General features: G+C 47.6%; 1 protein-coding gene and 1 pseudogene across 1 annotated transcript; one reads left to right on the top strand and one right to left on the bottom strand.

Moving 5' to 3' along the window:
* Positions 1-17,765: 17,765 nt before the first annotated feature.
* LOC133886335 (probable beta-D-xylosidase 7) lies at positions 17,766-47,674 on the bottom strand (annotated as a pseudogene).
* An 18,250-nt stretch (positions 47,675-65,924) lies between these two features.
* LOC133887561 (uncharacterized) lies at positions 65,925-66,447 on the top strand. Its single transcript, XM_062327548.1, has 2 exons — positions 65,925-66,241; positions 66,337-66,447. Exons 1-2 carry the CDS (start codon positions 65,932-65,934, stop codon positions 66,351-66,353), a joined length of 327 nt encoding a protein of 108 aa, XP_062183532.1. The 5' UTR covers positions 65,925-65,931; the 3' UTR covers positions 66,354-66,447.
* The last annotated feature ends 5,642 nt before the right edge of the window (positions 66,448-72,089 follow it).

The following is a 72,089-nucleotide window of genomic DNA, read 5'->3' as shown; positions in this document are numbered from 1 at the left end:
TCAATGACATCCTTGTCCTTGACTACCCTAGCCACCTCGCCTCTACTTCATCCTCTTTGTCGAAGATGGCCTTCTTGCCACCGCGGTTCATCCTCTTCATCCACAATGTCCTCGGCAGCAAGGACAATGGTGATGGTGTCCTCACCTCTTTGTCCTTTACGGCAACGGAGTGTCACAGAAACAATGAAAACAAAGGTAGTGTCACAGATGATTTCTTAGGACCCATCATTAACAAAATACCCACAAATGGTTGCTAATACATATGTCTGCAACATGACCGCCGTATGGGTGTGCCAATAAATATAGACGGGTTTTAGGAATACCCATTTGTAGTATTTCATGGACGGTTTCTTCTAAAATCTATATGTGTCTCTCTGATAGAGATAGATAGATGACAATAATAAACCATCTATACTTAAAGATTGTCTTTATGAAGGCAAACATATAGATGGTATGTTCTAATAATCGTCTGTGATACTCAATTATTCCTCTTAAGATAGGGCCCTTTGGTGCAAGTTTTATAGATAGAGGAAAGTGCGAGTCTTCAGCGAGCTCAAGCTTCCTCTGCGGGGCAATTTCTTTGGAGCTTCCTATGTTCAAACCCCTAGATTCACAAAACCATTGTGTCAAAGTATTTGAGCTTCTGTTCAACTCTGCAGCGTGAGTTTCCTCTATGGTGTGATTTGTTTGGAGCTTCCTCTACGGCTCAAGCTTCCTCTGTTGGAATCCCTATTGGTTAGTATTTAGCTTCTTTAGCTTAAAACTGGTAGATTCACAGAACCATTGCTTCAAAATATTTGAGCTTATGTTCAAGATTTTGTATATATGTGTCGGCATGGAATTTGGCAATCCCGTGCAACACAAATCTGTCCTGGATAACTATCGCCTTTTGTATTGACATACGACTTGTTTATGAGCAAATAAGCAAAGAATTTTGACCGGCAACCTTGAGGATCGCCGCCCGGAAGGTTTACAAGAAAATTGACAAAGAACTACCACCCAAATCACAGAGACTCAAAGTAGCAGCGAAAAACTACTCTAAAACTACCTTAATGTGTAGGAAAGTGAAGAAAAATAAAAAGTGGATGCAATAGTTACGATTGACTGAGTTGTTGTTGCAATCGGCCCCCACCCTCAACTATTTATAAGGGGGATGTGGCCTTGGTCCTAGGGAATCGATGTAGGACTCTATTCCAACCCTAAACATGCTTTGTTTGGTCAAAATGCAAAAAGAATCCAAATAGGTCTACGAATCCAACTCAAGTTAGACTCGGACTGAACACCGGATGGTCTGATGAGAACAATCTTTTGATCACTAGACTATCCGGTTAGTTCAAATCGGCTGGACCCTAAACTCTTTCCTAATATACACCGGGTAGTCCGGCATTTGAAATACACTCACCAGAGGCTATCGCCAGACTAATATTTGCAAAGAGCAAATCCTGCTACAAAAATATGAAATACATGCACCGGATGAACCAACGTTGATGCTAGAAGCCTCACCTGAGTAATTCTCACAGAGAGAATTTTCTCTACAAGTTTTGCCATTGAACTCACCGGATGATCTGACGCTACCTCGGATAACACACCGGACTATTTTTTTGCAGAGAGAAATTCTCTCTACACGATTCAAGCTATAAGACCCGGATAGCCTGGCGTTTCTATTGCAACTCTTGAGGGACTTTTTTTTTTGCAGAGAACATGTTCTTCAACAAATATCAACTTACAAGCACCGGATAGTCTGACATGTGCACCGGAGCACTCATCGGACCAATTTGTATAGAGAGCATGTTTTCTGCACAAAATTCCCTTCTACTCACTGGATAGTTCGGTGATGACATAGCCTTACGCATCAGACTATCCGATGTGCACAAAAAGTCTGGTCATGTCATTTTTTGCTATCAACACATGCCTCCCTCTTTTTGGTAAAGCTTGTGCACCGAAAAAGCTTGTGCACCGAAAAGCACTTTTACACAACGCAATCATCAAGTAATTCATTATTCATCTTTGGCTACTACTTAGGAGGATATGAACAATATATGAGCCACATGTATGTTCTAACGGCGATAGTAAATACATCGGCCATGTATGCTTACCTCTCTTCTCAAGCATCTTGCCACACACTTGGATAGTATTTTTTTCAACTATTTCCCATTGATAGCTCGAGCTATCTTGTCTCCTTATAAATATTACAATATATACGAATTTCCGGGTATGATTCCTTCAAATTTAAAAGGAACTTCCCAACTTGGAGACCACTTTCCAAACTTATTATTTTTAGACCTGACAGGTAAAATTGTCTTCCAAACCAAATCTCCTACTTGAAACAATTTTTTCTTTACTTCCTTATTGTAGGCTCTAGCTACCCTCAATTTATCCTTTTCAATTCCTGATGAGGACATCCCAACCATGTAGACCTCGGCGACCTCCTCGCAGACCTCGGCGACCTCCTCGCAGACCTCACCGACCTCTACTCCGACATCGCCGACCTCCACACCGACCATGCCGAGCACAACTACACCAGCCCAAGTCTTTAAAGGACCAATTACACGTAGTCAGGCAAAGGAACTACAACAAGAGGTGAACGCGCTACTTTGTGAAGCTTATTTAAATATTAATGAGAATTATATACTGCCTAAGTCGAGTACATTACTATTACTCAGGTTTACCAAGGAGGATGACAAGAACACACAAGGCGATGAATACAAAGAAGAACCACGTTCGAATTCGTCCAGTCCTGCAGAACAGTCTGAAAGAAATAATCATAACTTTTGATTCCCAAAAGCTATGAAGGTCAATGGGTACTTGTTGGAAAGCTCTTGAAGTCTAGTTTCCAATGACACCAACCCCGACCAGTTTGGAGAAACCGTTATGGCGCCCGACCAGTTTTAGTGCATACTGGTCAGAAGCTCAACAGTCTGCATGAAGCTAAAGTTGCCGTGTAAAACTGTATCATTCTACAAAGTTCCGAGATGCATACTATACATGGTGTGAAAGCTTATCAAGTTAGCTTTCCAACGCATCCAGCCGCACGTCATTTGAAGCTTCCAAGGTGGAGTTATTGCCTAAACACTGAAGACTGCGCCGAAGACCAACAGCTACGCGGAAACTCTCCAGAAGCTGATTTCGTAGAGACCCTTTCACATAGTCTATCTTTTCATTTCCATTTCGTGTTTTCACTTATCAAGGAGGGTTGTTCCTTGTATAAATACTCCATTGCTTCATAGCAATGATAGACTTTTGATAACCGAAATACAAACCCCTTTGTTCAGCTGTGTGCTAACAAATCCAGAGAGAGATCTCTACCCCTTAGCTCTTGTGTTTTCCTTCGCGGAGATTACAGAAGCGGCCGCGTCATCGGCACCCAATCCGTGCTCCTGGTCCATCGATTCCAGATTGCGTAGGTTGGTTTCTTTGAGAGTGTGGTTGGGCGAATCCTTGGTTCAGGCTGCCGTATAGAGACGGTGGTTGGCTCCTTGTGCACGTCATCAGGTTGCATTAGTCATCGCTGCTTGCAGCAAGTTATCGGCCGTTCTTCGGCTAGTTATCAAGACCGGGATCCTACGTCGTGAAGATCAGGACCAAGACTCCATCAATTCCCCTCAAAGCTCCAAACCTTGCATCATTGAGGAAATCTATTATATCTACCATAGCATTATAATAATCCATGACTAACAATTTATTTTTTCATGCCACTCTCAATGTGCCAAGATTTACCTCAACGGGCAAAACGTTTTGTCCATACAGCAACTCATAAGGAGTAAGTTTAGTAGAGCTATATTTAGATATGTGGTGAGCCCACAATGCTTCACTAAAAACTCATGCCATCTTTTTGGATGTTCTTCTATTTTCTTCTTTATGAGTTTAATTAAAGTTTTATTGCTTGACTCGGCCTGTCCATTGGCTGAGCATAATATGGTGAGGAATTGAGAAACTAAATTCTAAATGATCCAGCAAACTCATGCACTTGATAAGAAATAAAAGAAAACCCTTGATGGGTAGTTAGAGTTTGCAAAATAATCTATAAATAATATGTTCTAAAATAAATTTGATTACCTCTTTATGTGTCATATTCTTCAAAGGAACGGCCTCAAACCCACTTTGTAAAATAATATTTAGAAACTAAAATAAATCGGTGACCTTTAGAATATAAAGGATGAATTTGGCCGATGAAATTCAAAGCCTAGACTCGGAACGGCCATGGTTTGATGATAGGAATCAACATAGAAGCATGAGCTAATTGTATATTACCAAACTTTTGGCATGCTTCACATCCTTTGTAATATTTAGAGCAATCATCAAACATTTTCGGCCAATAAAACCCAGCTCTCCTTAACAACCATATCATTTTGTGAGCCGACTGATGCGTACCACAAATACCTTCATGTACTTCACCTACAGCAATTTTACTTTGCACCAAACCTAAATATTTTAGGAGCAACACATCTATGGTTCGCCGATATAATTCACCATCCAACATCACATATTTTAAATCTTGTCACCTAATCTTTCTATCTACCGATGAACTAGGATTATCTAAATACTCAATCATTGGCTTTGTCCAATCACTAGGTGTAGGCAAATCTGAATTTTCGGGCAAATCCAAACTCTCCTCCTGCTGTTCGGCCAAATGGACACTAGCATAAGCCAACAACGGATTTTATAATACAAAGAGCATCCTTCTATTAACTCTATAGCCGGATGCTTGCTGCGCTAAATCATTTGCCCTCATATTCTCTTCTCTAGATATGTGAGTGATGGTGAAATAATCCAAATTTGTCATGATATCTAAACATTTATCTAAATAGCTATTTAGTGACCCTTCAAACCATTGAAAAACTTTAGAAACCTGCTGCACCACTAATGAATCACCAAATGCCTCTATATGTTTCACATCCATGGACTCTAAAATTTGCAAACCTAACAAAAGAGCTTCATACTCGGCTTGATTGTTGGTACAAAAATATTCTAAATAAACCAATGTTTCAAAAAATCACCTTTCGGTGAAACTAAAATAATACCAACACCTTAACCTTCTCTACAAGCTGAGCCATCAAAATATTATTTCCATGTACACACACTAATAACACTAACCGATGTATCATTATCAATGCAATGATGAACAATAAAATTAGCAACAATTTGGTCTTTCCTAGATCTTAATGGTTCATAAGCCAAATCAAATTCGATTAAAGCATACACCCACTTTTCGATTCTACCACTCAAAATCGGCTTTTGCAACATGTATTTAATAGCATCGGTTTGGCATGCAACCACACAAGTACTACAAAGCAAAATAATGTCTCAACTTGGTGCATGCATAATACAATGACAAACATAATTTTTCAAGAAACACATACCTTGTTTCAGCATCCAAGAGACGCTGGCTTAAATAAGTGATCATACATTCTTTCCCTTCACTTTCTTGTGTAAGAACAACACCTATCACCATCTCTTATGCAGCAATATATGGCCAAAAGGGAATCCTGGCTTTGGGCGCCTTCAACACGGGGGGAGATGACAAATATTTTTTGATCTCATCAAATGCTTTTTGTTGTTCTGCCCCCAAGTAAAATTGGCTTCTATCTTTAACCTAAGTGTAGGAGTAAAAGCACTAACTTTGTCGAATAAGTTAGATATGAACCGCCTCAAGTAATTGACTTTTCCTAGTAATTTTTGAACATCTGTCTTTGATTGTGGCACCCCTAATTTGTCTATACATGCTATCTTATTGGGATCTATCTCTATGCCTCTTTCATGTATTATGAAACCTAAAAATTTACCCATCGATATGCCAAAAAGAACATTTAAGTGGGTTCATCTTTAAACCATGCCGATGCATTTTCTCAAAAGCTAAATGCAAATCGGCTAAATGACTATCCATAGCATCCGATCTGACAATAATATCATCAATATAAATTTCTAAAATGACACCAAAAAAATCATGAAACATCAAATTCATAGCTCTTTGATAAGTAGCAACAGCATTCTTTAAACCAAATGTCATGACAACCCACTGAAATAAACCAACAAAACCTAGACAATGAAAAACCGACTTAGACATGTCTTCTTCTGCCATAAATATTTGATTATAACCCATGTTTCCATCCAAAAAACTAATGACTCTATGACCCGAAGCATAATTAATCAACATTTCGGCGATAGGCATTGGATATTCATCTTTAGGAGTAGCTTTATTTAAATATCTAGGGGCATACTCTCAACTTACCGGTGTTTTTCTGCTGAACCAGGAAAATGTTTGATATCCATCCATCATACATACAAGGATGAACAAACGCCACAGTGAGCAACTGGCATATTTCTTCTTTGATTCGCCCATATGTGTTAGGATTAAACTTTCTAACCGGTTGTTTGTGAGGTCTAAAACCAGATTTTATGGGAAGTCAATTCTCTACAAGCTCATGGCTAAGTCTCGGCATCTCATGATATTCCCAAGCAAAACAATCGATATATTCCTTAAGCAATGCAACCATTTTGCCTGTTTGGACATCATGCATGTTTTTATCCACAAATGTCAGCCTAGGAACAGTACCATCTCCCATATCTACCTCTTCTAATGGTTCGTTCAATGAAAAACCTTGCCCTAGCTTTTCTACCTCATCAAAATCATCAATAGTTTCACAAGTATTGTTCTTTTTTGACCAATATTGTTCCACACGATGTTACAACCACTCTAAATTACTTTGTTTATCCATTTATAACATTACATTGCTAAGCCGAGATGAAGAAATTGGTTGTATAGATACGGAACAAAACCATCCCTAGTAACACCAAGAAAATCATAACTCGAAAGGTCTATACCGGATAAACATTGAACATTCCTATGCTACCAATCTACCTAAGCATAGGCTAAAGCAACAAAAGCCGATGTATCCGCATGTACAACCTCTACTTTATCATCTACCCATTGAATCAAGAATTGGTGCACACTAAAAGGTACACAACAATTTGCAGGAACCCAATCATGGCCTAGTAATACAATGTAGTTACCTTGCACATCAGTGACAAAGAAAGTCGTAGGCACTGTCTTGCTCTCTGTTGGGGGAAATACCCCAGCCCGCAGACATTGCTAAAAGGTCACCACCAAAAGCACCTCTGGAGCCCTTGGGCTCTAGATCCAAAAGAGAAAGCCTGGCTTCCAGGGGCCATAGGCCCCTTCGGCTATCCCCCAAGACAAGAGAAGAAAGCCATCCTCCGGAGGAGGTTGGAGGTCGTCTCTGAGGACCCCTGATGCCCTGGTCCCGCTGGCCTCCCAGAGCCATAGTCTCCCAAAGCCATAGCTTCCTGGAACCCCAGTCTCCCAGAGCCATAGCCTCTAGGAGCCCTAGTTTCCTAGAGCTATAGTCTCTCGAAGACTCAGCCTCCCAAAACCATAGCCTCCTGAAGACTTGGCCTCCAGAAGCCCCAGTCTCCTGGAGCCCCGACCTCCTAGAGACCTAGTTTCCTGGAGCCATTGCCTCCTAGAGCCACAACCTCCAGGAGCCCCAGTCTCCCGAATCCATATCCTTCCGGAGCCCTAGTCTCCCAGAGAAACAACCTCTCGAAGCCCCAGTCACCTGGAGCCACAGTCTCCCAAATCCACAACCTACCGAAGCCTTAGTCTCCTGAAGTCACAGCCTCCCACAACCCTAGTCTCCCGGATCCCTGGCCTCCCAAAGGCCCCCGTCTCCTGAAGCCTAGGTGGGTTCCCCAAATCCCACAGGAAGGGGCCATCAAACCTTGGAAAAAGATCAACCAGAGTGGGCCCACCAGCCATCCTCCACCTGCAAGGAGGTGACATACATTTAATGCGACACAAGTGGAGGCCATCGTAACATCCTGGCACTGCAACACTGCAATAAGCGACTGATAGAATACCATGCCTTTAGGGCCACTAGCATCACTATATCACCATAGTAGATAATATCTTCCAAGTTAGGGGCAAAGGTATCCAACCTAGACCCATGTTCTATGATTCAACCGGCTCTAGACCCATAGCATACTATGATATTTGTATTGTTGTAAGGGCATACCTATATATTTATACCCTGGATAGCCCTATAAATACAGATCCTTTTTACCATCAACATATTTGGTGTTCCTCCCTCTCCACTTCTGCTCCAAGCTTGAGCCACTCCTGTGAGTGAGCCCACACCGCACTTGTCCGTGGGGATCTAAACATAGAAGTACAAGGAGAGGTTGGACCCCACCAAGGACCACCAAGGCGCTAGCGCAAGCAGCCGCTTCTATCGCTACTCCCATGCATGACTACACATGGCAGCTACGACCAGGCACCCTATGTGCCGCCACCCGCTTCACAGCTGGGCAAAGTGGTAGCCCTCCGGCCAACATCGACTTGATAGCCTGGGTTGGCACAAAAGCTCGAACCGACGTAGAAGCTTTCTAGTAGTGGAGTGGTAAGGACATCACCGCACTCCAGGAGGCTGCCTCCAAGGCCGTTGCAAGATAGGCAGCCCTTTAATGGTTCTGGGCACTTGAGCTCAAGGGCACGCATTCCTTGGCTCAGCCCCAAGATGCTTCCGACAGTGACATCCCAAGCACCTCTATCGAGCCAGTGTCCTCTGAGAACTTGGTCACCTGGCAACCTCCTCGCCTCCCATGGGTGGAAGGAAGTTCCAGGGGGACCACAAGCTCTGATATGTGCAGATGTCGCTAGCACCAGGGGCACCGACCATAGGCTCTGACACTACCAGAAGAATACCATTGCATCTTGCACGGGGCCGGACATGGCCATAGTACCGATCACTATTGGACCCTCATAACCTTCCAGGAGGAATACCTCGGGAGAACAACAGGACACCTGGTAGGAGGAAAAGCTGGCAATAGGTGACCAAGTGGTCGTGAGGCTATAGCAGGCCGCTGGGTAAGAGGTCGGATCTTACTAAGCCCAACATGGCCCACAGGGTCACCTCTGGCTCCACCACCAATGGTTCAATTCCCCAGTGATGGGGACTAAGATGCACAAGCAGCCCCACCTGGGCCCCCATAGGGGTGGGACCCCCCACTGACCTCCCGAGATGGGTTCGACATTTGAGAGGTTTGCCATACCAAAGGAGTACCGGGCTCAGTCAATGGGGCTCCGGATACTTCAGACTCCCATGTAGCCCAACCTTTCATCAGACCACCCCTGTCAGGGGAGCCAACCCTTCCAGCACCTTTAGATTGTGAAGGCTCCCTGGCCCCCAACCTTATGGCAAAGGCTCCATTTTTGCAAAGGTACGTCCGTCTACAGCCACCTAGCAATAGCTTATCTAGCTAGTTTATATTTATATTGCAAAATCAGCATACCTTGGAAATAGCTAGCCTACCTATTAAGAAGTCTCTGCGAGAGATAACTAATAGGCAGCAACAGAGTACAATAAAACCTAGGATGCGCTTTTGCCTAGCAGTAGGTAGATTTACTTAATCTTTATCATTGTTCAATAGTAAAGTATGAAAATTAGCTTAAAAGTTGTACTCTTACCCAAAAATACCATCCAACGTGCGCCAGGCAAGACCCCACCAGCGAGTCGATGGTGTAAGCCTCGATGCTAGAGATGCAAAACCTTAAGTCTAAGGTTATATCTTGGCAAGCTAGTAGGTAGTAGAACCCAAGCCATGCCTCATTCCAACATATGCAAAAGAATAGCCATTCAACCAAGTTGCGACTTATACTGCCAATTACCTAGTTGCCGACAAACGGTAAGGTACCAGACCTAGCTTGGGTTGGGTTTTGAGAGGGTGTCATACAGTGGGGAGAGTAAGACTATGTTCACCACACCTACTAACTAGAAGCTGAGAAGTCCAAAATCAATGCCACACCACAACCCATCAAGAAACACATTCCTCAACCCACAAAAGAAGAAATCCGCACCACAACCTAAGAGAGCTCCACAACCTAAGATGCGAGAGTGCTGTGAGAGATCCCCGAGTGACCGACAGACGAGTTCCTGAGAGATGCTACTGCTGCACTTACTGCGAGAGAGAGAGGGTCACTTGGTTGGGTTTTTCTTTCACTATAGGAGAGATGAGCGATGTGAGTGAGAGTGGAGCACCCGAGACATGTACCGCCCCTCTATTGGTGTACATAAGCCTTTTCCTCGCTTCCACTCACAAGTTCCTAGCGCTTTTCAGTCTCTTCCTAGAGGTGTTGCCTGGTGTGGATTTTACCATGACTCATATGGTTTTGGTTCATGTGTAAAAGGCTTTGGGTTCCAACACTTTGATGGAATCGTTTTTCTCATCGTGGTACTCGCCCCCAGCGTGTTGGTGTTAAGTTGTATGCACTTATTATTTCTGCTTTAGGTCGGATGACCTAGTACTGGATTCCCAGGAGGTTTATGACTAACCCTAGTATAGAGCCATCTAACTTCTATTCCTCGCATATTTAGGTGGCAGGCAGAGAACAAGTGGCTCATTGACTCCGGTTGTTCATGCCACAAGATTGGAGATTCATCATGGTTTTTCAGCCTCACCCCCGTGAAGCGACACGAGTACGTCACATTTGGAGATGATCGGAAAGGAAGGGTGAAATTCAAAGGTATGAAAAGGGTGAATGAGAGTTTCACTCTAAGAATGTAGTTTTGGTGGAGCATTTGGGATACAACCTTCTCTGTGTATCTCAAATGTTGGATGAGGACTTGGAAGTGCATTTCAAACATTATACTTCTCGAGTTCAATTCTTCTAGCACTTTGATTTGCAAGATTTCTCGAGTTGGGAGAGTTTTTGGAGCTAATTTTTCTATGTCTTTTGGTTCTTCTCAATGTTTGATTTTTCAACCTTCTTATGAGCTTTGGATGTGGCATAAGAGACTAGGGGACGTGAGCTTTTATTTCCTTACTCGTTTGAGTGCCATAGGCTTCATCTGAGGATTGCCTCAACTCAAGTTTGAGAAGAATCTTGTTTGTGCTCCTTGTCTGTATGGTAAGATTATTGCTGCCTCCCACCCACTAGTCAATTTGGTGATGATTGAATGGCCGGGAGAAATTCTCCATATGGATACTATTGGTTCTTCTCGGGTTCGTTCGGTGGGCGGGAAGTGGTATGTTCTTTTCATTGTTGATGACTTCTCTTGCTACTCTTGGATCTTCTTTCTTATGAGCAAGGATGAAGTGTTTTTACACTTTTGGAGCTTGGCTTTGAGATTTTTCAAAGAACCCCCTAATGCATTGAAAGCAATTCGTAGTGATAATGGCACCAAGTTCAAGAACTATCTCTTTGATGCTTTCTGTCTTAAGCATGGCACTGAGTATCAATTTTCTGCCCCACACATTCCTCAGCAGAATGGTGTGGTTGAGAGAAAGAATTGCACTTTGGTGGAGATGGATAGGATGATGCTTGATGAGCAGAGGAGTCCTAGGAAGTTTTGGGCTGAGGTCATTAACATGGTGTGCTACATCTTCAATCGAATTTTCTTGCGCTCGATCTTGAATTTAAATTCTTATGAGTTGTGTTTTGGGAGGAAGCCGAAGGTTTCACATTTAAGAGTTTTCGGGTGTCGATGCTTCACCCTAATGCGTAGCAATCTTGACAAGTTCGAGTCGTGTTCTTTCGATGGCTTTTTCTTAGGGTATTCTATTTATAGTCATGCTTACAGGGTTTACAATCTTGATACTAACACAATCATGGAATTCTATGATGTGACTTTTGATGAGTCAACCCATTGTGCTAGTTCTGTCTTTAAGTGGGTAGGTGATCAAGAGATAAGAGAGAGCATCTTTGTAGATGGCGATCTTCCAACTCTTGATGATAACGAGGATGATCCACTACTTCTCTCGACTGCACCTACTCCAGATCTGGCTCCTACTTCTTCGACTCCAGCAGATGGTCCTGCAGCCTCTACTTCCAACAGTGTTTGAGGGTGAGATACACTCACAACGTGAGGCCCCTCAACACATTCAGTGGTAACACTCTCCACAAACAATGATCGGTGACATCAATGAGAGGGTAACAAGGTTCAAATCTGCTTCTCATGCTCATTTTACTAATTTTGCATCCGTTGCTTCTTTTGAGCACTATGATGTTGGACATGATTTATCTGATTCAAGTTGGGCCAATGCCATGCACAAAGAGCTTGAAAATTTTGACAGAAGCCAAGTTTGGGTCCTTGTAGAGCCACCCCCTAATATTCACACCATTGGCACAAAATGAGTTTTCAAAAACAAATAGGGGGAGGATGGGTCTGTAGTGAGAAACAAGGCTAGATTAGTGGCTCAAGGATTCACTCAGGTAGAGGGGATAGACTTTGGAGAGACCTTCGCACCGTTATCTAAATTAGAAGCCATAAGGATGCTCCTTGCATTTGCGGCATCTAGAGGTTTTAAGTTGTACCAAATGGATGTGAAGAGTGCATTTCTTAATGGTTTCATTCAGGAAGAGGTCTATATTGGGCAACCCCTGGGCTTTGAGCACCCTAAATACCCACATAGAGTTTTCAAGCTTAGAAAGGCTTTGTATAGGCTTAAGCAGGTACCTAGAGTTTGTTACGATAAGTTTAGGTCTTTCTTGCTATAGCATAGGTATGTGATGGGATCAGTTGATAAAACTTTATTCCCTCTCAGGCATGGCAATGATTTCTTATTCAGATATATGTGGATGATATCATCTTTGGTAGTTCTTATCATGCTCTTGTGCCCAAGTTTGCAGAAACTATGAACACGGAGTTCAAGATGTCAATGATGGGCGAGCTCAACTTCTTACTTGGGCTGAAACCAAACAATGCAAGCAAGATACACTCATCCACTAGATGAAGTATACCAAGGATTTACTGAAGAAGTTCGACATGAGTGATGTGAAGCGCTTGACAACACCGATGGCTACCTCGACGTGCTTGATCCAGATGAAGGTGGCGATGAGGTGGAGCAGCAGGAGTGCAGGAGCATGATCGGCTCTCTCCTGTACTTGACGATGATAAGACCTGACATCCACTTCGCCATTTGCTTCTGCGCTTGCTTCCAGGCTTCACCGAGGATGTCTCACAACCAAGCGGTAAAACGCATTCTGAGGTACCTCAAGCACACTCTCGAGTATGGGCTTTGGTTTTATGCTTCCTCTTCACTGTTTCTTCAAGGTTTTTTGGATTTGGATTTTGCTGGTTGTAGAATTAACAAGAAAAGTACCTCTGGTACTTGCCACTTCTTGGGTACTTCTCTTGTGTATTGGTCTTCTCACAAACAGCCTAGCGTTGCGTAATCTACTACTGAAGCTAAATATGTAGCTACTGCTAGCTGTTGCTCTTAGATTTTATGGATGGTTGCTACTTTGAGAGATTTTGGGTTGAATTTCAGGAGTGTGCCACTTTTGTATAACAACACCAATTCCATAAGATTAGCCAATAACCCAGTTCAACACTCCAGAACCAAACACATAGATGTGAGATTCCACTTTCTAAGAGACCACAATAAGAAGGGAGATATTGAGCTGAGTTACATAGATACCCAACACCAGATAACCGACATTTTCACCAAGTCTCTTGATGCAACCAGATTTGCCTATTTGAGTGGAGAGCTTAGGGGTGTGTCATCCTTATGGTATTGTATAAGGGGGAGTTGCCTATGTACATACTCTATATTACTTTTAGTGCATTTCATTGCATAGCATTTTATAAGATAATCATGTTAGCAAGCTTCGCTTATATGTTCTTTGCATTTTTTTGTACTAGTTATGAATTTATGCTAAGTGTAATGGATGCATAACAATTTGTGCAAGCTTAGTCTCTCATTGAAACATGGCACAGAATCTATTGAGCAAGATTGGTTTTTCTAAGAATGAACTTGAAATGTGAACATAATCACTTATCATCCTTGAGTATTTACTTTAGATTGATCAATGCTTAATTAAGACTAGTTCTGTAAAAAGCTTGTGCTAGGTCGCTTTGTTCAGTTCAGCGGATTGGGGGTCCTTGACCTTTGTCTATATAAGTGTTTAGCCCATGATTAACCCTTGGAAGAGCATGTGCTCTTTTATGTTGTAAAGACACAACTTGTTTTGGCGTTGTGAAAAATTGCATATCTTGAATCATATATTGAGTTAATAAAATGAATGATCAAGTTTTGAGCTAAAGTTGAATCCAATACAGTGGCTTAAGGCTTCATGTGGTTTGCCAAAGAAGTGCACCCAAGGTTACTTAAAGCTCACCTGAGGATAATTAAATGACCAAATGAGAAAGTTAACTTGTGCTTTTTAATGTGCTAAGAATGTTCTTTTTCATGTTATCAAACTAAGGCTTGGATTGATATGTGGGTGTTTGCATAGCTCGTTGAGTTAAACTTGGCTGCCTAATTTGAACTTGACATAACACTAGTTTCTCTAATTTTGCACTGATCATGAAACTGTTGAATTTTTTGTGGTGACATATTTTGGATAATTGAACAACATGATCAAAACTTGCTTCACTCCTGGTGCTTGTGACATGAACTCACTTCGAGACTTTGTGCACCTTTGAGTTATATTATTTACTCCTCATAGTGCTTTAACATCTCTAGTCCTTAAAGGTGTTTTGTGATCTATATGTGAAGCTTTGTAGGCTTGTATTTCATTTACACATCTTTGGCATTGTCTTGTATTCTTTATGTTTGCATTGCGAGAGCGGGGGGGGGGGGGGGGGAATATGCACAAATATCCAACAAAAGGCGAGAAAATTGCATTTATCTAGAAATGACAAAAAAAGAAAATGGAAAATGTGCAATCATCAAAGAGGAGAATGTGTTTTTGGGTAGTTGAGTTTTTCTTGCTCTTTTGAGGTTTGTGGCTTGTTTTTGCCTGTCTTTGGCCTTTTGCAATCTTTCTAATGCCAAGTGACATGGTTCTTTCTCTTTCTTGAGTTTTGGTCACTTGGACGTGCTTCAATTCTTCAAATCAAAATCTTCATGTTTTCAGGGTTGTCAATGCACTCATCAAGGAGGAGATTGAGAAACCAAGTTGAAATGTGCCTTAGTTTACAAATGATGAGTCATTGATAACATTGGATTTGAAATGATTTTGGTTAGCATGAGCTTGTCTGTGTGTGATCTTGTTTATGGCTAACCAAAGTTTGAATTGGAGCAGACTGTTTCAAAGTGCAAAAAATTATGCCTCACCAGAACATCCAGTGTGTGAGTTTTTGACCACACCGGATACTCCGGTGTTACGGTGAAGTGAGCACTAGAGTATTTTTAGTGCTAAATGGAAGCAAACAACGGATGGTCCGGCGATGGACTTAGAGAGCGCCGAATTATTTTCTACACAGAGGAGATTTTTGGTGCCAAGTTTGAATATATACGCCGGATGGTACGGTGCTGAGTTTGTGAATACTGGATGTTGGGGGAAAATAGACCTGCTTGAGGACAATGGTTGAGGATTGCTATCAAAGGTCTCTCCAGAGCCTTCGACCTCCAAATCGTCAGCAGGAGGCCCGACTTTCAGAGGCTACGGGCCCCTTTGGGCCATCTCTCCCTTACGTATGTGGCCTTCCCAAAGCTTGGAGCTACAGCAAGCCCCTCCGGAGACTTCGACCTCTGGACTCTCAGCAAGAGGCCTGCCCCCGGAGGCTGCAGACCCCTTCGGGTCACCCCTCCGGTGCCTGTGCGGCCTTCCGAAGCCTAAAGATGCAGCAGGTCATCGGAGATAATATCAGGGAAGAAAGGACAACCCCCTACAACCGACCTGACCCGAGGTGATGAACGATTAATACCGGTGCAGGTGATGCTTATCCTAACACTCCAGTGCAATAAAAGTTGTCCTGACACCCCCGGCAGAGCAGCGCCGGGCCGCATTTGGCGACCGGCTCACCCCTCAGGGGGCAGGCACCACAATAGCTACGATGGTAGATATTTATCTTCTATATACGTTAAAAAGTAGTTATCCAGGATAAAGCCCAGTAATTCGATTAGGTCCTAGATATTTGTACATCATGATAACTTGTGTACTAAGCTATGTATAACCCAATAAATAGGCTGTCATGGTCATCTGGGCAGGGACAGGTCACAAGGAGAACGCTCAACATAACACAAGGGGCAACCCATAGGACATAGAGGTGTACAAAAACAAAATCACATTGTGATACTCCCCCTAGACTGATCTATTTTTCTACTATCAATACATTTGTGGTGTTCCTCCCTCTTAAACTTCATCTCCAAGCTAGAGTCTTCTCCTTAGAAGAAACCCTTACCATACTTACTGGGGCAAGACAATCTCTTGCTTCAACACCGGAGAACGCGTATGACCTTTTATTGCAGAGAGGTTGCAGATGGGTGGTTCAGTGGACTGGCACACGTCGGATTATCCGGTGATGGACATGAGATCACCAGAAGTTTCACCAGACCTTTTCTTACAGAGAGCAAAGTTTTTCTAGAACAGAAAGTGCTACACTCACCGGGTCATCCGATGTTCAGGAGTAGAACACACCGGAACATTCGATGTTCATGTTTTCTGTAAGATATGCTATGAATTGAAGTTTTTGATTTGTGTTAATCTGGAGTTGTTTTGGTGTGTAGAGAAATGTGTATACTTGTTTTATGGTATGAAGGTGACGGATGCAATTTAGCGGTCGATGGCGGGTGATCTGGGCTAAGCGAGTGCTTTGTGGCGGACAATCAAGGAGTGTCGAGCGAAGTCAAGGGTGATCCTAGTTGTACACATAGAGGTCAAGCAAAGCATGGAACAAAAGATGAAGACGGTATGGTGACAAAGTCAAGCGAAGGGTATGCTGGTGTAAGTAACAAGGTGGCCTGAGGGATCGGGAGCGGGAGAAACTTGTCAGTGATCAAGATTGTAAGACGAAGGACACACGTCATCATCGAAGCACTTGCTTCAGGTGGAACCTGGTGACGACTAGTCACGTTTTTAGAAGTGTGCTAGGGTTTTGCAGTTTGGCCTCAAGAGTATGTGAAAGCTAGAGAAGTACGTGGCACCATCATAAAGCTTGCATCAAGGCGAAGCTAAGTCGTAAAAGCGCCAATGCCGTTTCATGAATGAAGAAGAAAATGAACTAAATTACCCTCAGTGATAGGTACGAGTGTACTACAAGATATGAATATTTTATGAACAAATTAGAAAACTTAAGGGTCAAATTCCTATGCCTATATGAGAGAGGATGAACTAGCCATTTGAGCATATTATGCCACTCATTTGGTAGCCTAGTGCTAGGGTCTTAGAGGTGAGTGAGGAAGAATGAGTATTTAGCCTATATATTAGTTGAGAGTTTTGAGTAAATTTTTTTTGTAATCCGCTTAAAATAAGATTGACCCCTTTGAGTAATGAAGTTATTGTTTTTGCATATGCTTGAATTCCTTCCCTTCTAGTTTCCCTCAATTGGTTCCCTTACAAGTTTGCAAATTTTCGGTGTTTTATTTTTTTCATTTTAGAATTTGGGCTGAATTTTCAGCACCATATGAAGTCATTCTTCTTATTGCTAGCAGCATAAAAATCACATACGAGTGTATACTCTTGGGTCTTGAACTCTCTTGCCTCTAGATCATCAACTTAGAGAAATTTTTTAACCAGTGATCTTTTCTTTGATTTTTGAATATTTCTTCGCAAGTTCTAAACTTTGTGTGAGAATGGGTTATAAATTAGTTTGCTATACAACATAGTGTTCGATTCTATCCATAAGACCCATATTTGATTACATCTTAAAGTTTGGTTTTTGAATTCTTTGAGTTTTTTTCTGTTCTAGTCGGATATTCTAGATTGAGCTCTGTGTTTTGTGTTACGTTTTATTCTTAAGATGTATTGGATAATAATAAGAGAAATTCATCTATTTTTAAAAAAATATTCAGATATATATTCATCTTTCTCTAATCGTTATTGTCAATCCTACGTGCCCCTGGATCCCCTTCAGAGGTGTCATCGGGTCGCACGGTGGGCCCCAGTAGTTGCCGATGAGGGCCAGAACGTCGTTGGTGTTGTGGCCAATGACGACGGCGGACCACCGTCCGTTTGAGTGGGAGGATGCCTGTGTTGTTCTTGAGCAGGACGATGCCGTCTAGCGCCGCCTCGAGCGCGAGGTTCTTGTGCTCCGGCGTGCTGATGTGGGCAGCACCTAGGCCGCCGTACAAATTGGTCTTGGGGTCGCCATCGAAGTGGCCGAGCCGCATGCGGGTGGCGAAGAGGTTCTTGATGGCCTTGTCGACGTCCTGCTACGTCAGCTTCCCTTTCTGGATCGCGGCCGTCGCGTACTGTTGGATGTCGGGGCCGTAGTCTATGTCCAATCCTACAAATTGGCTAGGGGAATGAACTTAGCGGTTGCTATTTGTCACCCAGAAACGTTATAGTGCAGTATGATCAAGCAGAAAAACAGAGGACATATATAAGCGAAGATCAAAGATGACCCAGAGATGATAAGCGACGTACCAGCCTTGAGCAAGACCGCGACGGTGCCGTCCGTCGTCGGGTGGTAGAACTGTGCGTTGCGCATGATGGCCATCGGCCGCGTCGCGGTCCGCGGCGACCTACATGGCAAAGAAAGACCAAAAGAAACTCGGGGGCATGAGCACTCGCCGTTAGATACAAGTGAGCGACGCCAATCGACGCCTCACCCGTCCAGGCCCCAACTCCCCCTTACGGTCTTGGTGAGCATGTCATCGTTGGCGCGCGCCGGCACGCAGTTGATAGACGTGTAGGCGCACATGATGCAGCTGGCCTTCCCATCCACCACCCAGCTCTGGAATGTCGGGTTGAACGTGTCCGCCAGGTCCTGCGATGTCACCTTGGCCATGAAGCTGTACCGCGACGCGCCCTTCCAGTCCCCCAGGTCGTACACCGTGGCGTGCTTGCAGCACGCTGAGGTCTGCAGCACTGGCGGCGCTGCCGCCTTCGTGTTGCTGTTGCTCCCCTCAAGACCCGGACGAAGGCGGCGGAGGCGTACCTGCTGGCCACCGCGGGGTCCTCGCCGGGGGTCTCCTGGCCGCGGCCCCACCGTGGGTCCCTATAGATGTTCAGGTTCGGGGACCACATGGTGAGCCCCTCTGCCTGGCTAATGTTGTATGTGATCGACTCATGTGAATTCAGGTGGCAGGTAAAATCTAAAGTTTACAACGAAGACATGCATGATCGCAACTCGCTCTTGGTGACCAGATATGCTGATTGACAACTTTTCCAATGATCACAGGCATTTGATCATTCAAGCTGGTGAGTTAAAAGGGACTTACTCTCTGTCATGACTACATACGATTTTCGAAATGTAGCTTTGACCTAGTATGTTTTACTCGAATATTTTGATGAAGTACAACAAAATTATGATACTGTGAAGCTACTTTTGATACCGCACGGTTGTCCCAAACGTATATTTTGTTTTTTTAAACGATAAAACGTGTATTTGAAGGGTTAAAATTCAAAATTAAACAACATACGTGATCATATTGTTGAAATAGACAACAAATCATCGTATTTATAATTTTAGCATCTATATTCGGTACCTTATTTACCGAAAATTGACTTTTGGTGTACCGTAAATTAAAAAACGCAAACCAGCCATATTCGACACCTCATATGCGAAAAAGTTGACTTTACAATATGACACTATAGTACATATTTGGCACTTTTCAAAAATCAGATGTATTTGGTATTCCGTTTGCCGAATATGGCCTATACCGAGTCATGAAGTTCCTGGCATAAAATGATAGCATCAAAGTACTGCAGCTGGTACATGCCATATTCAGCATATACAGTGTCGAATATGGCACTGTAACCTATATTCAGCACCTCATATATCAAATACATCTAATTTTTGGTATACATATTTGTCGGTGAACCAGGAACCAGGGGTCCCCGAATCCCGAGGCTAGGCCAGCAATCCGCCACGTGGCGTCATCCCGTGGAGTCTCCTTCGCAAGGTGAAAAAGGCTAAGTCCCGGGAGAGGGCGCTCGGGGTCCCCGAGTACCCAGGTTCCCCGATAATCTGTGAAGACCAAGTACCGGGAGGGGTGTGCCTAGGGCTACGAGCAGTAGCCTCCCGGGCACCCGAGTACCCCAAGAGCCCGCTGAAGGAAGTTCCGGGAGAGAGTGCTCGGAGCTGCGTGCAGCGGCCCTCGAGCACTCGGTCCCCCGAAGATCCGTACAAGCATGCCCGGGAGAGAGTGCTCGGAGAGGTGAACAGTAGCCCCCAAGCACTCGGTTCCCCGAGGACCAAGGAAGGGCACTCTCGGGAGAGAGTGCTCGGGGAGGTGAATAGTGACCCCCGAGCACTCGGTTCCCCGACGACCCAGGAAGCCCCTTGACAGCAGTCCCCACAGGGGTCCAGTGATGAGGTGTCAGCCAGTCAAAGGCCCGAGGCCGCATTTAAGAGCGTGCCTGGCCTGTCACCTCCAACTGCTCACGCCACGCTTGGTGTCAGTTCCTGTCACATTCTGGCAGAAGGGCGTGGGGATATTAAATGCACGGGTCCCATCCCATGCCATCCGGCACGTCTCGGGGTAACGTCGTAAGGGCCGAGGCGTTCCGTCCGCCGTGCTGCTGTGGCAGGAGAACAAGACAGGGCGGCCACGTCGGGCTGCTCTGCGGCTGCCCGGTGGGCCCTCTCCACGGCGCCCGTTGCTAGTGCATTTATGGCGACAGATGACCGGGCGCGGGGCGCGCTTTCAACCCCTAGTCACTTCGTACAGAGGCTATGATGACGCCCTTTCCATTTATGGTGCCTTGGAACTCGTGCCCTCCCATTCGGGGCACGCTACTGCCGACGGGTATTTAAAGTAGCCGGCAGCACGGACAAAAAAAAGGAAGAAAGGCTCTGGACAAGTTAAACAATCTCTCGGCAAGCTCGGCACGGTTGAAGCAGTTGAGGAAGTAGAGAAGATCGAGAAGTCAAAGAGCACCCAAAGCCCACAGATACCCACAGACCGAAGAACAAGGAGCCCTAGGCTCTAAGATAGACCAATTGGGGAGGGACATTCTCAGGGCATTTATAGTATCCATACAGGAGTAGTGTGTTACGCCTCCATGCGGCCCGAACCTGTCTAAACCCTAGTGCATTTACTTCATTCCGGACTAGATCGTTCCACCCCGCCAGCCATCCCATTCATATCCATTTATTTCTCCGGCAAACATATTCAGAATCATCCCCCCGGCCGAATCTCTAAAAAGAGGTCCCTCAGGATCCCTGTGACAGGAGTTAACCCTCCGACAGCTGGCGCGCTAGGTAGGGGGAAGCATCCCTGAATTTGTTTATTTGTTTTCTCCTGCAGGAAAAATGGCCGGCGGTCATCGTCTCCAGCGCTCTGGCTCCAGCTCCAGTGAGGAAATGGAGCCCCTCGCTCAGGAGGCCCCAGTCGCTGCTGCGTCCCAGCAGTAGCAACGATCTGCACACACGGCGTTCCCCTCTCAGGGGGACCATGGCGCTGGGCCCAGCGGGGCAGCCGCCGCTATCGCCGGTGCACCATCCAACCCCTGGCAGGTGGCCGAAACTCCTGCTGCCAGGTCCGCGTCTGGACAGTGCCGGGCGCCTCTCCGGCATAGGCTCGCCTTCGGCGAGGCTACTCCCGGGAGAACGCTGCTTGCGGCGCACGCTCTCCTCAGACACCTGCCAATCCAGGCGGCGGGGGAAACCCCGAAAGGCCACTGGCTCCAGGAAGTAGCCGCCCTAGTTGACACGGCCCACCACTAGGTGCTGGCCGAAAGTTCCCGCGCTACCTCACAGTGCGGCGCAGCTAAGACCGGCCCATCATCAGGTGGCGGTCGTACTGGCCGAGGGGCCTCCAAGCGGAGCGCTGCCCCCCTGGCCACTACCGGAGCCCAGGACCTCTGCTTGCACCTCAACGAGCGGAGGGGCATCAAAGACGCGTGTGTTACCCTCGAGTGCCAGCGGGAGACCCGGCAAGAGGCTGAAGCCGAGGATCAGGCCTCCTCCAAGCCAGCTCATGATCGCCGGGGCTCCCTGTCTCACCGACGTTCACCGCCCAAGGGCGCTGCCCGCACCGCAGGGTACGGCACCGGTTGCCGTGCCTTCACCAGTGAGCTCCGCTGGGTCAAATGGCCCACCAAGTTCCGCCCCGAACTACCGGAGAAGTACGACGGGTCCATCGACCCCGTCGAGTTCCTCCAGATATACACCACCGCTGTCCAAGTGGCTGGCGGCAGTGAGAAGGTGATGGTCAACTACTTTCATGTCGCCTTGAGGGGCTCTGCCTGCTCTTGGCTTATGAACTTAACCCCAGAGTCTATCAGCTCCTGGGATGATCTTTGCCACTAGTTTGTGGCTAACTTTCAGGGCACATTTACGCGCCCCAGCCTGGAGTGCGACCTCCACGCCGTCAAGCAGTAGGAGGGGGAGATGCTACGGTGCTTTATCCAGCGCTTCAGCCAGGTCCGCAACACCATCCCGCGAATAACCCCCCACGCTATCATTGTCGCGTTCTGGCAGGGCGTCCGTGACGAGCGGATGCTCGAGAAGCTAGGCATGCACGAGGTCGAAACCACCGCGGAGCTTTTCGCGCTGGCCGACAAGTGCGCCAAGGCGGCGGAGGCTCAGGCATGGCATGTTCCGTGCCCTGAGCATCCCACCGCCGATTAGCCAGGTCCTTCCCAATCTGACAGGCGGGAAAAGAAAAAGAGAAGGAGGCGCGAGGCTGTCCCCGTCGAGCCAGCCCAGGGCCCCGCCCGTGGGCCGGCCCAGGAACCCGACCGCCGGCAAGTTCGTCGGGTGGTCACCGACAGACGGTCTGCGCCCGCGAGGGCTCCGGCCCGAGCCCCTCCTAGGGCTCCGGTTCCCGCAAGGGCTCCCGCTTCGGCAAGGGCCCCCGCTCCCGCGGGGCCTGAGCCAGGGAAGTGGTGCTCGATCCACTAGACCAGGTGGCATGACCTCACGGAGTGCCGCACGGTCAAGGGCCTCATCGAGCAGCGCCAAAGGGACCGCGAGGAGCCCCGCAGGGGTGGCGACGACGGACCTGCCCCCAACAACCCAGAGCTCGGCTTCCAGGAACCCGAGCACACCGTCGCCTTCATCGACGGAGGTGCGCACACACCCTCCTCTCGCCGTAGTGTCAAGACCATGCGGCGCGAGGTGTGCTCGGCGACCCCGAGCGAAGAGACCGTAAGGCCCCTGAAGTGGTCGGATGCCCCGATGTGAGGAACCGTCCAAATGGAATTCTAATTAATCATCAGGAGGATCATTATTCATAATCACAACCTCGACGATTAATCAGAATACCATTCCGGTAGTCCCGGCACGTGTTTTGTGCCCAGGATCGGAACACATGCCTTCCAACTCAAATATCCCAACACAGTTTAATAGAGAGCAAGTAATTAAACTGAATTACAATTATTAAACATGCAACTGCTTACACAATTTACAACAAAAGAGGAACAACAACAACTACGCAGCGGAAGAGAAACCTATACAACAAAAGAGTATGAAGCCGGATGCCCTTAGGCTCCATACCAAAAGCGCCGGAGTTTGGAGTAGAATGTGCTACCCCTGCCCGCCACCCGGATCGGCAGGCAAAAAGTAGCCAAAAACTGCCTCTTCCTCGCCAACCTGTGAACCTGAAAGCAACTTAAGGGCAGCACCCTTAGTACGAAGGTACTAGCAAGTCTTACACAGTATGAGTATATATATATTCTCGACTCCAAGGATCATGCATTTAAAGCTGTAGCAAGGATTAAAACATGTTTAAGTTCATTAAGCGGTAAGCAACCTAGACTCTAGGTGTAAGCAACTGACTCAACCAACCACCGACTCAAACTCTGCCAACCAACCGATCACAACAGATATGTAAGCAAACAAGTGTATAAAAGTAAACCATTACCACCAAACCACCGACCACATACCGACCAAACCACCCAAACCAACCATACTACAACCCACATCGAAACTCTACGACCAAAATATGGTCGCTCGGTGGAGATAAGCGATAGCGATGCTCATGACCGAGAGCGCGGCAGTTCGAATTGATTATACACCCTGCAGGGGGATACTCCTGGACCCACATGACACAGGGACCATACGGCTTGTGCCACCCGCTAAGATGCGCACAAGGGGGTACCCGTGACAACCTTTCCCAACCAGGCCCAACCATATGGATCAACCATAGCTCGGCGAGGCGGTATTAGAACTACTCCTCGAGCAAACTAATACCGCTAAAAGCCCGGACTCAAACCGGACTCACACCGTCTATGACGAGGCCCACATGACCACGTCTGCGAAGGTAATCGGCTCGCCTACCATTATATCAGCATGTGGTGAGTAAGGTAAGTGCTAAAGCCGACTACACCGATGATCGGTGCTTAACCGGTGCAAGCGGTCTACGGTGTCCGGGTTCCCTTCCCGAACTGCCTGAGGACTCCTCGTGAGCAGATGACACCCCTAACACCGCCCACACCTCGTCTCAACTCACCACTCACCAAACCGACTCATCCTCAACACAACCACAAGTGTGAACAAGTAATAAGCCCTAGGCTCGCGACAACGGTGGACGCCGTCGTCGACTTCTACCGGAAAGCCTAAGTACCACTAAGCATAGCGAACTATAAGTAGACCTCGATGACTCCACTAGGCTCCTAGGAACAACACGGCACGTGACCAAAATGGGAGAATGCATAGGCATAGGTTCTACCCAACTCGGTACCCGACACATGCAATGTATACATAAGCGTAGATAACATATTAGATTTCAATTTGACACGGTGCAATATGATAGATGCTTGCCTTGCTGCCCTAGCTGCTGCTCACAGTTACCCGAGTCAAGATCACCACTGCGGGAACCTCCGGGGACAGCCTCGTTCGCCTCGTTCGCCGGTTCGAAGTTCCCTAAAAGAATCACGCGTGCAATGTAATGAATATGAATGACATGCAATGAAAGATGCTTTACTGCAAGACAGCAGTGGAGATGCAATGCACTTATGCCATGAGTTAAAAGCCTTAGGGATTTCCTTATCTGAATTATTGTTTAACATTTGACAACTTCCTAGATTGATTAAGCTTACTCTAAGGTTAAATCCAAAAGAAAGTTAACTATACTTAACAAGAGGGTAACTCTTTTGAGTGAACAAGGAACCCACTAACAGGATTTACACAACTCAATTTATGGACTAACCAATTATGAAATGTTTAAAGATTGAAACCATTTTAACAACTTATTAATCCTCAGTAAGCATTTCATAAACCCTAGTATTATTAATAAACATGGCATAATTTAACAAGATTAACAGAATTTGGTTTGCCAATTTTGGACTCATCAAAAATTGTTTATGAATTATTGAAGATTAAACACACTCATTAATTGAATAAAAGTAATTATACCTTTCACAATACCTAGTATTTTTCATGTGTAGAGTATGACAATACAAGGCCAACAAAATTAGATTCATCAATTTTGGAAATACCAAACTTTAAGTATGAATTATCAAAGCCTAGACATAAACCATTAACTCAATAATTCACAGCACACATTTCATGGCCACTAGCATTTTTAATGGACAGATCATGACACAACAAAACCAACAAAATTGGTTTAAGGAATTTTGGAGCTCTACACAATTTCCTATGCATTTTTCAAGTTTTCAGCCGATTTAACATTGAACAAATATTCTAATTCGCATTTTCGATTTTCTCTAATATTCAAATGGGCCCACGCCTTTTTCTACCGACACCGGCCTAGCCTAAGCCACTGACCGGCGGGGCCGGCACATCTTGACCAGAGTCAAAACTGACTCGCGCCAGAACAGAGCGCAGCACGGCTGGCCGGGGCTCGGCTTGAGCCCGCCGGCGGCGAGCGGCGCAGTCCAAGCGGCTGGCAACGGCAGCTGCGGCTCCAGCATGTGCGCGGGGATCCATTTGAGGCACACGTCGTCACTGTCGACGGCCGGAGAATGGCTAGCGGCGGCGGACGGCGGAAACTATACGACGGCGGCTCGGTCTTGACTCGCCGACGACGAACGGCGGCGTAACACGCCTGGCCGAATGCACCTACGCGTTCCACGCGAGCATGTGGACCTAACGGCGTGCTCGCCGGCCGACGAGCTCGACGGCGGCACGGCTGGCGGCACGCGCGGGGAGGCGGCGGCGGCTCGGCCATCGTGGACACACGCGCCGGTGACGGGACGGAGGAAAAGCGCCGTGCGCAAAAGGTGTACAGGAGCATGGGGAAGCTCACCGTGCAGCAGGTTGGGCCGGAGAAGCGAGGGCACGGCGGGTCGACGAAGGGCGGCGGAGTTCGGCTGCCGCCGTTGGGGAAGAAGGCGTGGATGGCTCCAATCCTTGCGGGAAACAGCCGGGGAAGGAGGGGAAACGGCGGAGGAGCTCGGGGTGCTCTTCCCTGCGGCTCTACTGGGCTCGGGCTCGAGGGAGCTTGCCGGTGGCGCGTTGGCTTGGCCAGCGGCGCGGCGCTGTGGTGCTCTGGGCGACAGGAAAAGCAAGCGAGGGAGAGAGAGATATAAGGCAGAGGCGAAGGAGGAGATAAGGCCTGGGCCGATCTTTTGGCCGGCAACGTGGAGCTGGCCACCGAAGTCAAGATTTGCGGCGCGCCTTGCTCTGTGAGAGCTGGAGAAGGGGAAGCAGAGGCTGCCTGAGCGAAAGGGATGACAGGTGGGGCCGATGAACAGTGACCGCCAGTCAAAAATATCTTCACTACTTTGGTTATCAAGGTGGAGGCCTTACTGTGGTCTAAAAATTGTGGAACAAATTTTGTTGGCTTCTATAAATCATGAACAATCCATTTTACCTTGTTTGACCCAAAAAGCTTGCACCAAATTCAAATGAAAATTCTCCAAAGAGGCAAGCTTTTCTAACTTGTGTTAATTTTTATGCCTTTAAAATAATTCCCAAAAATTTGGGAAAATTCATTTATATTCTCCTCCAGGCACCTACTAATTTCTAAAATTGTTTCCAACCCTATGTTGTATAGAAATATGGTGAGTTGCTTAACAACGCATCAACTAATATTGATTTTTACAATTTATTTAATTAAAAATTGCATGCCTAAAATTGCTCAAAACCAAACAAATGATGCTAATGACGTCCATTAGCACTTAATTATATGTTTTTTGGAAATTCTGGGCCATGACAAACCTCCCCCCCTAAAAAGAATCTCGTCCCGAGATTTGGTATGAGCCAGAGAGGGGACAATGAGAACGCTGTGATGACTTAGCAGGTTGTGAGACGACACCATGACGCATGAGATGGAATCCAACGCAGATTTTTATTCAATCATAGAGATGAACACATACATGCGAGAGATTCCAAATACGCTATATTACATTGGCATTACAAATTCTCAAAGAACTCAGGATACTCGGAACGAAGCTGATCTTCCCGCTCCCAAGTCGCTTCGGACTCAGAGTGGTTACTCCACTGAATCTTCAAGAATTTGATTGAACTCCGCCGCGTCTTGCGCTCGGTTTCACCCAAGATTCGCATCGGTTTCTCACAATATGTCAAGTCCGGTTGCAATTCTTCGGGCACAACATCAACGACATCAGTCGGGACTCGGAGACACTTCTTGAGTTGTGAGACATGAAACACATTATGCACCGCGGAGAGGGACGGCGGCAACTCTAATTGATATGCAACCTCTCCACGCCGAGCTAAAATCTGAAACGGTCCAACATACCGAGGCGCCAGTTTGCCTCGAACTTGGAATCGACGAACGCCTTTGAGAGGTGAGACCTTCAAGTACACATGATCCCCCACCTCAAATGTGAGCTCCCGGCGACGTCGATCTGCATAGCTCTTCTGCCTAGACTGGGCCGTGAGAATACTCTTGCGGATATTCTGAACATGGTCTTCTGCCTCCTTGACCAAATTCGGACCTAAAAAAAAGCCCGTTCACCGGATTCGGACCAATTCAGCGGCGTACGGCACCTCCGACCATAAAGGGCCTCAAATGGCGCCATCTCTATACTAGCCTGGAAACTGTTGTTATACGAAAATTCCGCAAACGGCAGGCATATGTCCCACTTCTTCCCATAAGTGAGCACACAAGCACGGAGCATATCTTCGAGAATCTGATTTACCCTCTCCGTCTGACCATCCGTCTGTGGGTGATACGCCGTGCTGTGGAACAACTCAGTCTCCATAGCCTCTTGGAAATTTCTCCAGAAATGAGAAGTAAACTGGGTACCTCGATCCGAGATGATCTGCTTCGGCACCCCATGGAGGCAAACAATTCTAGTGAGGTACAACTCCGCATACTGCTTAGCAGAATAAGTGGTTCTGACAGGAAGGAAGTGTGCGGACTTTGTCAACCGGTCCACGATGACCCAAATAGAGTCATACCCACTCGAAGTCTTCGGCAAGCCGGTAATGAAATCCATCCCAACTTCCTCCCACTTCCAAGATGGAATGGGCAAAGGCTGGAGTGTGCCGGCAGGCTTGATGTGTTCAGCCTTCACCCTTCGGCAGACGTCGCACTCAGACACATATCTAGCAACCTCCCGCTTCATGCGAGTCCACCAGAAACGGGGTTTCAAATCCTGATACATCTTCGTACTGCCCGGGTGAATGGACAGCAACGAATCGTGAGCCTCATCAAAGATCTTCTTCCTCAGCGCCTCGACCCTCGGAACCACTAGACGGTTCCCAAACCAGATAACACCCTGATTATCCTCAGTAAAACACAAGGCCTGCCCGATCTTCCTCTTCTCTCGAATTCGGGCCATACCCTTATCATCCCTCTGAGCAGCCTTAATTTCATCAATGAGTGTGGACTTGATTTCAAGATTTGCAATAAAACCGTCTGACACCATATCAAGCCCAAGACGCCGGAACTCATCACACAACGTGGAATCCATCGGCGAGGCTACAAGACAGTGACAATGAGCCTGTCGACTCAAAGCATCGGCGACCACATTCGCCTTGCCTGGATGGTAGTGAACCTCCAGCTCGTAGTCTTTGATCAACTCGAGCCATCTTCGCTGCCTCATGTTCAAATCCGCCTGCGTGAAAATGTACTTCAAACTCTTATGATCCGTGTAGATACGGCACAAGTTGCCCATCAAGTAGTGGCGCCACATCTTCAGAGCGTGCACGACAGCAGCAAGTTCAAGATCATGTGTCGGGTAGTTCTCCTCATGACGCTTCAACTGTCGGGATGCATATGCAACGACTCGGTCCTCCTGCATCAAAACACAGCCAAGACCGATGCCGGACGCGTCGCAATACACATCAAACCCTCTGGTCACATCAGGTTGAGCAAGCACTGGGGCGGTCGTGAGAAGCTTCTTCAATGTCTGGAAGGCAGACTCACAGGCATCTGACCAATCAAACACGCTGCCTTGCTTTAACAACTCGGTCATTGGCTTCGCAACCTTGGAGAAGTTCTCGATGAACCGGCGGTAATAGCCCGCAAGTCCAAGAAAACTCCGGATCTCACTAACATTCTGGGGTTGAACCCAGTCGAGCACATCCTGCACCTTGCTCGGGTCAACTGCCACCCCGTTCTCTGATAGAACATGTCCCAGAAAGGCCACCTCCCTGAGCCAGAACTCACACTTGCTGAACTTAGCGTACAGCTGATGTTCTCGAAGTCTGCCCAGAACAACACGGAGATGCCCAATGTGTTCTTGCTCGGTCTTGGAGTATATCAGAATGTCGTCGATGAAAACAATTACAAACTTGTCCAACTCCTCCATGAACACCGAGTTCATAAGGTACATAAAGAAGGCCGGCGCATTAGTCAAGCCAAACGACATAACGGTGAACTCATACAAGCCGTATCGAGTAGAGAACGCTGTCTTTGGAATATCCTCTGGCCGAACCTTAATTTGATGATAGCCCAGCCTCAAGTCAATCTTTGAGAAGACTCGGGCTCCCGTCAACTGATCAAACAAGATGTCAATCCTAGGAAGCGGATACACATTCTTCACCGTGACTGCATTCAGCGGACGGTAATCGACACACATCCTGAGAGTGTCATCTTTCTTCTTCACAAATAAAGCTGAGCATCCCCAAGGTGAGGAACTCGGACGAATGAAACCCTTTGCTAGCAGCTCATGAATCTGCTTCTTCAGCTCAACTAGCTCAATTTGCGACATCTTGTACATCTTCTTCGAAACCGGGGCCGCACCGGGTATGAGATCAATAGAGAACTCCACTGCCCTCCCAGGAGGCATTCCAGGCAACTCATCTGGAAAAACATCTGGAAATTCCCACACCACAGGAATGGTCTCCATAATCCTAGTGGGGGCAGCCTTTATGGTGAACAGGCAGGACTTGACACCCTTCAGCTTCAACTGAATATGAGTGCCTGACAGACCATCGAGGGTGACGGTCCGCCGAGCACAGTCCAACACAGCCTTGTTCTTGGAGAGCCAATTCATCCCCAGAATAACATCAATTCCCTTCGAGTTCATTACTAACAGATTAACATAGAAGGGCACTTCGTTGACCATTACCGCCGCTTTATTCACACACTGGTTGATTAGAACTTTGGCCCCCGGGGCGTCTATAAGATACGGCGTGTGGGTAGCACTCACTCTCAACCCACTCTTCCAAACCTAATCCGAAGATATAAAGGAGTGAGAGGCTCCTGAATCAAACAAAACCACTGCAGAAAAGATGTCAGAGTTGAAACTCATATCCAACATACCCATCAGGACGGTGTCACCCTCCTGAACCTCGTCGGCGGTAGTGTGGCGAGCTCGACCACGCTTGGGAACATGAGTCGCCTGCGAAGACTGCGGTGCTGACTGAGCCAGCGGTGGTCGCGGGGCACTCACCGCGGCTCCCAGCCTCGGATACGGGCACTCCCTCGAGAAATGGCCGACGCGGCCGCAGTTGAAGCACGGACCGCCGGAGCCACCAGTCACGCTCACTTGGGAGCCGGCTGGTCGTGCAGCCTGCCCCTGTGGAGCGGAGAACGCAGGACGTGGTAGAAACCACATCGGCCGTGGGTAACCAGCTGACGGCACCTGAGACTGTGGAGGCTGACTCTCAGTGCGGGCGCGCTGCGAGCTCCCACCCACGGAAGACGAGAAACCCCTCTTCCGCCTCTTCTCTTCTTGGTGGCTCTTATACTTGAGCTCCACCGTGATCGACGTGCTCACCAACTCGTTGAAGTCGGCGAACCTATGCGCGGACAACCGGTCCTGCATCTTCGAGTTCAGGCCATTCACGAAGCGGCGCTGCTTGCGCGCATCCGTGCTGACCTCCTCAGTAGCATATTGTGCAAGGTGATTGAACACCTGCACGTACTCCATCACCGCCCGACCCCCTTGCTTGAGGTCCTCAAACTCCCGCCTCTTAGCCTCCATGAGGCCACTCGGTATGTGAAACGAGCGGAAAGCCTCACGGAACTCCGCCCACGACACGCGGTGATCGGCGGGGTGCATGGCCAGAAAGCCGGACCACCACGCACCCGCCGGGCCCTGAAGCTGATGGGCGGCGAAGAGCGCCTTCTCGTGATCCTCGCAGTGAAGAAGAACGAGCTTCTGCTCGATCGTCCGGAGCCAGTGATCGGCATCCAGAGGATCCTCAGCTCGCGAGAAGACCGGCGGCTGAGTCCGCAAGAAGTCCGAGAAGTCGTCTCGGCGCACGGCTCCACCTCCTCCATGAGGAGTCGCGTTGCGCACGAGAGCCTCCAGAAGCGCTTGGTTCGTCTGGAGGAGAGTTTGATTTGCTTGGCGGTTCTGCTCGATTTGCATGAGCACATCCGCCATGGTCGGCGGTGGAGGAGGGTTGTTCTGACCGGAACCCTCTGGAACCTCCCCACCACGCCGAGTGACAACCATTCTGAAATGCAAACAAAAGGGGAAACGTCAAATTCCGACTTAGCACAATGCACTCGCCGGATATATTGTTAGAACCCCGTAACACATGTACAAACATAAATACATGCATGAATGTCATGAAATGATGCATGCTCGAACCTAACTACCGCTTCTTTCTCAAAACAAGAACCGCACCTGCAAGCATCAAAATCACAGGCAGTATACAACATCCAGAACGTACCCTTCGCGCTAGAAAGGGTAAGAGCGCGAACGGCCCTTGTACCACATGCCGTACAAGCGACAATCCATACGTCGATAACGACGTATTCACTTCCCGTAGACCCTACGGGACATCTCGTGTAATCGCCACACGAGTAGACGACCATGTCTCCCATCGCATGGTGGATGTTCATACGCTATCGCTAGCGTATTCACTTCCCGTACGGTGATCCGTACGGGACATGCCGGGCCCCTGCCTCGCATCCGACTGAGCCCTCGGTGATTAACCGCCACTGAGCGTCGTACCCTACCTGCCGACGATGCAAAGCCGAAGATGCAATGCTCAACATGAATCAATGCAGGGTCGAAAGCAAAACAACGTGGTATAAGACATATAGACGCCACTCATAATACGCATTTTAACTTAGGGGCATAAACGATAGCAGTTTCATACATATTACACATGAAGAGGCGTAAACATAAATTGTGGGTTGTTTAGGTGGAGTTGTCGACTTACTAAACAACGCACTAATTATGTTTAGGCTACTAAATTAAACCAAGCTCTGATACCAAGCTGTGATACCAAGCTGTGAGGAACCGTCCAAATGGAATTCTAATTAATCATCAGGAGGATCATTATTCATAATCACAACCTCGACGATTAATCAGAATACCATTCCGGTAGTCCCGGCACGTGTTTTGTGCCCAGGATCGGAACACATGCCTTCCAACTCAAATATCCCAACACAGTTTAATAGAGAGCAAGTAATTAAACTGAATTACAATTATTAAACATGCAACTGCTTACACAATTTACAACAAAAGAGGAACAACAACAACTACGCAGCGGAAGAGAAACCTATACAACAAAAGAGTATGAAGCCGGATGCCCTTAGGCTCCATACCAAAAGCGCCGGAGTTTGGAGTAGAATGTGCTACCCCTGCCCGCCACCCGGATCGGCAGGCAAAAAGTAGCCGAAAACTGCCTCTTCCTCGCCAACCTGTGAACCTGAAAGCAACTTAAGGGCAGCACCCTTAGTACGAAGGTACTAGCAAGTCTTACACAGTATGAGTATATATATATTCTCGACTCCAAGGATCATGCATTTAAAGCTGTAGCAAGGATTAAAACATGTTTAAGTTCATTAAGCGGTAAGCAACCTAGACTCTAGGTGTAAGCAACTGACTCAACCAACCACCGACTCAAACTCTGCCAACCAACCGATCACAACAGATATGTAAACAAACAAGTGTATAAAAGTAAACCATTACCACCAAACCACCGACCACATACCGACCAAACCACCCAAACCAACCATACTACAACCCACATCGAAACTCTACGACCAAAATATGGTCGCTCGGTGGAGATAAGCGATAGCGATGCTCATGACCGAGAGCGCGGCAGTTCGAATTGATTATACACCCTGCAGGGGGATACTCCTGGACTCACATGACACAGGGACCATACGGCTTGTGCCACCCGCTAAGATGCGCACAAGGGGGTACCCGTGACAACCTTTCCCAACCAGGCCCAACCATATGGATCAACCATAGCTCGGCGAGGCGGTATTAGAACTACTCCTCGAGCAAACTAATACCGCTAAAAGCCCGGACTCAAACCGGACTCACACCGTCTATGACGAGACCCACATGACCACGTCTGCGAAGGTAATCGGCTCGCCTACCATTATATCAGCATGTGGTGAGTAAGGTAAGTGCTAAAGCCGACTACACCGATGATCGGTGCTTAACCGGTGCAAGCGGTCTACGGTGTCCGGGTTCCCTTCCCGAACTGCCTGAGGACTCCTCGTGAGCAGATGACACCCCTAACACCGCCCACACCTCGTCTCAACTCACCACTCACCAAACCGACTCATCCTCAACACAACCACAAGTGTGAACAAGTAATAAGCCCTAGGCTCGCGACAACGGTGGACGCCGTCGTCGACTTCTACCGGAAAGCCTAAGTACCACTAAGCATAGCGAACTATAAGTAGACCTCGATGACTCCACTAGGCTCCTAGGAACAACACGGCACGTGACCAAAATGGGAGAATGCATAGGCATAGGTTCTACCCAACTCGGTACCCGACACATGCAATGTATACATAAGCGTAGATAACATATTAGATTTCAATTTGACACGGTGCAATATGATAGATGCTTGCCTTGCTGCCCTAGCTGCTGCTCACAGTTACCCGAGTCAAGATCACCACTGCGGGAACCTCCGGGGACAGCCTCGTTCGCCTCGTTCGCCGGTTCGAAGTTCCCTAAAAGAATCACGCGTGCAATGTAATGAATATGAATGACATGCAATGAAAGATGCTTTACTGCAAGACAGCAGTGGAGATGCAATGCACTTATGCCATGAGTTAAAAGCCTTAGGGATTTCCTTATCTGAATTATTGTTTAACATTTGACAACTTCCTAGATTGATTAAGCTTACTCTAAGGTTAAATCCAAAAGAAAGTTAACTATACTTAACAAGAGGGTAACTCTTTTGAGTGAACAAGGAACCCACTAACAGGATTTACACAACTCAATTTATGGACTAACCAATTATGAAATGTTTAAAGATTGAAACCATTTTAACAACTTATTAATCCTCAGTAAGCATTTCATAAACCCTAGTATTATTAATAAACATGGCATAATTTAACAAGATTAACAGAATTTGGTTTGCCAATTTTGGACTCATCAAAAATTGTTTATGAATTATTGAAGATTAAACACACTCATTAATTGAATAAAAGTAATTATACCTTTCACAATACCTAGTATTTTTCATGTGTAGAGTATGACAATACAAGGCCAACAAAATTAGATTCATCAATTTTGGAAATACCAAACTTTAAGTATGAATTATCAAAGCCTAGACATAAACCATTAACTCAATAATTCACAGCACACATTTCATGGCCACTAGCATTTTTAATGGACAGATCATGACACAACAAAACCAACAAAATTGGTTTAAGGAATTTTGGAGCTCTACACAATTTCCTATGCATTTTTCAAGTTTTCAGCCGATTTAACATTGAACAAATATTCTAATTCGCATTTTCGATTTTCTCTAATATTCAAATGGGCCCACGCCTTTTTCTACCGACACCGGCCTAGCCTAAGCCACTGACCGGCGGGGCCGGCACATCTTGACCAGAGTCAAAACTGACTCGCGCCAGAACAGAGCGCAGCACGGCTGGCCGGGGCTCGGCTTGAGCCCGCCGGCGGCGAGCGGCGCAGTCCAAGCGGCTGGCAACGGCAGCTGCGGCTCCAGCATGTGCGCGGGGATCCATTTGAGGCACACGTCGTCACTGTCGACGGCCGGAGAATGGCTAGCGGCGGCGGACGGCGGAAACTATACGACGGCGGCTCGGTCTTGACTCGCCGACGACGAACGGCGGCGTAACACGCCTGGCCGAATGCACCTACGCATTCCACGCGAGCATGTGGACCTAACGGCGTGCTCGCCGGCCGACGAGCTCGACGGCGGCACGGCTGGCGGCACGCGCGAGGAGGCGGCGGCGGCTCGGCCATCGTGGACACACGCGCCGGTGACGGGACGGAGGAAAAGCGCCGTGCGCAAAAGGTGTACAGGAGCATGGGGAAGCTCACCGTGCAGCAGGTTGGGCCGGAGAAGCGAGGGCACGGCGGGTCGACGAAGGGCGGCGGAGTTCGGCTGCCGCCGTTGGGGAAGAAGGCGTGGATGGCTCCAATCCTTGCGGGAAACAGCCGGGGAAGGAGGGGAAACGGCGGAGGAGCTCGGGGCGCTCTTCCCTGCGGCTCTACTGGGCTCGGGCTCGAGGGAGCTTGCCGGTGGCGCGTTGGCTTGGCCAGCGGCGCGGCGCAATGCAGCTCGGCGCTGTGGTGCTCTGGGCGACAGGAAAAGCAAGCGAGGGAGAGAGAGATATAAGGCAGAGGCGAAGGAGGAGATAAGGCCTGGGCCGATCTTTTGGCCGGCAACGTGGAGCTAGCCACCGAAGTCAAGATTTGCGGCGCGCCTTGCTCTGTGAGAGCTGGAGAAGGGGAAGCAGAGGCTGCCTGAGCGAAAGGGATGACAGGTGGGGCCGATGAACAGTGACCGCCAGTCAAAAATATCTTCACTACTTTGGTTATCAAGGTGGAGGCCTTACTGTGGTCTAAAAATTGTGGAACAAATTTTGTTGGCTTCTATAAATCATGAACAATCCATTTTACCTTGTTTGACCCAAAAAGCTTGCACCAAATTCAAATGAAAATTCTCCAAAGAGGCAAGCTTTTCTAACTTGTGTTAATTTTTATGCCTTTAAAATAATTCCCAAAAATTTGGGAAAATTCATTTATATTCTCCTCCAGGCACCTACTAATTTCTAAAATTGTTTCCAACCCTATGTTGTATAGAAATATGGTGAGTTGCTTAACAACGCATCAACTAATATTGATTTTTACAATTTATTTAATTAAAAATTGCATGCCTAAAATTGCTCAAAACCAAACAAATGATGCTAATGACGTCCATTAGCACTTAATTATATGTTTTTTGGAAATTCTGGGCCATGACACCCGGGCACTCCCTGCCCCTCGGGCAGGTCGAGTTGCCCATGACATTCGGGAGCCGGGACAACTTCCGGACGGAGAATGTCATATTCGACGTCGTGGAGCTCCCCCTCCCCTACAATGTCTTCCTCGGGCGCCCAGCGCTCGCTCGGTTTATGGTGGTCACGCACTATGCGTACCTCACGGTTAAGATGCCAGGCCCAGCGGGCCCCATCTCCGTGTCCGCTGAGACCAGCAGCGCCGTCTCTTGCGCCGAGCAGTTATACTCGGCCTTGGTCTCAGCTCGGGCCGAGGTCGAAGGTCGCCCAGGGGGTCCGGGACCCTCTTCATCCAAACTCCGACTCACTGCCGACGCCTCTGTTCCTACGAAGGAGGTCGTGGTGGGCGAAGACGCCTTCCAGGTCGTCCGAATCGGTGATGACCTGGGCGGAAAATAGGAAAGCGCGTTCGTCGCCTTCCTCCGGGCTAACGTCTATGTGTTTGCATGGCAGCCGTCCGATATGCCCGGGATCCCTAGGGAGGTGATCGAGGACCACCTGGCTGTGCGCCCGGACGCACGCCCGGTGAAGCAGAAAGTCCGGCGGCAGGCGCTTGAGCTCCAGGAGTTCATCCGGGAGCAAGTCAGCAAGCTCCTTGATGCCAGATTCATCCGAGAAGTCCTCCACCCTGAGTGGCTGGCGAACCCAGTCATCGTCTCGAAGGCCAATGGCAAGCTCCGTATGTGCGTGGAGTACACCGATCTAAACAAGGCTTGCCCAAAAGATCCTTTTCCTTTACCCCGCATAGATCAGATTGTAGATGCAACCGCGGGATGTGATCTTTTGTGTTTTTTAGATGCAAACTCTAGTTATCACCAGATTCGCATGGCCATAGAGGACGAAGAAAAAACTGCTTTTACCACTCCAGTGGGGACTTATTGCTATGTATCGATGCCTTCTGGTTTGCGCAACGCTTTGTCTTCTTTCCAGCGTGCTATCCGCATCACCCTTGACTTGCAGGTTGGCCGCACCGTCGAGGCCTACATCGACGATCTCATGGTCAAATCCCGAGACCGCGCCACCCTGCTCGAAGATCTTGCTGAGACTTTCAACAGTCTCCGCACTACCCGCCTGAAGCTCAACCCCGAGAAGTGCGTCTTCGTGGTGCCTGTGGGCAAGCTCCTCGGTTTCTTGGTCTCCAGCCGAGGGATCGAGGCCAACCCAGAGAAGATCCGGGCCATCGAGCTGATGCGACCCCCGGCTCGACTCAAGGAGATTCAGCGTCTTGCCGGCTGCATGGCGGCCCTCGAGCGCTTAATCTCCAAACTTGGGGAACGAGGACTCCCCCTCTTCAAGCTTCTGAAGCAGACCGGTCGTTTCAACTGGACACCGGAGGCCGAGTAGGCCTTCCACCATCTGAAGAAGTACCTCACCTTGCCACCCGTACTGGTGGCCCCCTCTGAGGGTGAGCCACCACTGCTCTACGTATCGGCCACTCCTCAAGTCCTGAGCATGGTACTGGTGGTGGAGCGCGATGAGTGCTCGGGGCAAGATGTTGGGTCCCAGCTCCTGGCCGCCCCCGAGCACTCACCAGTCCTCGTGGCTCCCCCCGAGCAGGGGGTCGAGCCCGAGAACTTGGCTCCTCCCGAGCAGGGGGTCGAGCCCTAGCACTTGGCTCCTCCCGACCAGGGAGTCGAGCCCAAGCACCTGGCCAGCCCCGACCACGTCGCTGAGCTCGGGCGCTGTGACAGGCCCTCGGGTGAAGCCGCAGTCCGGGCCCGCAGTGTACAGCGACCGGTGTACTTCATCAGTGAAGTCCTCCGGGATACCAAGACAAGATACCCATAAGCCCAGAAGCTGCTCTACGCTGTGCTCATTGCTTCCTGGAAGCTGCGCCACTACTTCCAGGCGCACAAGGTCTCGGTGGTTACCACGTACCCACTGGGGCCCATCCTCCGAAACCGAGAAGGCACCGGGCGCGTCGTCAAGTGGGCGGTGGAGCTGGCGGAGTTCGACCTGCACTTTGTCAGCCGCCAGGTGATCAAAAGCCAGGCGCTCTCTGACTTCGTGGCAGAGTGGACGCACGTCCCTAAGGACGTCCAAGAAGAAATTTCCACATATCCCGGGCACGACGCGCCCGGGCACTGGGTTATGCACTTCGACGGTTCCCTCACGCTGAAAGGTGCGGGGGCCGGAGTGGTTCTCACCTCCCCAATGGGTGAAGAACTCCAGTACGTCGTGCAGCTGCAGTTCCGCGCAACCAACAATATGGCGGAATATGAGGGCCTCATCGCCGGCCTCCGAGCCGCGGTGGGCCTCGGGATTCGTCGCCTCCTGGTCAAGGGAGACTCCCAGCTGGTGGTCAACCAGGTATCGAAAGAATACCAGTGCACGGATCCTCAAATGGTGACGTACGTGGCGACAGTCAGGAAGCTGGAGAGGCACTTCGACGGCCTGGAGCTACGGTACATCTCTCGCCGCGACAACGCTCTGGCTGATGACCTTTCTCGCCTGGCCTCCTCCCGTGCGCGCGTCCCTGCCAGAGTCTTTGAAGAAAGATTCACATGGCCTTCCGTCCTGCCTGCCGAACAGGACGAAGGGGAAACCTCGAGCTCAATTCAGGGGACCCCGGCGGCGCCCTCAGTGGGAAGCCCCGACAGGGTGCCGCTGTCCGGCGAGTGCGCTGTGCTTGCTGGCAGTTCTCAAGATGCCTCGTGGATGGACAAGATCCGAGGGTACTTGATGGAAAAGTTCCTCCCCGGGGATGATGCCTCTGTTGAAAGAGTTGCTCGGCAGTCCAAACGCTATGCCATAGTAGATGGGGATCTCTACCGACGTGGCGCAGGCGGCGTCCTCCTGAAATGCATCACCCGGGCAGAAGGCGGCGAGCTTCTTGCTGAGGTCCACGAGGGCGAGTGCGGTGGCCATGCATCATTCCGCACGTTGGTCGGGAAGGCCTTCCGGCAAGGTTTCTACTGGCCTACAGCCCTCCAGGATGCTTTCGAGCTGGTTCGGCGCTGCAGGACGTGCCAGTTCCATGCAAAGCAGATTCACCAGCCAGCTCAGGTACTTCAAACCATCCCCCTGTCATGGCCTTTCGCGGTCTGGGGGCTGGACATTCTGGGTCCATTTCCCCAAGCAATCGGGGGCTATGAGTACCTCCACGTCGCCATTGATAAGTTCACCAAGTGGCCGGAGGCGGTTCCAGTCGTCAAGGTGACCAAGAACACGGCGCTCCAGTTTATCCGCAGTATCACCAGTCGCTTCGGTGTCCCGAACCGGATCATCACCGACAATGGCACTCAGTTCACAAGTGCCCTATTCGGGGACTACTGCGAGGACCTCGGCATTAAGCTCTGCTTCACCTCAGTCGCTCATCCTCGGAGCAATGGGTAGGTCGAGCGCGCCAACACGGAGATACTGAAGGGGCTCAAAACCCGGACCTACAACGTGCTCGCAAAGCACGGGAAAGGGTGGACCGACGAGCTGCCTGCCGTGCTATTGGCCAATCGGACCACACCAAGTCGCCCTACCGGGGAGACTCCTTTCTTCCTTTGTACGGCGCTGAGGTGGTCCTCCCCTCTGATCTCACTCTAGGCTCCCCTCGGGTGCACGCCTACTCTGAAGGCAAACAGGAATAGCAGAGGCGCGATGACGTCGACTACTTGGAAGAGCGCCGGCAGCGTGCCGCCGTCCGAGCAGCCCGCTACCAGCAAAGCCTGCGGCGCTATCATCAGCGTCACATCCGGGCCCGGTCTCTCGAGGTGGGGGATCTAGTTCTCTGACGCGTCCAGTCGTGTGAAGGAAGGAATAAACTGTCCCCTATGTGGGAAGGCCCCTTTACCGTGATCGGTGTCCCGTGAGAAGGCTCCTTTCGGTTGGATGCAGAGGATGGGCAGCCGCTCCCCAACGCGTGGAACATCGAGCACCTGCGCAAATTTTTCCGGTAGATGGCATGTATGCGTGCTCAGGTCAACCAGGCCAGGGGCTCCCCCCCCCCCCCCCCCGCCCAAGTTGACCGGGGGCTACCACTAGTTGGGTAAGTCACCCAGTCTTGTAAAAATTGTCAATACAATATATATGTTATCAATGTGCAGTTCTTATGTCAAATTTTATTTTTCTGAATTCTATATGTTTAATCTGTCTGGTGAGATGCTCGATTGTGCGAGAAAAAGTTTGCTCTCTCGTTTTCCCTGTCGATAAAAGAATCCCAATCGGTATGCGCACGGGCAGCTGCTGCTGACTTATGTCTGTCGTGGTAGGCTGTGGTGTTCGGTGTCGTGGCAGTCCCCCGGGCATCACCGAGTCCCTGGGGTTCTCGGGTAATCCTATCGCTCGAGCAAAGAGTAGTCCAGAGCCTAGGCCCCAGGGACGGGCTGTCGGTGCTCGGTCTGGTCTGTCATACCCGGGCGCCACCGAACCATAGGACCTCTGGTTATGCCTCTGCCTGTATAGTCCACCGGTCTAGGTATTCAAGAGGTCTCGGGTCAAAAACAAGAGCAGCCTATAATGAGTACCGCACTAACAGAGCGCACCAAGCAAAGAATCTTTCTATTTTTCTCAAATCACAGATCAACAATCAAAAGCAAAAGCAGCTCGACCGCGAGGGCCTTAGTGCCCAGGTCGTTGCTCGGCCCCAGGCGTCCTCGAGTGGTCCTACTGCTCAGGCATGAGTGGTCGGGATCGCCTGGTCCCGGGCTCTCTATCGCGCTCCCCAGTGCTCGGGCGCTCCAGCCGAAGGAACTGAGTTCCCGGGCACCCCGAGCTCGGAGCGCATACCTCTCCTGGATCGGTCAGCCGAAAAACTGACAGCTGTCCGGTGAGTGGTTAAATTCATATGAATTTACATTCAGTAATATATTGTTCCCGAGTTATCCTCGGGGCCCTCGTATTCTAATCTGTTCGGCAAGGTGGTCTCCTCGCGCACAAAACCCTGCCACATGTCCGCTTTTCCTGGAATGACAGAACGGATAGTAGAAAGGTGTATCGTACGAACGGCGATGTCTGACCGAAGTCCTTCATGGTGTTCATGGTGTTTGGTCCGCTTAAAAGGCCCGGGCACTACCGAGCCTCTAGGGTTCTCGGGTAATCTCACCGCTCGAGAAAAGAGCGGTCAGGAGCCTAGACCCTAGGGGCGGGCTATCGGTGCTCGATCCGGTTCGTCCTAGCCCGGGCACCACCAAACCGTGGGGATTCTTGGTCGCATTTCCGCTCGCACATGTCTCCGATCTACTTGTTTGAGTGGTCACAAAATGGGAAAGTGTTCACTGGTCGTAGCGTGCTCCGTGCTGGATCGACCTATCTCCCGAGCAAGGAAGTTTAGGCCTTTATCTTTTGACTTAGCTGCTGTGGACTCGTGAGGGCTCGGGGGCTGAACGCGCAAAGAAGGCCTCACTGCTCGGGCGATGAGTGGTTGGGGCAACTTTGTTCTCGGGGAGAGAAAGGTCGGGCTCGGTCTGACTGAGTACTTCTCCGGACATCAAGTGAAAAGAACAGGAACTTCATCAAGCACTTAGAAGAACACTGGAGTTGCGACCCCAAAGAAAGGCTTCCATTATATTCACAAGAAAGGACAGCTATTCTGAGGGATCACTCCCATATTTACATCAAGTCAAAGAAAAAGAAAATTACAAAAGCCTAATCTAAGTCAGAGCCGTCAGGAATCCCCCGGGTCTGGAATCGGCGGTGCCTCCCACGTGAAGCAGGCCGCCACCTCGGCGGTGGCGCCCTCGACTGCCTCCCGGGCGGCCTCCTCCTCGGCCTCGACCACCCCTTCCCGAGCTGGTTCCAGCGAGAAATTCGGATCCCGGCTCCGATAGCAAGCCAGAACGTGCTCGGCCACCGCTTGGGCCAAGCCATGCCCTTCCCGGGTGGCTAGCTCCTGCACAGCCTGGGGGAGCGCTTCGAGGCACTGGCTGATGTTCTTGAAGCCAAGGGCGATGTGGCTGATGCCCGTCCCTTTCGCTCACACATGGACTCGCCCGAGCCTGGCCACCCTCACGGACCTCCGTGCTTGCCGAAGGATGTCTTCCAACATCAGCTTCACGTTAGCCCGTTCGGTCCTAGCGGTCTCGAGCTCATCCTTCATGCTCTGCAGCCGCTCCTCGAGGCTCAATCCCTCGGCCGCGCTGGTCGAGGCGGCACCGGGCGCCTGGGCTTCAGCCTGCTTCACCCACTCTGCAAGGGCAGAGGGGGCCTACTCACGGGCGGTCAGCTCTGACTCCCACTTGGCGGCCCGCTCCTCCCGAGCAGCTGAGGCCACCAACGCCTCGGCAGCCTCCGTCTCCTAGCGGATCAGCAGCTCCTCCTGGGCGTCTAGATCCGACGCCGTGATGCCGACGTCGGTCTCGCGGATCGCGACGTCCTCCTCCCGGCGCTGGAGCTCCTCCTCCCGACGCTGGAGTTCGGCGCGGATCTGATCAGCCTCTCCTTTCTGGCGGGCCAAGTCCGCCTGGGAGGCCTCCACCATCCTCTCGCGCGCCAGGACCGCCTCCTCTCGAGCCTGCACCTGCCTCTCCTTGGTGAGTGCCTCGGCAGCCTGCTGCCGTGATGTCTCAGCCAGGCAGGCGGCTTCTTCCTGCTCCTGCACGGCCTCCGTGCGTATTTCTTCTAAGGCCTCTCGCTCCACCACGGCCGCCTCACTCTCATTGGCGGCGCGCGCCACGGCCACCTCCAGCCGCTCGATCACCTCCCGGGCGCTCCCTAGCACGTTCGGAAGGGGTTCTGCGGGTTGGCTCGGCGACGGCCGGGCACTGGGTCCCCTGCGAGCCCTCTCCGTGGGGCTCGGGGTCCCTGAATATTGCCACGCAGGCACCGCCATCGACGAGGCCATCCGCCCTGCACTCGATGTGCTCAGGGCGGGCTCTGCCGGCGCTCGTTGCTCGGGCGCAGCCTCTGCCATCGGCTCGGGGCAGGGCAGTGCCTGTGGCTCTGCCTCGGTCGGCGCGCTCAGCGGCTCCGGCTCCACCGGTGCGCTCAGCTCAGGCACGCTCGGCTCGGGGGCTGGAGCCGACCTCGGTGCCTCCGGCCATCCTTGGTCTCCGGCGGCGTCCTTAGGTGGCCCGCAAAAGAAAACAAGGTCAGTCTCCGAACTCACTCCGGGCAAGGTATGCTCAGGAAAAAGGGGGAAAACTTACGCAGATTTGGGTCTTCGGTATTGCCACCTTGATTCCAGGATCCTGTATTCCGGGCCCGACGGCGTCGGCCCAGAATTCTCCCTCCTCCTCTTCCACGGGGGGCTCGGTGGGGCCGCCGCGCGGTCTCCGGGTTCCAGACCGAGCCCAAGCAGATCAAGGTCTGGTTCCAGAACCGCAGATGCCGCCCCCGTCGCCGGCCCCGCGCTGGACGATTGACCGTCCCGGCCTCCCTCCTTCTTGCTAGGCGACGGCGACGACGAGGGTGTCGACATAGGAACAAAAGTCCGGGGGCGCTTCCCTCTGTCCCCCGGTGCTGTCGCCGCCCCACTGCCGGTGACACCTCCTCCTCTGGCCTGGCGGCTGCTGCCTGCAGCAGCCCCACCGCTGGCGTACGGCCCGCCCCCCGCGGCACCCGGGCCACCGGTCTGCGCCGGACCGCCTGCGGCATCCTCGCCGGTCGCCTCATCCACTCCGGGAATCTGGATAGTCCCGGGGTTGCGGTGCCCTGGCCGGTTGATCAGCCCCTGGGCGTCGAACTCCGGTAGCTTCGCTTGCAGCGCCACCTGGTTCGGGTCAGCGCAGAGCGCCAGCTCCTTCCAGGGGAGCTCCGCCTGGTCCAGGTCGTCCACCCCGGTCTCCACCCGGAGCAGGCCCCTCAGAGCCGCCCTGTCCAGGTCCCACTCGGCGCCGATCTGGGTCCTGGTGATGTCCTGGGGGCCCGTGTACACCCAGCAGGGCCGAGCCCGCTCTCGCAAAGGCGCCAGGCGACGGCGCAGATAGTCCGCCACCACCATCACCGAAGTGAGCCTGGCCTGGCGCAGGAAGTCGATGCGCTCCAGGACCGGCTCATCCGCCTCCGGCGGCGCCTCCCAAGTTGGCTTCAGGGGCTCCGCCACCCTCTCCGGCAACGACAAGCGGTCGTGGGGGCTGACGTCGATGTAGAACCAGTCGCGCTGCAAGTCGTCCCATTTGCTCCGTAGCACCTGGGGAATGTACTGCTCCCCAGGCCGTCCCGCAGCTGGAAATTGCAGCAGCTAGCGACGTCAGCGGTAGAGAAGCCCCTCTTCTTCCCGGTCGGCCGCAGCACGAAGAAGTGTCGGAAGAACGACACCGACGGCGGCACCCCCACGAACATCTTGCAGAGGTGGGCGAAGACCGCCAGGATGACGATGGAGTTGGGGCTGAGATGCACCAGCTGGATCCCGAACGTGTCGAGGATCTGAAGGAAGAAGGTCGAGAACGGCGGCACCAGCCCGGCCGCCACGAAAGAAGTGAAGAGGACAATGCGCTCCGGCCGGTCTGTCACCGGTGGGAAGCTCGCCGGCGTCACCACCGAGGCCTCCCGCTGGCCTTCGGGCACCATCAACTTCCGCACCTTGTCCGCCGCCTCCTCGTTCATGAGCCGAGACTCCGGCAGCACGCTGTCGGGTGTCTTGTCGCGGCGGCTTCCTCCTGCTCTCGTCATCTTGTCAGGGTGGGGGATGATTTGAAATGGTGGGGGAAAGGTGGTGCTCTGATTGCCTGAGAGAAGATGAGGGCTCAGGAGCGCAAGGAAGAAGAAGGCTTGTTCGCAAAGATGGCGTAAAGAGGGGGGCGGTTCGCTCCCTCCTCCTTTTATACCCCAGGGAAATTCAAACGTTGCCTGCTGCGATACGCTCGACGAGACGGTTTCCTCGGCCAGCGCAACCGGTAGGCGAATCTCCCTCAGGCCATGCGGTTGTCAGTGGTTGCCAGGTGCACTATTCTTGATCTGCGCGGTTGCCACGCGCGCCGCCTGCCTCGTTATCACACGCCGCCTGTCCCGTTATCACGCGCCTCGGGAGTCGGCTGGACGCGTGTCCGTTTGGCTCCCTGTTGGGCTGTACCAGAAGCCCAGACCGGAAGGGCCAGCGTCTGAGAGCGCGCCGCGTGGCGTCGGTGCTGGGTTCGGCCTCATTGACGACGAAGGGACCATCCGCACTCTCTAGGCCATAGCCTGCCAATGGACCTGGGGGCTGCTGTCGGTGAATCAGGAACCAGGGGTCCCCGAATCCTGAGGCCAGGCCAGCAATCTGCCACGTGGCGCTATCCCGTGGAGTCTCCTCCGCAAGGTGAAAAAGGCTAAGTCCCGGGAGAAGGCGTTCGGGGCCACAGTCAGTAGTCCCTGAGTACCCAGGTTCCCCGATGATCTGTGAAGACCAAGTACCGGGAGGGGTGTGCCCGGGGCTACGAGCAGTAGCCTCCCGGGCACCCGAGTAGCCCGAGGGCCCGCTGAAAGAAGTTCCGGGAGAGTGCTCGGGGATGCGTGCAGCGGCCCCCGAGCACTCGGTCCCTGAAGATCCGTACAAGCATGCCCGGGAGAGAGTGCTCGGGGAGGTGAACAGTAGCCCCGAGCACTCGGTTCCCCGAGGACAAAGGAAGGGCACTCTCGGGATAGAGTGCTCGGGGAGGTGAACAGTGACCTCCGAGCACTCGGTTCCCCGCCACCCTAGGAAGCCCCCTGACAGCGGTTCCCACAGGGGTCCAGCGATGAGGTGTCAGCCAGTCAAAGGCCCGAGGCCGCATTTAAGAGCGCGCGTGGCCTGTCACCTCCAACTACTCCCGCCACGCTCGGTGTCAGTTCCTGCCACATTTTGGCAGAAGGGCGTGGGGACATTAAATGCACAGGTCCCATCCCGTGCCATCCGGCACGTCTTGGGATAACGTCGCAAGGGCCGAGGCATTCAGTCCGCCGCACTGCTGTGGCAGGAGAACAAGACAGGGCGGGCACGTCAGGCCGCTCTGCGGCTGCCCGGTGGGCCCTCTCCACGGCGCCCATTGCCAGTGCATTTATGGCGATAGATGACCGGGCGCAAGACGCAGAGGGTATGATGATGTCCTTTCCATTTATGGTGCCTTGGAACTCGTGCCCTCCCATTCGGGGCACGCTATTGCCGGCGGGTATTTAAAGCAGCCGTAGCACGGAAAAAAAGGAAGAAAGGCTCTGGACAAGTTAGACAATCTCTCGGCAAGCTTGCACGGTTGAAGCAGTTGAGGAAGTAGAGAAGATCGAGAAGTCCAAGAGCACCTAAAGCCCACAGATACCCACAGACCGAAGAACAAGGAGCCTTAGGCTTTAGGATAGACCAACATTCTTGTAACCAGCAACATCCTTGAGGGACGTTCTCAGGGCATTTATAGTATCCATACAGGAGTAGGGTGTTACGCCTCTGTGCGGTCCGAACCTGTCTAAACCCCATTGCATTTACTTCATTTCGGACTAGATCGTTCCACCCCGCCAGCCATCGCATTCATATCCATTTATTTCTCCGGCAAACATATTCAGAATCATCCTCCGGCCGAATCTCTAAAAAAGGGTCCCACAGAATCTCTGCGATAAGAGTTAACCCTCCGACAATATTCGGCACCTCATATGCTGAATATGGCCGTGTCCATATTTTTTCGACATACAGTATATCGAAAGTCAGCTTTCGGTAAATGAGGTGCCGAATACGGATGCTAAAATTGTAAATACAACAATATATGATCTATTTTGATAAATATGATCATGTATGTTGTTTAATTTTAGATTTTGAGTGTATTTAAAGTTGAGGAAATAGTAAACTAAGTAGTAGGACGTTCCCAAATCAAGGATCATGGAAATGAGAAAGCTGAAATGCACGGCGCGTGCCAGTGATCCAATGACCAAATCACAAAACGTCCCATAATGGCGTGGCCGGCCGCGCGCGCACCATCATCAGTGCCGGCGTGCGACGTGCGTCCTGCTCCATGTCCTGCTCCATCACGTACCTGGCCGATGCGGAACCAGAGGTTGTCGTTAAACGCGGCGGTTGTCAGCAGAACCTGCGGGAAGCTGGTGGCGGAGCGGACAGCGCCCTGGTTGAAGTGGATCCCGCGGCCGGAGATGGCCACCCCGTGCAGCGCCTCGTTCCACCACTTGTACGCTTGCACGTCCAGTCGCGGCACCCCGGGCGCAATGTCCCCCAGCTGCGCCACCTTCTCCGCGGGCGTCATCCGCGGCACCAGGTCAGCTGCGCGCTGCGCCGCGCGGAGTTTCTTGATGCAGAACGGGACCCCCGCGACGGCGACGACGGGCCGCACGAGAACGGCGGTCCCCCGGCCACCACCACTCTCAACAGTGCCGGGATCAGGAGGAGCAGTAGTGCTGCCATGTCGGCATCTCTGTTGTAGGAGGATAAGACAGTCATGGCGGGAGCAGTAGTCAGGAGTAGAGATCGAAGATCTGACGCGAGATACCAAGGGGTTAGGAGAGTGCTCGCCTAAATAAACGATCTGATCGAGATAGCCTCAGGAGAGGATCCTCCGGAGCAGTGCTGTCATGCTGGCGTTTGTGTGGTAGGAGGAGATGGCGGCCATGGCGGGAGAAGTAGTCACAGGTATTATTAGTAGACATCAAAACGAATCACCGATTAATTGCAATGGTTTAATTCCTTTTCCCTTGAAGTTCTTTTAATGGATCCATCCGTCCTAGGAGGCTAGGATGTGAGACCTGACCAAGCGTTTCCTCAAACACCTGGTGAGCATCTTCCAACTCGGTCCCACTTGTCTTTCCAAGAAACCTAAGGTTTCGTAATATGTGAATTTTGGATTTTATTTTATTTTTAGCTGAATTTGCTTATTCTTTTATGATTGAATTCAACGTTCCAAACAACGCACGTTATGACATGGACTCTGAGTAACAATATGACAATGGAGACAAATTGCACACAACAGCAATGTTGTACCTACATTTCAAAATTCAAATTATTGCATGCTTCATTTTGTCATAAGTTAAAAGTGTGACCTAGTTAAATTCCTAATTGAATATACAGTCAGCCTTGAAAATTGTTCATCTTGATTCCATGTCTGAAACACTACTTAAAAAACTATTTTTTGAGATGCTTAGGGTAATTTTCTACAGACGGTTTATTTCAAAAACCGTCTAAACAATTGGCGACGGCCTCCTGCGGTTACTGACCGCCTGTAAAAATGGTCATTTCCACATGCGGTTCCTTATGTGAATCGTCTCTGAAAATAACTATTCATTAAAAAATTTATAACTTTTGTATATGAAGTTGGATGAGGAAGAAATCTATATAAAAATTGTAGCTCTCGATGAGATATACAACTTTGTAGTTGACATTTTTTTTATTTGAAGTCATTTAGATATCCGAATAATCGTTTAAAGTTTCAAACGATTATCTGGGTATATAAATGACTTCAAATGAAAAACTTTTCAACTATAAAGTTGTAGATCTCATCGAGGGCTACAATTTTCATATAAATTTTATTCTCATATAACTTGATATGAAAAAGTTATGAATTTTTTAAAATAAACTGTCACTCATTTTCATAGACGGTCCTTATGTGAACCGTCTGTAGAAATGATCACATTATCGCAGGCGGTAAGGACCCCTTTGGAAAATGGGTGACAATTTATCTTCAAAAATTCATAATTTTTTCATACGAAGTCGGATGAGGATATAGATTATATGAAAATTGTAGCCCTTGACGAGATCTACAACTTTGTAGTTGAAAAGTTTTTCATTTGAAGTCATTTAGATACCCAAATAATTGTTTAAAGTTTTAGATTGCATATATCAAAAGAATTACATATGCTCATATGTTCAGTAACCGTTCTCTGGTGTGATGGTGGGGAGGGTTCGCGCGACCCGACAGGTTTTGAGTTTGAGTGCTAAAAATCGCGTAGCGCGCGTATTTCGTGCGAAAAAACGCGTGATTTGTGACTTGCGATTGTGTGGAGTTCCTGGTCGGTCAATTTTTTTTTTTTTGCTTTTTTTCGGTTCAAAAAATATCGATTGAGGGACCGATTATCGCATGCGGTCCGCTTAAGGAACCGCTTGTGAAAATCAATTTTCATAGGCGGTCCGTTTAAGGAACCGCCTGTGGAAACCTATTTTCACAGGCGGTTTCTTAAGTGAACCGTCTGTGGTAATAGATTTTCACAGACGGTCACTTTTACGCCTGTGAAAATCATTCATTTCTATAGGCCTTCGATCGCAGACGGGTGCACTAAACGTCTGTAAAAATGATTTACCACCAGTCTCTAGAAATAATTTTTGTAATAGTGAAAGAAATCTCCCACCAGTTATAAATCAGTATTAGCTAGTGTTTTCAATAGTAAAATCAATTGGCTCGGAAGGAAACTGCCATAGCTTGCTTTGACTGGAAAATCAAATAACTTGGGAGATTTCATCAAAAATTGAAGTTTATTGTGTCCTATGGGCCTTCGGGACCAGTTAATGGGCTTGCTTCTCCGCCTAGATGCCAGCATCCTAGGGGGCCTTCGGTTCCAATCCTAATTGGCATCGCTTTGGGCCATATTAGAGAAGTCTTGGACTCAACCCACGTCAAACATCACCCATCCTAGAGTCCGTTCACTTAAAAAACCCAACGACGCATGCCTCCCCAGTTCAATTTCCCTCCTCCAGAACCCTGCTCAGCTCCTAATCCTACACCAACGGCTGACTTCACTAATGTTACTCTAACACGCAGGTCATCGTCCGTCCATGCACCACCTTTCAACTCCGCGGGGGCCTTCATGTTGGCCTTCAAGCGAGCGCCGCGGCCGCCTCCCGTCCTCATCACCACACCGATTCACCATCACGCACATGCACCCAAAACAGGGAGGGATGGCTAGTTGCTGCCTCGGAGAAGGGAGTGTCTAGCAAAAAAAAAAAAAAAAAAGCAGAGGCCGTACCTCCAGTCCTCTTATCGTCGCTCAAAACCTTCTCATGCAGAAGCTCATGACGGATGATGTGGTCCCGGGGGTGCACACGAGGAGGAGCATCTTGATTGCATTGCAGTGGTACCAGAAAACCTTCAAGAACGGTCTTCTTCTTGGTAGATGGCCACCATATCTGAACTCTTCTTGGACTAGGTTTAGGAGGATGAGGACGAGGTCTGATCGTCATCGTCATCGGTTGACAAGTCGCTCATTTTTCATCTCCCGTCCATGAGTTTGTTGATTCTGAGAGTATCGCTGTTGTGTCTTCAAGAAATGAAACATGATGTAATTTCCATATCTGAAATCTTGATAATGTTAGGACAAGATTTTGCTTACGTGTTTCTCCCGGCGGTGCAAAGAGGAGCATCTTGATTGCATTGCATTGGCAACTTTGGTCAGTCTCTAATGTCTAAGGTCGTGCTGCGTAGGTTGGGAGAAGAGTGTTGGATCACTTTGGTATATGGGCCAATGAACAATAATGAAAATTTAGCATTTCTTCAAGTGCTTCGGGACTTTGGACAGGGCTGCATTGGCCCATAGATAGTGAACAGGGACTTCAACCTCATCTACAAGTCAGAGGATAAGAATAATGCCATGCTCAAGTGTCGGCTCATGGGTCGCTTTCTGAGGTTCATCGATGATGTTGAGCTCAAGGAACTGCATTTGAATGGTCGGCTCTACTCTTGAAGCAATGAGCATCACCACGTGACGCTTGGGTGTATCGATCGTGTGTTCTTCTCGATCCAATGGGAGGACTACTTCTCTAGTTGTCACCTAAACTCCCTGCCTTCCCCATACTCTGACCATGCCCCACTCCTCTTCCAAATGAACATCAACTTATTCACAAAAAAACGCTTTGGTTTCAGTCAGCTTTATAAGGATACTTTGTGGAGGCATCTTGTAAATTTATTTATACAATGAATATTAAGCTTCATAAGTTGATGAGTTGGTGATTTCATAGATGCATCTTGTAAACTTATAAGGATACTTTGTAGAGGCATCTTGTGAACTTATCTATACAATGAATATTAAGCTTCATAAGTTGATGAGTTGTTTATTCTGTTCCTACTCTTTGATGTTCGATTTCCATGCATGGTTTTGGTTTTTGATAGATTTCTTTGTTTATGATTTGTCTTGGTTTGATCTATCCAACATCTCTCTAGAACATCAAGTTAATGTTCTAAAAAGTTTCATTGATTCAACTTCCTTAATTCATGCTTAATCATGAAATTAGGGTTTAATTAATATTTTATCACCATTAAATTCTGGGGTTCATAACTTTTGATCTAGATATCCGATTGATGTGATTCATATTGGGTTAGTTGCATAATTTTGTCTAGTTTCTGCTGTCAAAATTTTAGGTCAATCGGATCTAAGGATTTAGATCTGAGGAGCTTACGAGATTAAGTTGAATTCTTATTTAGGGTGAACTGTTCATCATTAAAATTTGAATTTGACTTCCACCACCATTCACTCCCTCTGATTGCCTTATTAGTAGGTAATCAATCCTACATTAGCCAATTATCATCGTTGGAAAAACTTCATCAACTCCCTATCTAACAGAGTCATCATGGCAACAATAGAGGACTAAGAGGCCACCATGGCATTTGACTATTTCGACTCCATTTTGGCTCGAGCCATTCAGCACTCGCACTCGCTAGATTTGGTCGTGATTGGGCTTCCCTCCATTGATATCTCCAAATTCAATTGGGATTTTACCTAGGATGAGATATGGGGCCTGATTACGAAGATGTCCATGGACAAAGCTTCAGAACCCACAATGTCTTGTCGGAGTTCAACGTTTGGGCATCACTCAACTCTAGCAGTATCTACCTTTTCAATAGCACGCTACTCACTCTACTCCCAAAATCCAGGGAGGCTAGCCACGTCATGGACTTTTAGCCCATCAGTCTAATGCATAGCCTATGAGGCTAGGAAGCTCTTTTCTAAAGCGTTAGCATACCGGCTAGCACTGCGAGTTTCAAAGCTAGTCCATAAGAACCAGAGTGCATTCATAAAGGTTCACACAATTCATGACAATTTTTACTACATCCAAGGTGTGGCTAAACTCCTACGTGGCAATAAGATCCCCAAATTGTTGCTTAAAGTGGACATCGCCAAGGCGCTTGATTCCGTAGCATGGATCTTCCTACTGGAGATTTTTCAACACATGGAATTCGTTCATCAAACCTCGGTGTCCTTGGTATTCTCAACCTCATGATCCTTGGACTGGTTTCCTATTATGAATGTGATGGCTTTGGTTGCGCCGTGTCAATCCGACAAGAATTTGGTCGCAGATGCTGATTTTTGCTGATGCGAGGATGGAGTCATGGAGGCCCTTTTTGATGCTTCGCTCTCTTTTGAGGTGAGGAATAGTCACAATGGCCTTTTTGGAAAGACCGCTGGATTGATGGCAAGTCCATCGGATCCATTGCACCAAATCTCCTCCTGATCGTGCCAACCCAGGCATGGAACTCCAGGACTATCGTCGAGGGCTTGACCGACCGTTGATGGATCTGCGACTCACTGTCACTGAGTACATGCTATGGGAGGTATTGGATGGTGTTGTTGTACGACTAGATGTGGAAAGGACACCTTCTGGACAAAATTCAAGAGTATTCAGATGGGTTTCTGTTTTGCCAGGCCAACTTGTGTAGCAAATTCACAATGAGGCAATGCTTTGGAGTCAAGTGGGTCTAGTCACGTTGTCGTTCATGAAACAGTACAAAGTAGTCCCTTTTGTGTGTGTCTGTTCCTTCTTTGCCTCCGCCCCCTGTTGTGTCTCTGTTTGTGTGTTAGTTTAGCTTCTCTCTTTGTTTGTGTGGGTTTGTTCTTTTGTGCTCTATGTTGTACTCCTTATCCTACTTAATGACATTCATCATTGCACTTTTTTTCAGGCAGTGGTAGGAGTTCTGTCTAAATTAATTAAGAGAACGGAACAAAATTGTCTATTTACAGTTAGTGGACAACCTCAATGGCTTTGAGGTCTACAATACAGGAGCACAAACAAAGCAGTAAAATGAACGCCTCACCCTTCTAAAAACATCGTGCATGACCTCATATTGATGTCATCTATAATGGTCATTGAACGTTTTAAAAAATAGTTCTCTAGAAAAATCTTAATCGAGATATCCTATTCTAACTGGCTTAGGCAAGTGATTTCATAATAACAAACACATTTCATTGACCATTTTACATCACATTCTATGGCATGAATATGTTTTGCAGATGTGAAACTTGCATTCGAAGTTGAACTTGAGAATATAAAATGCGGGCATGCCAGTATCCCATTGTATACAAAGTAAAGGAGAACAATGTAGACATTGAGCTATATTCATTCACTAGAGAACTCACAAAATACAAGTTCCTTGGATGACAATGCATTACTCCACACATAAACTCACACGCTATTGACTAGCTGACTGTCTGGTGACTGCATCGTCTTGGTTCCTGTGTCCTCGTGAAGCCTCTTGTTAATTACGCCCATCTCTAAAGCTATGCAGTAGGAGCACGACGAGGCAGGAACTCGAGCACGTGCAACAGGACACGAACTGTGGCTTGCAAGGGCATAGAGCGGCAATAGGGCTCAAAGCAGTGGTGGTCGGGCCATAGCAGGAGCATGGGGATGGCATCCAGCAGGCTAGCAGAACAAGGCAGCCAGCATGGCCACGTGTGTGGCGTGCAGAGTAAGAGCGATGGCTGCACAGGGCCATGCCCTTCATCTCCAGTGGACAATAGTAGAAATGCAGTGTCTTCGACCCGTTCGTCTAGCGATGGGTGACCGGACAGGGGCTCTTCTATAGTGAAAATGGCCCTATTAGGCTATGATTGTGATTTTAGTGATTAATGATAGTATAATCAATGGGACTAAGATGTTTTTCAAGAATATATGTTAGTAGGTCTCATGGATGCAATACATGAAGAAGCCACTGTAGTTGGGACAAAGTTTGGTTGAATTGAAGAGGTCCTAGCAGATTTGTTCTCACCGGATGGTCCGGTGTACTGAAGGCTATAATCACCAGAGTATTCTCAGCATTGTAGAAAGAAGGCACCAAATAGTCCTGTGTTAAGACCCGTGTACTCACCGAAGTGTTTCTGCTCTAAAGGCAAAATGGAACAACCCACCAGATGGTCTGATGATCAATGAAAGATATACATCAGAGCAATTCTTGCAAAGAGGGTTTGAAGGCTGAAGAGTGATGATTAGTTGATCCGATGGTATGGTGTTTGGCTTGTCCACATCGGATGATCTCACCGGAGCATTCCTACAAGATTGGATGAAGTTATTGAGGAAGAAGGATGAAGTCATCGGATAGTCCAATGATCATAAAGATAGTTGCACCGGAGCATTTCCAAGGAAAAGATGAGAATGTAACTCACCAGATAGTCCGATATGAATGGAATGAACATCGGATGAATGCACCAGAGCATTTTACACAGAGAGGTTGCAAATGTGCGGTTTGGCTCAAGATAACTCACCAGATGGTCCAGTGATGAAAAGATGAACATCGGAGGCTTCACTGGAGCAATTTACATAGAGAAGATGCAAAGGCTCGGATGGTTCATGCCATCGATACCACAGGAAAAATCCCTGTGCCGAGTTTGCTCTCTCTACATTATTTACGTTTGCGCATTTACTTTCCTGCAATTTATCTTTTAGAAAGGTTGTAACCTCTTTGATCGGTAGAATAGACACACTAGATAAACGTAGAGCATATTTAGATAGAAATTGAGCCAAATAGTTTCTAAGTGTCCTAATTCAACCTCCCTCTTAGGAAGTCACTGATCCTCACAATTGGTATCAGAGCCGGACCTCACTCCTTTTATAAGGACACACCATTCAAGTAGCATTTGAGACCCCGTCTCATTTTGATCGGTTAGGCTGTACCACCTAGTGAGTTGTTACTTTCGAGGTTAGGATGGGTACCTATAGTGCTCCACTTTTTGATGGCATAAAATTTTCCCGTTAGAAAATTCTAATATCTTGTTATTTGCAAGCCAAGAGTCTAGATGTTTGGAGGGTCACCGAGAAAGGGATGAGACCTCGTATCACCAACAAGGAGAGATAATTAGATGCATTGGTGAAGAGTATCTTTTTATTATTTTTAAATATTGATGTATTTAATCATGTTTATTCTCTCACCAATGCACGTTATATTTGAACTAGTCTCATTAAAATACATGAAGACACAAAGGATGCGCACAATGAGAAATATCATGTAATTGTGACTAAACTCAATAGCATCAAGCAATTACCCCATGAAAGTGCTAATGAACTAATTGCACAAGAAAATAATGAGCTCAAGCAAGAAGTAAAAAAGCTCAAGAAGGACTTGGCATGATTAAAGAGCAAGAACCATGTTCAACCTCCGCAAGATAACCATGCTACCATGGTCAAGAAGCTTGCGGAGGGATCCACCGTGAAATGCTTCAAATGTCATCAGGAAGGCCACAAGTCCTTCCGATGCAAGCAAGTCAAGAAGAAGACCAAGGAGAAGAAGAATGCATTTCATGCTAAATTAAGCATTAGGGTTTATTGATTTGTTTTGGATTTGTTTTGTGGTTCGAATTTGTTTTGGTTTGCTTTAGTTTGGAAATTAAAAGATTTAGAAAAGAAAAAGAAAAGAAAAACCTAAAGCTACCCGTCCCGCCCTCCTTTCTCTCCTTTCGGCCTAGCTGAGCCAACCAGGCAGCTACTCTCACCCACCACTAGCCTCCCGCGTGGGCTGTGCACCGGTCTAGCGCAGTAGCCAGGCCAGCCCACCAGCCGAAGATGCCCGCGCTGCTTACCGCCTTCACTCCAGCCTTCGCCCACATTGTCTTCGAGCCGAACTCGACGCTACTACCGAGTCTGAAATGAATTCTGCCAATGCTTAAGAGTCCCGGGTCCTCCTGAGACCCTCTCATGCCAAATATATATGTACCCGCCTCCCCTCGTATCCCCAGGCAGAAACTGTCGCATCCGGAGTATCTCACCGAGATCTAGATGCCACAACCGCCACTAATGCCTCCTTTGGTCAAGCTCGCCACCATGCCGCTCTAGTTCCTCTTTGCGTCACCTGAGCCCACCAACAGAAGCACCTACCTCCACCTAAGCTCCTTCCGCCATTGCCCTTGTTCCCCGGCCACCAGAGACCCCTCTTCGTCGTCGAGCCCTTGCAGAGCCGATCCCCCTTCGATAAGCCTAAAATCAAGATCCCCTTGTCCTCCTAATCGTGTTCCACCTCTTGTTATCGCTACTGGTGAGCTAGATGGCTATTCCGACGTCTCTCTGGTCATGCGTGCCCTTGGAGCCGTTGTCCTGTTCTTCTCTGGCCGACCCCTTCATTGTGCACTCTCGGATCTGTTCTTTGCGGTCTAGATTAGATCTATCCCGTAACCCTTTGGTACTAAACCATAACACACCACGTGTCAATACTTAATCCTAGTCAGCGCCTTAGTCTAGTAACCTGCCACGTGCGCGCCACCTCAGCCTATCTAGTTTGCGTGTCAGCCCAGTCATGCCCATTCAGCAGCCACACAATAAGTGAATTATAAAAATAATTCCAAATGTTCCTAGAAATTGGTAATTTTGCAAATAAGCCCCTAGACTTTCTTGTTTTCATGAAAGAGCCACTGTTTTTTTACACTTTAGCCCGTAAACTTTTCTAAAATTACAACTTGGTCCCTCTATTTTACAAAAAGTCCCTAAAACTTTCTGTTAATTACAAATTAGTTCTTTTATAAAATAAACCCTAATCTTGTTTTTAGCATAACTTTTGCATCCTAGCTCCTTTTTCAGCTTGCGTTGTTGGATTCATTTTTTAGAGCTCGATCGTTCTAGATAGGTTTTGTCTTGTTGTTCTTCTATTTTGTGCTCTGTTCTTAGTGTTTTTTGTTTGTGTTCTTTGTTGGTAATTATACGATTACACAATGCCCCAGATCAATATGAGGAACGTCAAGACCAGGTGCTAGAGTACATTGAGCAGCAGCAAGGAGAAGGCAAGTATCCTTAATCATCTTGTACCTATGTTTTTAAATATTTTGTTTTACAAATTGCATATTGTGTCTATTAATCTGATGGGTAGTCACTTATGTTAGGGTTTTACCTAGTTCTTTTTTTACATTCCTTCAAGCTTAAGTGATATTAGATATGAGTCTCTTGGGTAGATTTGCTTAGCCATGCTTTTGGGATGTTGGGAAGTATCATATACATATTTAGTAGACATATGCAATGATGATGATGAACTTGTTTTAGTAAGATGTTACCCTAGGACTTGGGCAAGAAGTTTGTTTGATAATGGTGGTTCATGTGGTGGGCTTGTAGATACGTTCTAAGAAAAGGTGTTAGGTTTTATTGGTTATTTCCCTATTGGATAGTCTTTGCCCAAGTGTCACATATCAGGACTAATTCGAGGAGTGACAACCCAAGAAATACCGTTCAAACAAGAGGTCAATACCTGGCTAGCATTCATTGGGGTACCAGGACCTAATTGATGGACCATGCTTCGTAGTGATCTTCTGACGACACACCACTGGCGTGTGTTAAGTGTCTTGCAAACACGGCAACATGGGTATCACGACTCATGGCTAAAAGTTAGACAACCTCTGTAGAGTGTAAAATTGTTATAATAGCCATGCCCTCAGTTATTGGAGACTTGGAGCTTCACTTGTTTAGATGATTATGGTACAATACAGGTGGTATCAGTTGGTTATGGTTTATGGGATGGTTAACCTAGGATGGTTAGTTTTCGCGTTGTTGGGTTATATTCACTTAACAACTTCTTAATGCTTTTGAATTACATTACTATTTACTTTACTCGCACTTATTCAAATATAGCATGTGTTAGCCTAATCTTGTTGTAAGCCTACATATCATTATCTTTCCCACACTTGCTGAGTACTCCATGTGCTCACCCTTGCTATCTCCCACCATATATATGTTGCTAATTGGAAGACTTTGAAGACTTTCAAGACTACGACCTGGTATACTAGGAGCGTGTGTCTTTCGATCGGTGCCTGTGGAGTTGCTAGGTCGCCAATGCTTCTGTTTCGCTGTCATCGTTTAGTTGATGTCGTTTAGCTAATGGGTTATTAAGGTGAAGTCTTTAATGTAAGAGTTAAACAATTGTAAGTTAAAAGTATTGCTTTTGTTACTTCACCTGTGATGTCCTTATGTGTGTTGAACTTCCTGGGCACACATAAGCCGCACTTGATTTTGTCTGTTAAAACCCGGTGTGACAGAGGTGGTACCAGAGTCATACAAATTGTAGGACCACAAGGCTAGTTAGAATGGTCGTTTTAAGGTTTTCCGTAGTTCATCTAAACCCATAGAAGCTTTTCTTAGTTCTCTTACTTGCCTCTAGCTATCTTTAAGGCTAGTTCTTATGTCCTATCTTCTCCTTTATAGATGATTCGCCAACTGTTTACTCCTCGCAAGTCAACTGGAGGCCGTCATCCCATTCTTCAATGTGTTCCAACTGAAGAGGAGATTTATGATCCCACTTTTCGCAACATGGACCCTATTTCCGACGTCTACGAGAGTCATGGTCTTCACACTGGACACCTTCCTCACTTGCTGTGGGGAATACTTTCTGGACTTGGACATACGTAGAAGCCAATCTACAGGGGAATTAAGAAGCAATACTCTGGATATGTGGAATGGAAGGTTGAAGTCACCATCTACGAGTATGAGCGAAGCCAAGATGAGGACATGGATGTTCGTTGAGTTGTGGGGATTCGCTCAGCAATGGCCCCAAGAGCAATCTTCACTACCAGTGTTCGAGATGCAGCATGTCAAGCCATAACCCATGTTCGAGATCAGTACAACAACAAGACGATCGACTCTCCTTATGCATACTATTCTTAGAGAACTTGTGGAAGCGATGAACCGTTCATGAAGCGCCCTTTTGGAGAAAGCCCCAAGCTACGTGAACAAGTTGCACTCACTATGGCCTTGGAAGATGAACTGGATTGCGCCCTATGGGAGTTGGGAGATGTTCGGCAATGCCTCTCTTTCATCACTTTGCTTCTCAAGGATGAGTATGAAGCCAGCCAAGGAGAACATGCAGAAGGTGAAGAAGAAGCCATGTCTATCCACTCACCCCTACGCAAGAGGATTTTCCTCAATACCCTCACCATAGAAGAAGAAGGATCGGTTGATTCTTCCCCCTCAGGATCCTGCACTAGAGAGGAGTCCCAGCAGTAGAGTCTTTAGTATATCGTCTTAGTTTTGCTAGAATCGAGAGTCTATGTAATCGTTAAGGATAATAATGATAGTGTGAGAATTGTTATTGTGCTAAGTGTTTGATTTGGATCTTTTGTTTGCGTGTCAGTGTGTGCTGTGGAATGCTTTGGCACCTTGTCCACAGTTGAATCTTTAATATCTATAATATAATATAGTTGGGTTTCCTTAGTTAAATCCTTTTCGAGTCTTGCTTATCTACTCATGTCTCTCTTTCCAACCTTAATTAGATGGTTAACACAAGAAGGAGCACCAACGCCAACGAGGAGGACAACAACAACTAGAATCCACCCCTGCCTCCTCCAGTGACCCTAGAACAACAAATGGCTATGCAAACTCAGATCTTACAAGGTTTAGCTCAAACTATGGTGCAGATGCAGTAACAACAACTAAATCATGTTCCTTAACCCCATGAACCATCATGACTTGGAGAATTCAAGAGAACTCAGCCCCTAGTCTTCAGTCATGCAGTGGAGCCTATGGATGTAGATGATTGGCTGAAAGATATAGAAAGGAAGCTACAAGTTGCACAGTACAATGACAAAGAGATGGTACTCTATGCTTCGCACCAACTCGTCGATCAAGCTTTGGACTGGTGGGAAGCATATTGTGTTGCACATGATAATCCAGCAGCTATCACTTGGATGGAATTCAAATCCAGTTTCTGCACTCATCATGTGTCATCAGGAGATGTCCATCTAAAGAAGAAGGAATTCATGAGCTGAAGCAAGGACCAATGACTATAAGGGAGTATATGACCAAGTTTACCCAGTTGTCTAGGTTTGCTCCAAATGAAGTGGATACCGATGAGATGAAGCAAGAACACTTTCTGAAAAGGTCTGAATGATGCTATTGATTATGTCTTACTTTCTCAAGAGTTCCCTAATTTCCAAGCAATGGTGAACAAAGCTTTAGTGGTTGAACACAAGTGTTGTCAACTAGACAAGAAGAAGAGGAAGATGTCTTTCCAAGGACAACAAAACAACAGATGTCCCCGTGTGGCAACTCAAACACCCCCGCAAGGTACTATATTCCATACCAATAATCAGTACAGGCCTCAGGCTTAAGCCCATGTTCAGTGCTCCAACTATCAGACACCTCGTTCAACTCCACCATGTAATCCTCAAGTCAAGAACAGCCCTGCTACTCCCCCCTCAGGCAAAGGATGTTTGCACTATGGAGAGCTAGGACACTATGTGAATCGGTGCCCTAAGAAGAATCTAAATCAATCCAACACCAACACCCCGAAGTCCACCCAGTTTCAATCCTAGGCGCGTAATGGAAATCATACCCCTGTTCAGAACAACCGTGGATAGCAGAATTTTGTTCAAGGGAAGGTCAATCATGTCACCGCAAAAGAAGCTCCAGATGTTTTGGATGTGGTGTATGGTATGTTCCTCATCAACTCTCAACCTGCATCAGTTTTGTTTGATTTCAGATCTTCGTATTCTTTCATAAGTACCCAGTATATTGCTAAGCATGGTTTACCTATAGTTATGATGACACAACCTATGCTTATTAGCTCTCCTAGAGGAGAATTGAAAGCACAATATATGTGTCATAGGATGAAACTTAAAATAAGGGGGTAGACTTTCCAGCAAATCTTGTAGTAGTTATGGAATCTAAGGGCATAGATATTATCCTTGGAATGGATTAGTTATCCAAATTTGATGGAGTAATTGAGTGTGCCAGAAAAGCACTCCACCTGACCAATGGAGATGGAACCAAAGTTGAGTCCGTCGCTACTACCCCAGTAGAAGAGGATCGTTCTCTCAATTTACTTGAAGAAAACCCCATTGCAATTTACTTGAAGAAAACCCATTGATCAGATCAGAGTGGTTCGTGAATTTCCAGATGTTTTCCTCGATGAATTGCTAGGTATGCCACCAGATCGAGAAATTGAGTTTGTCATTAAATTGGTACCCGGTACAGCTCCTATAGCTAAAATGCCATATAGAATATCTGCTAATGTCCTAGCTGAGTTAAAGAAGCAAATCCAAGAACAGTTAGGTAAAGGTTTTATTAGACCAAATGTGTCACCTTGGGGAGCCCCAGTTCTTTTCGTGGATAAGAAGGATGGTACTCGAAGAATATGTGTAGACTATAGAGCGCTCAATGATGTGACCTTTAAGAACAAGTACTTGTCACCCTGGATTGAGGATATGTTTGATCAGATGAGAGGAGCCCGAGTGTTAATATCTGGATATTATCAATTGAAGATTTGATCGTCACATGTACCCAAGACCGCCTTCAGTACTTGATATGGACTATATGAGAATATTGTTATGTCTTTTGGATTGACCAATGCCCCAGCCTATTTCATGAATCTCATGAATAAGGTATTTATGGATTATCTAGCTAAGTTTGTAGTGGTGTTCATTGATGATATTCTAATTTTCTCTAGGAGTGAAGAAGAACATTTTGGAATTGTGCTACAGACACTCAGAGAGCATCAGTTGTATGCCAAGCTTAGCAAGTGTGATTTTTTGTTAGATCAAGTCGCTTTTCTCGACCATATCATAACAACTGGAGGTGTGGTAGTAGATCCAAACAAAGTGAAGGATGTGTTGAATTGGTTACCGCCTACCAATGTGTCAGAGATCCAAAGTTTCCTCGGTTTAGCAGGATATTATCGTCACTTCATAGAAGGATTGTCTAAGATAGCCAAACCTCTTACCTCTTTGCTATAGAAAAATGTGTTTTTTAAGTGGAGCCCAACTTGTCAAGCATGTTTTGAAGAATTGAAGAGGAGATTGACTATAGCCCCAATGCTAGTTCTACCAGATATCAGCAAGAACTTTGATATCTACTGTGATGATTCGCGATAAGGATTTGGTTGTGTTCTTATGTAAGAAGGTCAAGTTGTAGCTTATGTGTCAAGGCAATTAAGGAAGCATGAGAAGCATTATCCTATGCATGACCTGGAATTAGCAGCAGTGGTTCATGCACTAAAAATTTGGAGACACTATCTCATTGGAAAACGATGTGAGATATACACGGATCACAAGAGTTTGAAATATATATTCACCCAACCGGATTTAAACCTTCGTCAGCGCCAATGGCTAGAGTTAATCAAGGACTATGATGTGGGAATCCATTATCACTCAGGAAAGGCTAATGTGGTAGCCGATGCTTTGAGTTGAAAGAGTTATTGTAAGTCGATGATGGATGAAGATAGTCAACCCAAGTTATGGAAAGAGTTTGAGAAGGTTAACCTTATTTTTGTGGCAGATGTAGAAGCAACTACCATGGAAGTTGATTGCACATTAGAGCAAGATATTAGTAAAGGTCAACTTGAAGATGAAAAGCTTAAGGAAATAAGGCAGCTTATTAAGAATGATAAAGCACCAGGCTTTACAGAAGACAGTCAAGGAATTGTGTGGTTCAAAAAGAGAATTTGTGTGCCCAATCAGAAGGCCATTAAAGAGTTAGTTTTAAGGGAAGCCCATGATTCAACATATTCCATTCATCCCAGAAGCACGAAGATGTATCAACATCTCAAGGATCATTATTGGTGGTACGGGATGAAAAGACATGTTGCAGAATACGTAGCCCTATGTGATACCTGCTGGAAGGTCAAAGCAGAACATCAAAGACCAGTAAGGTTGCTACATCCTTTTAAGGTACCTAAGTGGAAATAGGAGGAAATCGGTATGGATTTCATTGCCGGATTACCCCGTACACAAGGAGGATATGATTCTATATGGGTTATAGTTGATTGTTTGACTAAATTCCTCATTTTATCCCGGTTAAGACTACATATACTGGAGCCAGACTAACAGAGATGTATATGTCAAGAATAGTGTGTTTGTATGGAGTACCAAAGAAGATTGTTTCGGATACAGGAACTACTTCCAAGTTTTGGCAGAAGCTACATGAGTCTAGACACAAAGCTGAATTTTAGTTATGTCTATCATCCTCAAACAGATGTTCAAGCCTAGAGAGTAAATCAAATACTCGAGGATATGTTAAGAGTTTGTGTTCTGAAGTATGGTAAAAGTTGGGATAAGAGTGTTGTTGGTAATATGCCCTAGAGGCGATCGAGTTTGCGGATTGGATCTGCTAATGGGCTTTAATGTTGATTAAAGGACCATTAGGGTTTAGAGTCATAATGGGCTTTAATGTTGATTAAAGGCCCATTAGCGTGCTCTATATAAGAATAGGCAGGGGCCAAGGCGCATGGTGTTCTTTAGAAACCCTAGCCGCCTCCTATTCCCGAACTCCCTTCGAAACCCTAGCCGGGCGCGCGGTGCTAGCACACCGGCGCACGGCGATTCCATCCTTGTACGTGTGGATACCGTGGAGGCGCTGCTAATATTGCGGTGCTGATCTGCTCGGGAGTACTCGGGACGTACCCGCGAGTACTCGGAAGGTGCTCGGGACGTGCTCGGGACGAGGTTGACGATCGACTACTTGACGCGCACGACGTTGGATTGGTCTGCTCCAACTCTTCTTCCGCTGCACTGCTCGTCAAGTGGTAACGATTCATGATCCCCTACTCGCATGGCTTCCTGGTTGAATGCGGTAGAGAAAATTTATTTTGTGCTAGCGTAGCCTACCCGCAACCCTTCAGTGGTATCAGAGCCATCCTGCGTAGTTTTCGATCTGGATCAGTCACATATAGAAGATATGTGATAGAAATAGATTAGATCTATTGTTTTTGATCAGTTCATATGATGGATTGATCAATGCACGGTTGGTTAGGTGAATTAGAGATCGGATGAGATGCCAGTCGATGAAACCACATAGCCAAAAAGATTAGCTCGATCTCCCACCTGTTTTTGCGTGCGACTTGCCCCTACCGGCTGGAATCACCATCGGGGCTAACTGCATGCATCGCGACATGGTCGGGAGAACAGCAGATCGAGGTCGTGTGTGCTGTCATCGTTTCTGGAAAAACCTCACGCGATGATCAATGGGATTGATCTAATGGAAATTGAGGCATTATGAATGACTCGGAATTGGCTCGATACGATCGATCCGATGAGATTTTCATAGCGATTTCATAGATGCGATCTATGTATTTCCGATGATCAATGGGACCGCCGTTGCGTGCACGCATAGATTGTTGTAATAACATGATCCCATCATGACATTAGAATTCGATTCTACGCTTAACTCGTTTTTGCAGAGAATGTTGTGACTGGTATGGCCTTGTGATATGTGATGCATGTGTGTAATTTTTCATGGCCTGCGTGTCATGGTTAATTGCAGCCCAAGGCTGTCATGTTATTGTATAACAGCCTGCGTGTCGACTTGTGATGCTTCTTCTCATGTAATTTATCTAGTGCTATTAGGTGTAATAGACTAGAACAAGATCATGGAGATTTGAAGCATGATGACCCGGAGGACAGGAACCGTGGCGATGAAGATCACCATGTGAAGGGGCCATACTATGTCACAGTTAATATGATTGCCTGTGATGTTTTTATGTTCCTATCATACTATTCTTTCATGTTTTATATGTGGTGGATATGATTTTCATGATAGAGTAGTTTCCCTCAGAAAAATCAAGAGTAATTGATGCCCTTCCAATAGCTGCACCTACAAAGGTTTTGATCATTGTGTGGTAGGTCTGCCAAAGCAAGGTGCCATCATTTATCTTAACCAGTTAGAGTGGATGTCGGACATCCACACGCATAGTATTGGTTTACTTGATAAAGCTATCAAAACGGTTTTGGGCTTTGGGGCATGATGTTGGGCGCCGGGGCATTCGATGCCACCCAGCAAACAAGAGTCACATAGGGATGTGATTAGCAAGGCGTTGCTTACCTATGTCACTAAGTTTCTAGCAGTGATGCCAAAGCTCACTAGAACTTAGTTGAATATGGATCTTGATCCTCTATATGTTGTTAGAGGGAAAACACATATAGTGGAGTATCTTTTGTTAAATTGTTTAATAGAAGATTCACATAGGCATAGTGCTGAACCTGCATTTTCTGTTGTAGATCATGGCACCGGCCGCTAGTAACACTTCCAGTTTTAATTTGCGATCGATTCTTGAAAAAGAGAAGCTTTCTGGAACAAACTTTATTGATTGGTATAGAAATCTGAGAATTGTTCTCAAACAAGAGAAAAAGGAATATGTTCTAGAGGTCCCCTATCCTGATGAACCAGCTGATAATGCTCCTGCCGCGGATCGGAGGGCTTATGAGAAGCACACCAACGATTCACTGGATGTTAGCTGCCTCATGCTTGCCTGTATGTCCTCTGAGCTTCAGAAGCAATATGAGAACAGGGATGCCCATGATATGATTGTGGGACTCCGAGGCATGTTTGAGAACCAAGCTCGGGCCGAGAGGTACAACACCTCAAAGTCCTTGTTTGCGTGCAGGTTAACAGAAGGCAGTCCAGTCAGTCCTCATGTGATCAAAATGATTGGTTACATTGAAAGCCTGGAAAAACTTGGTTTTCCCCTTAGCCCTGAGTTGGCTACGGATGTAATTCTCCAGTCGCTCCCTGCGAGTTTCGAGCCGTTCATTTTGAACTTTCATATGAACAGCATGGAGAAAAGCATGGCTGAATTGCATGGGATGCTAAAAACTGCTGAGGAAAGCATTAAGAAGAGCTCTAGTCATGTGATGATGGTTCAAAAGGATAGCAAGAAGAGAAAGCGCAAGGACAAGGCTAAAACTTCGGATGAGATCTCGAGTTCTAAGCCTAAACCTGTTGGAAAGCCCAAGGCTGGCCCTGCCGCTTCTGACACTTGCCACCACTGCCATAAGACTGGTCATTGGCGGAGGAACTGCAAATTGTACTTGGAAGAACTCAAAAAGAAGAAGGGAAGTAAGACTTCATCTTCAGGTATAAATGTTATTGAAATTAATCTTGCTACTCGTCCTGATGATTCATGGGTATTTGATACCGGATCAATGATTCATACTTGCAAATCGTTGCAGGGACTGAAAAGGACTAGGAAGTGTGCAAGAGGCGAACTGGATGCTCGCGTCGGCAATGGTGCAAAAGTTGCTGCGTTGGCCGTTGGCGTTTACTCCTTATCGCTACCCTCAGGATTAGTTTTGGAATTAAATAATTGTTATTATATTCCTGCCTTGGGCAAAAACATTATCTCTTCTTCATGTTTGGAAGAAGACGGTTATGAATTCATAATAAAGAACAAGTGTTGTTCGATATTTTTGAATGGTATGCTCTATGGTAATTGTCCATTAGTAAATGGATTATATATATTGGATCTTGAGGATATAACTATCTATAACATTGATACAAAGAAGCCTCGGCTTAATGATTTGAATCCCACTTTTGTTTGGCATTGTCGATTAGGTCATATAAATGAGAAGCGTATGCAGAAGCTCCATAAAGATGGTCTTCTACATTCATTTGATTTCGAATCATTTGATACATGCGAGTCTTGTTTACTTGGCAAGATGACTAAGACGCCTTTCACTGGTCGAAGTGAGAGGACAAATGAATTATTGGCCCTAGTACATACAGATGTATGTGGACCGATGAGTTCTACAGCTAGAGGTGGTTTTCAGTATTTCATTACTTTCACCGATGACTTTAGTAGATATGGTTACATCTACCTAATGAGGCACAAGTCTGAATCCTTTGAAAAGTTCAAGGAGTTCCAGAATGAAGTACAAAATCATATAGGCAAGACAATTAAATTTCTGCGATCAGATTGTGGAGGTGAATATTTGAGCCATGAATTTGGTGATCATCTAAGGCAATGTGGAATCGTTCCACAATTGACTCCACCGGGCACGCCACAATGGAATGGGGTGTCCGAGCGGAGGAACCGAACTTTGTTAGACATGGTCCGGTCGATGATGAGCCAATCTGATCTTCCATTGTCCTTCTGGGGATACGCTCTAGAAACTGCTGCTTTCACGTTAAACAGGGTTCCATCTAAGGCTGTAGAGAGGACACCATATGAGATATGGACCGGGAAGCGTCCCGGATTGTCTTTCCTTAAGATATGGGGTTGTGAGGCTTATGTAAAACGTTTGTCGTCTGATAAGCTCACTCCCAAATCTGATAAATGCTTCTTTGTGGGGTATCCTAGGGAAACCAAAGGATATTAGTTCTATAACCGGGAAGAAGGCAAAGTGTTTGTCACCCGGAATGGTGTCTTTCTTGAGAAAGAGTTTCTCGCGAAGAGAGTTAGTGGGAGCACGGTGCAACTCGAAGAAATTCGGGAACCACTTGAAAGTGTTTCAGCTCCTATTGAACCACAACTCGGTATGCAAGATGTTGCAGAACCTGTTGTCGAGACACCAGCCCCACGTCGGTCGGAAAGGTTCAGTCGTGCACCCGAGCGGTTTATGTTCCTAACCACGGGGCAGCGCGACATATTATTGTTGGACAATGATGAACCTAAGACTTACTCGGAAGCAATGGTGGGACCAGACTCCGAAAAATGGCTTGGAGCCATGAGATCCGAGTTAGAGTCCATGAGAGAAAACCAAGTTTGGAACTTGGTCGATCCACCTGATGGTGTGAAAACTATCGAGTGTAAATGGGTTTTTAAGAAAAAGATAGACGTTGATGGAAATGTTCACATCTATAAGGCACGATTGGTGGCGAAAGGTTTCAGGCAAATTCAAGGTGTTGATTATGATGAAACGTTTTCGCCCGTCGCAATGCTAAAGTCTATTCGGATTCTCCTAGCAATTGCTGCATATTTCGACTATGAGATATGGCAAATGGATGTCAAAACGGCTTTCCTTAATAGAAACCTAAGTGAGGATGTGTACATGACACAGCCTGAAGGTTTTGTCAATCCGAAAAATGCTGGGAAGATTTGCAAGCTGCAAAAGTCCATCTATGGACTAAAGCAAGCTTCTCGGAGTTGGAATCTTCGTTTTGATGAAGTGATCAAAGGGTTTGGTTTCATCAAGAATGAAGAAGAGCCTTGTGTTTACAAAAGGACTAGTGGGAGCGCACTTGTATTTCTGGTCTTATATGTGGATGACATATTATTGATCGGAAATAATATTCCAATGCTCGATGCTGTCAAATCTTCATTGCAAAAGAGTTTTTCAATGAAAGATTTAGGAGAGGCAGCATACATATTGGGCATAAAGATCTATAGAGATAGGTCGAAAAGACTAATCGGATTAAGCCAGAGCACGTACATTGACAAGGTATTGAATCGGTTCAATATGCAAGATTCCAAGAAAGGTTTCTTGCCAATGTCACATGGCATCACTCTCAGCAAGAATCAATGTCCTAAGACATCTGATGAGCTCGAGAGGATGAGTGCGATCCCGTATGCTTCTGCTATCGGGTCCATCATGTATGCTATGTTTTGTACACGCCCAGATGTCTCCTATGCTCTAAGTGTTACGAGCAGATATCAATCGAACCCAGGTGAATGTCACTGGGCTATAGTAAAGAGTATCCTCAAGTACATGAGAAGAACTAAGGATATGTTCCTAGTCTATGGAGGTGAGGAGGAGCTCGTTGTAAATGGTTACACCGATGCTAGCTTCCAAACCGACAAGGACGACTCGAGATCGCAGTCTGGTTTTGTGTTCTGCCTCAATGGAGGTGCGGTGAGTTGGAAGAGTTCCAAGCAAGAAACGGTTGCTGATTCCACAACGGAGGCCGAGTATATCGCAGCTTCGGAAGCTGCAAAAGAGGCTGTTTGGATTAGAAAATTTGTTTCTGAGTTGGGTGTGGTCCCTAGTGCGTCCAGTCCAATGGACCTCTATTGTGACAATAGTGGTGCCATTGCACAAGCCAAGGAGCCTAGGTCGCACCAGAAGTCCAAGCACATACTTCGGCGCTATCACCTCATTCGAGAGATTATTGATAGAGGTGATGTAAAGATATGCAAGGTGCACACGGATTCGAATATTGCTGATCCGTTGACGAAGCCTCTCCCACAGCCCAAGCATGAGGCACACTTGAGCTCTATGGGTATTAGATACTTGCGGGATAGACTCTAGTGCATGTGAGAGAATGTGTTCTGTCTATGCTAATGTACTTTTGGATAATTGTTATCTGGTTCCATGAATAATTATCATTTACATTGATCAGCAAGTATGTGACTTGTTTGTGAAACTCTTTGTTTTTATGATGTTATTCTAAATAGTCCCTAATCTCATATCATTGTGTGGGACAATAATGATTTATAGATTAGCACATTTGACTGAATGATGATCATGTTTCACGGATCATAGATATGGAGATATCAAATCAGTAATGTGGACACATGTTAGAGAACATGATGTTGGATAGACCCACCCTGAGATACTGCGGGATTGTTATTTTTAATGTGCCATCAGTTGTTATCTCAAATGGTGTACCTACAGAATCCTTTGACCTGAGATCATCATTGATTCCAGAATGTGTAGTAACACACTTAGGGGCTTCCAAACGCTATTCCGTAACTGGGTAGTTATAAAGGTTGCTTTCGGGTATGTTATGAAACATGTCGTGGGATGTGAGTGATCAAGATGGAATTTACCCCTCCTAAATAACGGGAGAGATATCTCTGGGCCCCTCGAGGTAGTTGGATTGGAAAGTGCATGGCCATGCCAATGTGATTAAAGAGTTAATCATGGTGAATCCACTACTTGATGGAGTGAATGGTCGAGCTATCATAAGGGTGGCACGAATCTCGCCTTGAGCTTGACTGGTATCGTGTGGTAAAGGGATTGGTGCATGAGTATATCAAGGTTCAGCCGATATGATCTTTGTGTGCATTCGGGAGTCAATATGTCCTGCTAGGTACCGCTATTGACTTGCAATTCGGAAAAGGGTTTCCGGATAGCGGCCGTTTACACATGAACCTAACGGGTCACACACTTAAGGGGATGGAATATAAAACTTGTGCTGACTCTAGTGCAAGTGGGAGATTATTGGTAATATGCCCTAGAGGCGATCGAGTTTGCGGATTGGATCTGCTAATGGGCTTTAATGTTGATTAAAGGACCATTAGGGTTTAGAGTCATAATGGGCTTTAATGTTGATTAAAGGCCCATTAGCGTGCTCTATATAAGAATAGGCAGGGGCCAAGGCGCATGGTGTTCTTTAGAAACCCTAGCCGCCTCCTATTCCCGAACTCCCTTCGAAACCCTAGCCGGGCGCGCGGTGCTAGCACACCGGCGCACGGCGATTCCATCCTTGTACGTGTGGATACCGTGGAGGCGCTGCTAATATTGCGGTGCTGATCTGCTCGGGAGTACTCGGGACGTACCCGCGAGTACTCGGAAGGTGCTCGGGACGTGCTCGGGACGAGGTTGACGATCGACTACTTGACGCGCACGACGTTGGATTGGTCTGCTCCAACTCTTCTTCCGCTGCACTGCTCGTCAAGTGGTAACGATTCATGATCCCCTACTCGCATGGCTTCCTGGTTGAATGCGATAGAGAAAATTTATTTTGTGCTAGCGTAGCCTACCCGCAACCCTTCAAGTGTGCCATATGCAGAGTTCTCGTACAACAACAGTTATTAGGCAAGTGTCCAAATGTCACCATTTGAAGCCCTGTATGGAAGAAAGTATAGAACATCACTATTCTGGAATGAGACCGGAGAAATTCAAGTTTTTTGACCAGGAGTTCTACAAGATGTAGAAAACCAAGTTTAGATAATTTGAGAGAATCTAAGGATTGCACAATCGAGGTAGAAAACTTATGCTAATAACATACGTAGAGAACTGGCTTTCAAAATTGGAGATTTCGTCTATTTCAATGTTTCGCCCATAAGAGGTCTTCGTAGATTTAAAGTCAAAGGGAAGTTATCACCAACATTAATTGGACCCTTCAAGATACTGGATAAAAGAGGAGAAGTAGCTTATTAGTTAGAGTTACCACCTCAGCTGGCAGTTATGCATGATGTCTTTCATGTGTCTCAATTGAAGAAGTGTCTTCGAGTGCTCGAAGAACAGTTGCCAATGGAAGAGTTGGATGTTCTAGAAGATCTCTCTGATACAGAGTATCCAGTGAAGATCAGAAAGGGTTATCAAAACCAAAGTGATACCAATGTGAAAAGTGCAGTGGACTCACCACTCAGAGGATGAAACAACAAGCGAAAGAGAGGAAGATCTGAAGTTAGAGTTTCCTCATCTTTTTTCTAATCTGTTCGAATCTCGAGGGTGAGATTCATTCCAAGGGGGTAGGTTTGTAACACCCAGATTTTCAATTTTACTAATTCCTAAATTTTTCTAGAAATTAATTTGGACTTTAACAAATTAGAATATGTTAAAACCTATTTTCTAAAATTAAATCCAAAGTTGTCATAGGCTATAAATGGTTGAAATGCATTTCATGCTGAATTAAGCATTAGGGTTTATTGATTTGTTTTGGATTTGATTTGTGGTTTTAATTTGTTTTGGTTTTCTTTAGTTTGGAAATCAAAAGATTTAGAAAAGAAAAACCTAAATCTACCCGTGCCGCCCTGTTTCTCTCCTTTCGGCCCAGCCCAGCCAACCAGGCCGCTCCTCTCACCCGCCACCTGCCTCCCGTGTGGATCGTGCACCGGTCCAACGCAGCAGCCGTGCCAGCCAAAGATGCCCGCGGTGCTTACTGCCTTCACCCTGCGCCTTCGCCCGCGTCATCTCCGAGCCAGACTCAGCACCGCTGCGGAGTCTGAAATGAATTCCACTGCCACCTAAGAGTCCTAGGTCCTCCCAAGACCCTCTTGTGCCACCTATATATGTCCCCGCCTCCTCTCGTGTTTTTC

This window comes from Phragmites australis, chromosome 12, assembly GCF_958298935.1.
Source record: "Phragmites australis chromosome 12, lpPhrAust1.1, whole genome shotgun sequence".
Classification (NCBI taxonomy): Eukaryota; Viridiplantae; Streptophyta; class Magnoliopsida; order Poales; family Poaceae; genus Phragmites; species Phragmites australis.
This window is presented reverse-complemented; position numbering and strand designations above follow the sequence as displayed.

Coding starts and splice junctions, on each gene's coding strand:
- LOC133887561 (XM_062327548.1), top strand. CDS start 65,932: ATGAACAGCATGGAGAAAAGCATGGCTGAATTGCATGGGATGCTAAAA.